The sequence below is a fragment of the Bubalus bubalis genome, chromosome 6 (genome assembly GCF_019923935.1).
Source record: "Bubalus bubalis isolate 160015118507 breed Murrah chromosome 6, NDDB_SH_1, whole genome shotgun sequence".
Taxonomy (NCBI): Eukaryota; Metazoa; Chordata; class Mammalia; order Artiodactyla; family Bovidae; genus Bubalus; species Bubalus bubalis.
This window is the reverse complement of record NC_059162.1, coordinates 118,513,414-118,583,420: the sequence shown is the minus strand read 5'-3', so window position 1 is coordinate 118,583,420 and position 70,007 is coordinate 118,513,414. Positions and strand designations below refer to the sequence as shown.

General features: G+C 51.4%; 2 protein-coding genes across 3 annotated transcripts; both read left to right on the top strand.

The window, feature by feature from the left end:
- The first annotated feature begins 5,608 nt into the window (after positions 1-5,608).
- LOC102413938 (olfactory receptor 6B2) lies at positions 5,609-6,529 on the top strand. Its single transcript, XM_025289269.3, has one exon. The coding sequence runs from the start codon at positions 5,609-5,611 to the stop codon at positions 6,527-6,529; it is 921 nt and encodes a 306-aa protein (XP_025145054.3).
- Positions 6,530-11,139: 4,610 nt separating this feature from the next.
- Positions 11,140-52,008, top strand: NDUFA10 (NADH:ubiquinone oxidoreductase subunit A10). 2 transcript variants are annotated; one of them, XM_006066779.4, is made up of 10 exons: positions 11,142-11,300; positions 17,076-17,244; positions 17,953-18,168; positions 18,685-18,771; positions 20,343-20,464; positions 22,324-22,403; positions 24,237-24,291; positions 26,485-26,570; positions 31,583-31,691; positions 51,629-52,008. In XM_006066779.4, exons 1-10 carry the CDS (start codon positions 11,226-11,228, stop codon positions 51,695-51,697), a joined length of 1,068 nt encoding a protein of 355 aa, XP_006066841.1. In that variant the 5' UTR covers positions 11,142-11,225; the 3' UTR covers positions 51,698-52,008. The 2 variants fall into 2 exon arrangements, with proteins under 2 accessions (XP_006066842.1, XP_006066841.1); XM_006066780.4 differs by lacking the exon at positions 31,583-31,691 and having other exon boundaries at positions 11,140-11,300.
- The last annotated feature ends 17,999 nt before the right edge of the window (positions 52,009-70,007 follow it).

Below are 70,007 nucleotides of genomic sequence, written 5' to 3'. Positions count from 1 at the left end.
CTTCCTTTGCCCCTCTCAGGTTTTCCCAAAGGACCCAAAAGAGTTTGCATTTGCTGGCCTGGTGAGAGCCTTCTTTCTGCAGCTGCTGGAGAACTTGTTTTGGAGCAGAGGACCCCAGGCTCCCTACTGCTCTTGGACTTCAAGCAGGGACCAGGCAGGGGTGGGGGGGCAATCACGCCAAAAATGCAGGCTGTCTGAAAACCATGTGTGACCCTGGAATGGAAGAGGGCCATGAGAGGGACACAAGACCAAATCCCAGCAGGGCTGGGGTCTGGTTGGCAGCAGGGCACTGGGGTTAAGCCAGAGAGCAGAGGAGCTCCAGTGCTGTGAGATGTGCCCTCAGAGCGGCGGGGACGTCACTGTGGGATCCCTCTGCACCATCTTTGCAGCTTGTCTAAAATTTTCCCAAACAAAAGGTTTGCTGCAAAAGAAAACACAGCCATTGTGCTAAGTGCAGGGAAAGGAGGATGAGCTCCAGTTGTCCTGAATTTCTAAGTAAACAGTTTTTCACTGAACCAGACAATCTAGTATGAATTATCCAACACACTGGTGATCAGTTGTTCAGTGGCTAAGTCATGTCCGACTCTTTGTGACCCCATAGACTTCAGCATGCCAGGCTTCCCTGTCCTTCACCATCTCCCAAAGTTTGTTCTAACTCATGTCTATTGAGTCAGTGATGCCATCCAAGCATTGCATCCTTTGTCATCCCCTTCACCCCTCTATCTTTCCCTGCATCAGAGTCTTTCCAATGAGTCAGCACTTCCCACGAGGTCGCCAAAGTATTGGACCTTAGCTTCAGCATCAGTTCTTTCAATGAATATTTAGGCTTAATTTCCTTTACAATTGACTGGTTTCATCTTGCTGTCCAAGGGACTCAAGCGTATTCTCCAACTCCTCAGTTCAAAAGCATCAGTTCTTCAGTGCTCAGGCTTTTTTATGGTCCATCCCTCACATCGGTACATGATGACTGCAATAACCATAGGTCTGACCACATGGACTTTTGTTGACAAATGATGTCTCTGCTTTTTAATATGTTGTCTTAGGTACCTGACTGGGTCTAAAGTCAAACTGATATAGACAAAGTGAGGGAGAAAAGTATGTGTGTAATAGCAGTTTGGTGAAACACAGGAGCCTTTACAAGGGAAGGGAATCTGAAGAAATGGCCCCGCCTAGAGTCTGATGCTGTGTGATGTGGACAGTCATGGACCACGAGGCTCAGGGACTACTCAGGGAAAGTGCTGAGCCTCAGCCAGGCCTGTCTGGCTCCTTCTCAGCATCTGATTGTCCTCAGAAGTGAGGATGCTCCTCTCCTCTGGGTGCAGGAAGAGCTCCTCTCATGGGAGTGTCTTATGACCTGATCCAGGGGAGATGGTGGTGGGGTGGTTCAGGATGACCCTCCTCTCTCTGCCACTTCTCAAACTCCTTCCACTTCGAATAGTCATTGTACCAGGGAGCCGTGTTCTGGGCTGTGCACACTCAACCCATGTATGTAGCGTGGTTTCCTCGGTTTTATTGCCACCTTTGCACGTCTCTGGGTACTCTGCCTCCTCATCTGGAACACAAATGCCATCAGGAACAGGACAGTTGCCTCTCCGGCCCTGCCCCCAGCATGTGTTCAAGAAAGATGTCTCAAAGAAAAGGAAAATAGGATGGCAAGGAGGAGGAAAGAAACGTGTGGGATCTGACCTCATGAGAGCCAACCTGGTGAGACAGAGGCCTCTTCCAAGATGGAGACAGAGGCCAGGAAAGCCTGGTGAGTCTGGGGCTCCCATGTTAGTGCTTCCCCAGCGACGCTGTGTCTTCTCACAGGCTCACTGTGTCCTTTGGGCACATCGGTTCTCATATTAGGAAGTCATTATGTGCAAATCGAGATGTTATTGTTGTTCAGTCATTAAGTCACGTCCGACTGTTAGAGACCCCATCGATTGCAGTGCAGCTGGCTTCCCTGCCCTTCATAATCTCCTGGAGTTTGCTCAAACTCATGTCCATTGAGTTGGTGTTGCTATCTAACCATCTCATCCTCTGTTGCTCCCTTCTCCTCTTGCCCTCAATTTTTCCCAGCATCAGGGGCTTTTCCAGTGATGTATGCCTGGAATTGTTCTTCACCACATACCCTCTGCCTGGGTCCCCTGCACCCAGCATGGTTGTGGGGTGGTGGAGCATCCAGGCAGAATAAAAACCCACACCTGCTGGGTGTCCAGGTGCTGCACATCCATCACCTCCTACAGCGTGGCAGGGAGGTGGACACACCGCTGTGTTTCTGAGTCAAAGACTCGGGGGCCTGAGGTTGGGCAAGAGCCCCAGGTGCCGTCCAGGGAAGGCAAGTGGGTAACAGGTTCAGACAGGGCCCGAGGCTGCTCTGCTGGAGCAGAGAGGAGAAGGGGCACCTCATGAGGCAGAGGGGAGCTCAGCAGATGAGCAAGGAGCAGGACGGATGGGAGGGTGGTGGGAACCAGGGGTCCACACTCAGGGGGGCAGGAAGGCAGTGGTCTTGCAGCTCAGAGCCTCCTTTCCTGTGGTGCCACCAGGTGAGTCCGGCTCCGTGAGAAGACCCTCTGCCCTCAGGCCAGTCTTCGTCTTGGGTGTTTGTCAGAAGTGGTCTCCTTAGCTCCCCTCCACATGCCACTGGCTCTGCCCTCCCATACATCTGCCTCCTTACCATAGGCACCCCCTGCCTGCCTCCCCTGGGACAGTCTGCCCTTCATGTCCTGCCTAGATGACCTGGGGAGACAGCCCGGGGGCCAGCGGCTGCCAGGCCCTCAGCCCCTACCCATCCTGTGATCTCCTGAAGCCTGCAGTCCTTTCCTGGAACCTTCTCCACCCTCCCCCAGCCCTACAAGCTCAGTTGGGGTTCTTCCCTTTTGGCTGGTGGCCCTGACTTCCTACAGGTCCCTTTCTTCCTGCTCAGCATCAATGGAACAGATCTGAAGGAAGCTTCCAGGCCTGATGATTGCTCCCTCCTTCCCATCTGGGAAGAGACCAGTGCTGGCCACACCCCTCCTGACCCCAACTTCCCACCCACTGCCCCAACCCCTCACTCCCCCATGCCCACAGTCTGCACTGGCCAGGAAAGGCAGCCAAGACTTCCTGTGTGTGTGTGTGTGTGTGTGTGTGTGTGTGTGTATGGGTGTGAGACTGTGAGTGTAGTTGTGCTGTATGAATGTGTCAATGTGTATCTGTGTGTGAAAATATGGGTGTGAGACTGTAGATGTGTGTACAAATGTGATAGTGTATCTGTGGGTGTATGTATATGGGTTGAGACTGAGTGTAGGTGTTGTATGAATATGTCAGTGTGTATTTGTGTGTGTGTGTATGTATGGATGTGAGACTCTGAGTGTAGGTGTGCTATATGAGCGTGTCAGTGTGTACCTGTGTGTCTGTATGGGTGTGAGACTGAGTGTAAGAAAGTTGTATGAATGTGTCAGTGTGTATCTGTACATGTATGTGAATATATGAGTGTGAGACTGTAGGTGTGCGTATGAATGTGTCAGTGTGCATCTGTGTGTGTATGCATATAGGGTGAGGCTGTGAATGTAGGTGTGTTGTATGAACGTTTTAGTGTGTATCTGTGTGTGAGTGTGTACATAGGGTATGAGACTGTGAATATAGGTGTGTTGTATTAATGTATCAGTGTGCATCTGTGTGTCTGTGAGTATGTATGGGTGTGAGACCATGAGTGTAGGTGTGCTGTATGAATGCATCATGTGTATTGTGTGTGTGTGTACATATGGGTGTGAGACTGTAGGTGTGTTGTATGAATGTGTCACTGTGTATCTGTGTGTGTGTCTGTGTTTGGGTGCGAGACTGTGAGTGTAGGCATGCTCTATGAACATGTCAGTGTGTGTCTTTGTGTGTATGTGTATGTATGGATGTGAGACTGTGAGTGTAGGTGTGTTGTATGAACGTGTCAGTGTGTATCTGTGTGTGTGTATGTATGGGTGTGAGACTGTGAATGTAGGTGTGTTGTATGAATGTGTGACTGCGTATTTGTGTGTGTGTGTGTGGCTTGAGACTGTGGTTGTAGGTGTGTTGTATGAACATTTCAGTGTGTATCTGTGTGTGTGTGTACATACAGGTGTCAGACTGTGAGTGTAGGTGTATGAATGTGTCACTTTGTATCTGTGTATATACAGGTGTGAGACTGTGATTATAGGCATGCTCTATGAACATGTCAGTGTGTATCTTTGTGTGTATGTATATGTATGGGTGTGAGACTGTGAGTGTAGGTGTGCTGTATGAATGCATCAGTGTGTATTGTGTGTGTGTGTACATATGGGTGTGAGGCTGTAGGTGTGTTGCATGAATGTGTCACTGTGTATCTGTGTGTATGTCTGTGTGTGTTTGGGTGTGAGACTGTGAGTGTAGGCATGCTCTATGAACATGTCAGTGTGTGTCTTTGTGTGTGTGTGTATGTATGGGTGTGAGACTGTGAATGTAGGTGTGTTGTATGAATGTGTGACTGCGTATTTGTGTATGTGTGGTTTGAGACTGTGGTTGTAGGTGTGTTGTATGAACATGTCAGTGTGTATCTATATGTCTGTACACATGGCTGTGAGACTGTAGATGTGTTGTATGCACAAGTCAGTGTGTATCTCTGTGTGTACATGGCTGTGAGATTGTGAGTGTAGGTGTGTTGTATGAATGCATCAGTGTGTGTCTGTGTATGTATGGGTGTGAAAATCTGAGTTTAGGTGTGCTGTATGAATGTGTGACCGCATATTTGTGTGTATGTACAGTTTGAGACTCTGGGTGGAGGTGTGTTGTATGAATGTATCAGTGTGTACTGGTGTGTGTGTATGTATGGGTGTGAAACTGAGTGTAGGTGTACTGGATGAACGTGTCAGTGTGTATCTGTGTGTGCGTGTATGTATGGGTGTGAGAATGTGAGTGTATGTGTGATGCATGCACGTGTGAGTGTGTGGGTATGACCATGGGTGGGGGCATGGGTTGAGGGTGGGAGCAGCAGGTCACACCACCAGAGACCTGGAGACCCTCGCTCACCTGCAGCAGCTTCTCAGGCCTTGACAGCACTTCCCTCTGGGGAGGGGCGGGCATGACCACAGTCACACCCAACTTGCCTTCCCTGTGCACCTTTCTGCACCAGGGCAGGGCACCACAGAGGTGGAAGAGCAGCTGCCATGCATAAAACTTGGGAAAAATGAAGTTCAATAAGCTTTCGTCATGGTTGGTCCTGATGCAGGTGGTGGAGGCAGTGGATGCTAGTGGTGGCCGAGGAATCCAGGCTCATGTTCTCTTGTAAAACATGCCCCGCAGCCAAAGACGGGGCCGATACACCCATCCTGGGTCCCAGACACACATTCCGAAGGGCCGTGCAAAGGGTCTCCTCTCTTAAGTCCTAAACAACTACTCCTTGCATGTCCACTCTCCCTAGATGTCCTCTGAATTTACCTCTAAATGTATGCAGGGCTTTTCTAATGCAAAACATGGAAATACTGTATCATTGCTCCCCTGCTGTCTGAGGAACCAGGCACCACCTCCTTGGATCAAAACCCACCCCCAGGCTGACCTCTGCTTTCTTTCCCCAGCCGTCCTTGGCCCTCATCTGGCCTGAAGGTTGTTTGTGGCCCTGGGTGCCCCGCACAAGAGGATGAGGGGCAAGAATGTGACCCAGGTCAGCACCTTCATCCTGGTGGGCTTCCCCACGGCCCCCCGGCTGCAGTACCTGCTCTTCCTCCTCTTCCTGCTCACCTACCTCTTCATGCTGGTGGAGAACCTGGCCATCATCCTCACCGTCTGGGGCAGCCCCTCCCTCCACAGGCCCATGTACTACTTTCTGGGCTCCATGTCTTTCTTGGAGATGTGGTATGAGTCTGACATCATCCCCAAGATGCTGGATGGCTTCCTCCTGCAGAGGAGGCGCATCTCCTTCATGGGCTGCATGACCCAGCTCTACTTCTTCAGCTCCCTGGTGTGCACCGAGTGTGTGCTCCTGGCCTCCATGGCCTACGACCGCTACGTGGCCATCTGCCACCCCCTGCGCTACCAAGCCATCATGACCACGGGGCTGTGTGTCCAGTTGGTGGCCTTCTCCTTCATGAGTGGCTTCACCATCTCCGTGATCAAGGTCTACTTTATCTCCAGCGCCACGTTCTGTGGTTCCAACGTCCTGAACCACTTCTTCTGTGACATCTCCCCCATCCTCAAACTGGCCTGCACGGACTACTCGACCGCAGAGCTGGTTGACTTCGTCCTGGCCTTCCTCATCCTGGTGTTCCCGCTCATGGCCACTGTGCTGTCCTACGGGCACATCACCCTGGCTGTCCTGCGCATCCCCTCGGCCTCGGGCCGCTGGAGAGCCTTCTCCACCTGCGCTTCTCACCTCACCGTGGTAACCATCTTCTACACGGCCATGATCTTCATGTACGTCCGGCCCCAGGCCATTGATTCCCGGAGCTCCAACAAGCTCATCTCTGCTGTTTACACTGTCCTCACCCCAATCATCAACCCCTTGATCTACTGTCTGAGGAACAAAGAGTTCAAGGGTGCCTTGAAAAGGCTCTGGTCTTAGGCCAGGTTTCAAAGCAGCACAGTTTTTCTATAATCTAATTTATGATGGTAATAACATCTTATCTTCCACTTGAGAATTGTTTGCCTATTCCAACATCATGAAGATATTCTCCTGTGTAACTCCAGAAGCTTTGCTGTTTCATCTTTGTCTCGATTTATAGTCCATCAGAAAATGATTTTTATTTACAGTACGAGATCTGGGTTAGCATTAATTCTTTTCTATATGCATATGAAATTGACCAGAACCCACTCTTTGTTGAAAAGACAACGCTTTGCCCTCTGCAAAATCACCCTTTCCATAAACCAAATATCTATCTATTCTCATCTCTTTTTGGACTCATTTTGTCCCATGGTCTGTTTGTCTATTCATGTGTATTATGCTCTTGATGTCAAGCCCAAGAATTCTTTCCCTAATCCGAAGTCCTGAAGGTTTTATCCTATGACTTTTTTTCTAACGGCTTCATAGCTTTGCCCCTACAATGAAGGGCCATGATCCACTGTGAGTCAGTTTTGTATAAGGTGTGACGGGCATACTAAGGTTTGTTGTCCATGGACGTCTAGCTGCTGTGATGCCATTTGCTCAAAAGCTGTCATTCCTTTGCTGAGCTGCACTGCATCTTTGGAAAGCACCAGCTGACAACACTGGTGCAGATTTATTTCCGATCTCTGTCAGTCCTGTCGGGACCACGTGGTCTTGATTAACATAGACGCAGAGTAAATCCTCAACAGTGGAGGAATGATCCCTCCCACTTCACTCTTCCTTTTCCAAATGGCTGTTGCTCTTCTAGGGCTTGGACAAGTGAATTTTATTACAAGCTCATCTACATCAATAAAAACCTTGTTGATATTTTGACAGGACTTGCGTTAAACTTACAGATCAGTTGGGGGAGAATTCTCATTGTTTCTCTGTTGAGTCTTCTCATGTTGTGTAGCTTTCAGCATACATATCCTGTATGTTTTGCTAGATTTATATGTCTTTGCTAGATTTATACCTAAGTATTACATTTTTAGAGCAATCATAAGTGGCATTGCATTCTTTTTGTTTCCCCTTGTTTTTCTGTTAGTATATAGAAATGCAGTTAATTTTCATGTTGATTTTGTAACCTGAAATCTTGCTGAATTCACTTATGATTTTTTTGTAGGAGTTTTTTGTAGGTTGCTTTGAGTTTTCTACATAAACAATACATGTTACCTATGTATACAGATAGTCTTGCTTCTTCCTTTCCAATCTTTATGCCTTGAAAGTGAAAGTGTTAGTCATTCAACTGTGTTCGACTCTTTGGGACCCCATGGACTGTAATCCACCAGGCTCCTCTGTCGTGCATGTGATTCTTCAGGCAAGAATACTGGAGTGGTTTGCCATTTCCTCCTCCAGGGAATCTTTCCGACCCAAGGATCGATCCTATGTCTCCTGCATTGGCAGGTGGATTAACGCTGAGCCACCAAGGAAGCCTGCAGATATTGTAGACTGTTCCTTATTTTAGAAAGATTAGAAGGAAAGCATCAGTCTTTCACTATCAAGTATGATGTTTGCTATAGGTTTTTATAGATATTTTTTATCAAGTAATTAGTAAATTGTTGCACCTTATGTGATTTCAGAATAATGCAGCTATAATATTTTTGTTACAATAAGTCCCCTACATACAAACATTCAAGTTGCAAACTCTCAACGATTTGTGTGTCCAATCACACAAGTAGAACTGTACACAAAGGTTGCAGCAGCTATTCAGAATGCAATCCAATGTTACCATGTCATCTATGAAGAGAAAAAAAGAGGTACTATCCAGACATCATTGGATCATTTTTTTCCAAGAGGCTGGATAGAACTGAATCCAGGAAGGAACCATAACCTGTGTCATCCGTGTCACGTGTGAGTGAAGCAGCAGCTCACCCTCCATCTCCTGTTGCTGACGATCCTCCAGTTCTACCGTCTCCCGCCTCCTCTCTCTCCTCCAGTCAGTAACTCTTCTTGCCTGTTGAATCCATGCCAGCCCTTGTGTGCCAGCTGCTGGTATGTACTACCGCACTTTTCAAGGCACTGTGTGTGCTGTAAGGTTAGACATGCTTTTTGTTTGCTTGTTTTTTATATATTGTGAAAAGTATTATAAAGCTATTACAATACAGTATTAGTCAATTGTGTTAGTTGGGTATCTAGGCTCACCTGGTTGGATCTAGAAATGTCTTAGGACTCAGAACAGAACTCATTCAAGTGCAGAGGCCTTAATGTATTGTTGTTTTCAAAGTACCTCATACTGATCCAGAAAGTCCAACTTTCTCTCTCATAAGCTAATATTGAACTCCTGCTCATTTGGTTTCACTGCTGTAGTTAAGTGATTATACAATTGCTCCAACTGAAGCTGGACAGATAGGCTAGAGACTCATAAATGGAGATCCTTTGGAAGGGACATCCCCAAGCACACTGCTTCCTCTCCTTGTTTCTGGATACCGAATGGCAGCTCCTGGTCGTGGCTGGCTGTCCAGATCCCAGAACAAATATTCACGTGAACCACTTTACTATTAGGGACATCGAACATATCATTTATTTCTGTGCACCAACAGCTCAACTTACTCTAGACACAAGAGTATTTCTGTGTAACTGAGTAAGGTTTGGTTTTAAAAAAGTAGTTGGGGAAACATTATATATAACAAACCATGCTTACTACAATATTCATCATAAACATTAGGGTTAAGAGCCGTGAGGAGGTCTGCCCCTGTGGACACCATCTCCTGCTCACGATACATAGTTGGACGCAGGAACCAGGGAGAAGAGGAGACCAGGCCTGGAAAGACCCTTGACAGAAAAGCAGTTCCCAAAACAGAGTGGTGGGTGTGGGGCCAAGGAGACTGACCATGTGATTCCATTTGGGGGAGTTGTTTCCAGCTGGCCCCAGTGGTAAAGAATCTGCCTGCTAATGCAGGAGATGAGGGTTCAATGCCTGGGTCAGGAAGATCTCCTGGAGCTGGAAATGGCAAACAGCTCTAGTATGCTTGCCTGGAAAATCCCTTGGACAGAGGAGCCTGGCAGGCTACAGTGCATGGTTTAGCAAAGAGTCAGACATGATTGTGTCTGTGTTTGCATGCACGTGTGTGCAAACATGCACACGTGCGCACACACACACGTGCTGTTTGAGAAAACTTAGTACAGTGATACCTCAGGAGAGTGATATTTAACATAAGGTTATTTTGCTTTCCACTGAGATCTCGCTGTCTTTTTCACTATGCCATCAGTACAAAGTTTATAAACACAGAACTTGGTCTTGGGAAGTGATAAGAAGGATGTGTGCTTGCTTGGGTGAAGCAGGAAAGACAACCAAGTGCTGGAGCGACTATGCAAACTGGCTAGTGGCACAAGGCCACAGAACCTGACAGGGAGGCGTCCCCGCACCCCCAACTTCTCAGACATACTGGCAAGGACATGGGGCTTTCTAGACACCACAATGTGGAGCCAGCACCTGGGTAGTAAGCGCTGACTCCACCGGGCCAGATGGCTTGGGGCTACCTGGTCACACCTGGTCATCTAACTGTGTTTGAGGCACACCTGTGCTGTGTGAGGAGTCTGCTTGGGGCTGAGGGCACAGTGGTGCAGGATCTGGACACGGCCGTTGCTCCCGGACAACGTATAGAGCCGTGTTTCTCTGAATGTGGGTCATTCACATCAGAACTAGCTGGAAGCTTGCTAAACAGATTTTAGAGCCCATCCCAGATCTTCTAAATCAGACCCTCCGGCATTGGGGTCTGCTGCTGCTGCTGCTGCTAAGTCACTTCAGTCGTGTCCGACTCTGTGTGACCCCATAGACGGCAGCCCACCAGGCTCTGGGGATCTGAATTTTGGACAAGCAGTTCTCTTACTGGAGACACATCCATTGAAAGGACATTTGTTGTGACAACTCCATGACCATTCTGAAAAGTTGAAAACCGAATGACTGTTAAACAACACTTCGGGTATTAAAAACAATACGCCTGAGGAGGAGGTGGTGGAGGAGGGTGAGGCTTGTGAGACCTTTTCAAATGGCAAGTGTAGTAGGAAAGAAATCATCTCAAGCGCCGTGGGCCGGGAAGGGCGATCCTGTTTCCGATCCCTCGTTGAGAGCCTCTCTGAGGATCACGCTTGTCCGGCGTCCGCTCTCACACCGGCCCTCCTTTCACCCCCTGACCGCCCTCCTGGCCTCCGGTGGTTTGTGAGCTGCGGAGACACTTCCAAGATGACTCTGAAGTCCGCCCTGCAGCCCTGGGGAGTCGGGAGGGTGGGGTGCGCCCAAGACGCGGATGAGGCGCGGTAGTAACTACCCGGCCCGGGGCGGCTCCAACTCCCCACACTGCGCCACCTCAAAACCCGCGGCGGGCGGGCCTCCCTTTAAGATCCAGGCGGCGAGAGGACCGTCCCTCAGAATCCAGGCGGCGGTCAAGCCTCCCCTGGGAACCTGGGCGACAGGAAGACAACCCCTCAGAACTCACCCCTCAGAACTCGGGCTGCGGGGAGGCCCTAAGACGCCGGGACAAGGCGGACGCAAAGAGGCACCCCTGGCGGACCAGCCCGGGACTGCGCGCTGTGCGCCTGCGCTCTCCGCCGAAACAGTCCCGTCAGGCGCGGCGCGGACACCCCAGCCGTGACGTCACGGCGGCGCGCCGGCAGGGGGAGAGGACCCTGTCGCGACCGCGTCCCCTCGGGTCCTTGAGCCGGTGCAGACAGCGGAGCCATGGCCTTGAGGCTGCTGAGACTTGTCCCCGCGTCCGTGGCTTCGCGGGGCCTCGCGGCGGTCGCCCCGCGCGTGGTGAGCCGGCGGCGGGCGGGAGCTGCGGGGGGGCGGGGGGGGAACCTGTTTTGTCCTCCTGGTGCCGCCCCTTCCTCACCTCCCCGGGCTTCCCAGGGCCCTTCCTGACGGTGGATCCCACTGTCCTCTGAAGTGTCTGGTCGTGCATTGTGAGGGCAGAGCTTGAAAGAGCCGCCAGCTTTTTCAGGCCATTTTCTCTCAGCTCCAAGTAGAACGTGGGGCTCGGAGGTGAATGGGCTGCCTGGCCGCTCGGCAGGGGGAAGCCAGGATACAGCGGTTGTGGGGTGGGCAAGTGAACAGGTGTGTTGAGCCGGGGCCGGGGGCGCGCGCGCTCATTCACTCGTTAACTCCTGAGGCGGCGCTGTCAATGGCCGGTAAGGGGTGAGTGACGGAGAGCAGAAATGGCAGAAGGCGTTCAGGTCAGATCTGGAAGCATTAGGAGACCTTATGGAATGACACTGTTCGCAGAGCCAGCAAGACAAGCAAAAGGAGTTGTGTCAGGAAAACCATTTTATGACAGTGACTGTATCTTAGCTTCTGTGGCTCCTAGTGACTGGAGGAACGTTGGTGGCAAATTGTAGAGACTTGACCTCTGTGCTTAGGATTTTGATGAGCAAAGGTTATTGAACAGAACAGTGCAGTGGTCTTATTAAAAAGTCATATGAATGTCTTTAGGAGATAATTCGGGCTGCAAAAGAGAAGAAAAAGAGAGAGATAATTGTGTTTAACACCCAGTATACTTCCCTGCATTAGTGGAAGTGAGAGCCCCAGGATAGAGGGGGTACTACTCTGCTGCGGGGTGCTCACTAGATGGACCCATCTGTGACTCTGTCCATCCTGAACATCACTCCCTACAGGGAATATAGATGGACTTCAGTAGGTCCAGAGAAAAATGAATAGGATGCAAAGGGTATGCAGCTTGTTATTAGGTTGGTGCAAAAGTAATTTCATTTCACATTATTGAAATACATTCTTAAATGTGGTTATGTTATACATCATTTTAATGCACATTTCTCACTTTATGTTTTTTTGCTAATAACATTACTTTTGTGTATTTTACATTTATTTTAGACTAGGGAAATGATGTTAGACAAAAAGAAAATTTGAGTGATTTTTTTTTTTTTTTTTTTTGGAGTTCAAAATGGGTCATAAAGCAGTGGAGACAACTTGCAACATCAACGCATTTGGCCCAGGAACTGCTAATGAACGTACAGTGCAATGATGGTTCAAGAAGTTGCAAAGGAGACAAGAGTCTTGAAGACGAGCTCAGTGGCTAGCCATCGGAAGTTCAGTTCAGTCACTCAGTCGTGTCCGACTCTTTGCGACCCCTTGAATCACAGCACGCCAGGCCTCCCTGTCCATCACCAACTCCCAGAGTTCACTTAGACTCACGTCCATCGAGTCAGTGATGCCATCCAGCCGTCTCATCCTCTGTCGTCCCCTTCTCCTCCTGCCCCCAGTCCCTCCCAGCATCAGGGTCTTTTCCAGTGAGTCAACTCTTCGCATCAGGTGGCCAGAGTATTGGAGTTTCAGCTTCAGCATCAGTCCTTCCAATGAACACCCAGGACTGATCTCCTTTAGGATGGACTGGTTAGATGTCCTTGCAGTCCAAGGGACTCTCAAGAGCCTTCTCCAACACCACAGTTCAAAAGCATCAATTCTTCAGCGCTCAGCTTTCTTCACAGTCCAACTCTGACATCCATACATGACCACTGGTAAAACCATAGCCTTGACTAGATGGACCTTTGTTGGCAAAGTAATATCTCTGCTTTTCAATATGCTATCTAGGTTGGTCATAACTTTCCTTCTAAGGAGTAAGCGTCTTTTAATTTCATGGCTGCAATTGACAGTGACCAATTGAGAGGATCATCAAAGCTGATCCTCTCACAACTACACGAGAAGTTGCTGAAGAACTCAGCATCGAACATTCTGTGGTGGTTTGACATTTGAAGCCAATTGGAAAGGGGAAAAAGGTCAGAAAGTGGGTGCCTCATGAGCTGACTGAAAATCAAAAAAAATTGTCGTTTTGAAGTGTCATCTTTTATTCTGTGCAATAACAAAGAACCATTTCCCTAAGTGATTGTGACGTGTGACAAAAAGTAGATTTTTTTTATAACAATCTGCAATGACCAGCTCAGTGGTTGTACTGAAAAGAAGCTCCAAAGCACTTCCCAAAGCCAAGCTTTCACCAAAAAAACGTCATGGTCGCTGTTTGGCGGTCTGCTGCCCGTCTGATCCACTACAGATTTCTGAATCCTGGCGAAACCATCACATCTGAGAAGTATGCTCAGCAAATGGATGAGACGCACAGTGGACTGCAGCACCCGCAGCCGGCACTGGGGAGCAGAGTGGGCTCAGTTCTTCACGACAACGCCTGGCTGCACGTTGCACAACCAACACTTTAGAAGTTGAATGAATTGGGCTACAAAGTTTTGCCTCATCCACCATATACACCTGACCTCTCGCCAACCAACTACCGCTTCTTCAAGCACCTTGATGACTTTTTGCAGGGAAAACACTTCCCCAACCATCAAGAGGCAGAAAATGCTTTCCAAGAGTTCATTGAATCCCAAAGCATTGATTTTTTAACCTATAGGAATAAACAAACTTATTTATTGTTGGCAGAAACATGTTGATTGTAATGGTTCCTATTTTGATTAACAAAGATGTGTTTGAGCCTAGTTATAATCATTTAAAAAAATTCACTGTCCAAAACCGCACTTACTTTTTCATCCACCTAATAATTGAGGAATAATTGAAGAAATTGGAAATGTGTTATGAAAGATCACTATTCCATGTGATTCCACAGAGCAGAAAAATGAGACTGAGGATAGGAAATTACAGAAAGACTATCATAAATGTAAAAAAGCACGTTGGAAAGATTTTGGAGTCAGAGTGACTGATAGCTGTCTACGATGTTGCTGTGCACCCGCTCTGGGCCACAGCTTGTGGTGTCTTCAGGTTGGGGACATGGAGAAGTAACAGTTTGCACATGGCTCAGAGGTAGTCTGGAGGAGTGAGTGAGTGAAAGTGTCTCAGTTGTGTCCGACTCTTTGTGACCCCATGGACTATACAGTCCATGGCATTCTCCAGGCCAGAATACTGGAGTCGACAGCCTTTCCCTTCTCCAGGGGCAAGAGTGGTTGATTTCCAGGATGCAAGGTACCAATGTGATTAACCCCCTCACTCGTCTCCTCTGCTGCTCTTTCCCCATCCAGTCCCCTTAGCACCAGCTACTGGCCTTGCTGACCCTTGCAGTGCTGTAGCCTCAGGGCATTGGCGCTCACTGTTCCTCTGCCCAGATGTCCATGTGGCCAGTTCCCTTACTGTCTTCCAGTCTTTCTTCAGACATCAATCTCTAAGGGTTCTGTGACCATCTGTTTTAACTTACATCCCATCCCATGCACTGTGCTCCCTCCGCACCACTCACTCTATAATTTCTTTTTGCTTTGTTATCCTGTGGGATCTTTTTGAGTCACTGCCGTATCCCCATATCCTGTCTAGGAAAAGGACAGGATGGTACGGGAATCAAGAAATAGTTTCTGAATAAATCAATGACTGACTCACTGACTGGCACATGGCTGCTGCTAAGTGAATTAGGTTCTTGGTTGTTGGGATTTGAGACCTTGGGAACACGGAGACTGCCCTGCCGTTTACTAAGCTGGTCTCCTGTCGATGGGCCTTTGGGTGGTTTGTCTTTTCAGGCGTTACCTCTGGAGCATTGTGATACCTATCGTTCTGCCCGTTGGCTTCCTGTGGTCGCAAGGGTTTTTTAGGTTCTCCTGTGTCTGAGGACTGCAGCAGTCTGGGGCAGTCCTGGGCAGGTAGTTTCTCCCTCAGTGGGACTCGTCTGATATTTTCTCATGACTAGACTGGGGTTGTGTGTTCTGGGAGGAAGAGCACAGAGATCAAGTGCCGTCCTCACGTACTGTGCAAGGTACACCATGAATGTGACTTGTCACTGTCGACCTTAGTCAGCTGACTGGGGTAGTGGCAGTGTCTCTGCTGTGAAGTTGCTCTTTCCTCCCCGCTTTCCATCGAGTCCTCTTTGGAGGGAAGTCACTGTGTGCAGCCCACACCCAGGGAGTGAGGATTATTCTCTGTCCCCAGGGCAGAGTAGCCTCATGAATTATCTGGAATTCTATTGTGTGGGAGGCTTGTCTCTCTTCCACATTTATATATTTATACCAGTATGGACTGTGTATATTTGTTTTGTATTTCGGGCTAAAACTCGGTGCAGCTGTACTCTGTTGCTCAGGCTGTTCCAGCTGTGGCCATTGGGCACTCGTTCAGGTGGCTCCTGTATCCCTGCAGCCTGCCCCTCCTGGTGTGTGTGTGAACACTTCCTTACTACCTGGCCTGGCAAGAGAGTAGCCATAGAATCAGCCATTTCTCCCGGGAGCCCTCGCTCCTTTGAGTGGAGAACAGCATTAGAAACCAAGATCTAGGTGCTCGGCGTAATTGATCCTGGGGTGGTGTTGCTCTAGGCCCTCTTGGAGACAGAGCAGGGGAGTCCGTTGTATGCACCTCTGAATACCTGTGTCCGTGAGTGTTTCCCTGTGTGACCCCCTGTGTCTAGTGAACTGGACATGAGTTCACACCAGTGTCTCTAGCTCTAGCCCAGGACTGCACAGGGCATTCCAGCTCCTCCCTGTGCTGATCTGTGGGGTTTTTTGGTTGGGAGTGGGGACAGTGGCAAGGCTTGGTGTTTGAGTTTCAGTGTGGAGAATAGATCTGCATGCTGGAGACAGGAGAAGCAGGCTTTTGCATTACAGACAAGGGATGTGAGATGGCCGCGGTCAGTGTGCCGAGGGGAGGGAGGGGCTGCTGGCCAGAGAGACTTAAGGGTTGGGGTCAGTGGGGTTGTGTGTGTGGTGATGGAGCCGGAGGAAGGAGGAGCGGGTCACAGGTGACTCTTGCCTTTGTTCTGCTTGGTGGGTGGTGGAGGGGAGCTTGTGAGGGGAGGAGATGGGGGTCAGGTGTGGATGCTGAATTTCAGTTTTAGGTCTGTTAGCTTTCAAGTACTTTGAGGACATCGGGAGCTGTTTAAAAACATGAGATAACCCGTTCCAGAGACTGAGGCCTGAACCAGAGAAATGTTCTCTGTCCCCTTCCTCCCACCTCCCCTCCATCCTGCCTTTCTTTCATTCATCCACACACAACACACCACACATTACACACACACACACACACACACACACACACAAACCACACACACATACACACACACACCACACACACACACAGAGACACACACCACACACACACAGACACACACCACACACACACACCACACCACACACACCACACATACACAGAGACACACACACACACCACACACAGAGACACACACACACACACACAGAGACACACACATACACACATCCACATGCACACACACACACACCACACACACATACCACACCACACACACACCCCACACACACACACCACACCACACACACACCACACACATACACACACACCACACACACACACCACACACACACCACACATACATACAATTTTTAATGAACAAGGTAGATGTGTCCTGTTCCAGGCCCTGAGGATTTAGCATAGTCAAAACAGTATCCTGGCTTTATGAGCTTATGCTGGGGGTGGGACTAGGAGATGGTAATTAAACAAATGGGCTATAAAGATGTTGATGTTGGTTTTTTTCTCGAGGGTCTTCTTGGCATTTATATCTAAAAGTTGCTAATGCCTGCAATAACCACGATGCTCCCATGGTGGTGATGTTTGGTGTGTGTTTTTCAGGGAGGAATTCATACAAGTGTCCAGTGCAAGCTGCAGTATGGCCCGTTGGCGTACATACTTGGTGAAAGAGCAACCAAAAAGATGACAGAAAAGAGCAAACTGATAACTGTAGATGGCAATATACGTTCTGGAAAAAGCAAACTTGCGAAAGAAGTAGCAGAGAAACTAGGTATGAACTTGTATTATGCAGAATAACAGCGTCTTCTCAGATAAGCAGTTCCTTGTCTGGGTGTGATTTTACTTTGAGTAGATAGAATTGGGCCTAAGGTAGGTGTTTTACATTTTTGAAACACTTATTGAAAAAGCTGTTTTGAATCTTCCAGATAAGGGCAATTCTTTGAAGTCCAAGCTGGTTGTGAGTTTGGGATTTTATGTTGATGATGTAAGCTGAGCACATTAACATGAGCAGTCTCACTTGTGTAGCAGCCCCTGCAGCAGGGCCAGTGGTCCCCTCACTCACGGACATGTGCCCTCATAGGAAGTGGTGGCACGCAGCTCCCTGGTGCAGAGCCAGGTGTCACCCCGGGTCTGACTGTGGGCCGGTGTTGTCCGAGCCCCTTCTCTGGTATCTGACAGGCCAGTGCCCACATGCAGGCAGCGGATGCCCGCACATAGGGGCGGCTCTCCCTCTCGGGAGGAGCTCACACAAGGCTGCGGGGGACCTGCTGTCATCAGCCCTGGGCTTCATGCCGCCCCTGCACACGCGTCTCCAGGGTCTCGCGCGCTCCCTCCTGTGCACCAGGAACGCAGGCATCAGGGCACCTTTCCCTGGTCTCAGCTGACCGGCCGCAGGGACAGTGCTCAGCTGGGTCCCCGCTGCTCCCTGTGGGCTGTGACGTTTCCACGTCACGTTTCGTCTGGGGGCTTGTCTCCTCAGGCCTGAAGCACTTTCCCGAGGCGGGGATCCACTATGCGGACAGCACCACAGGGGACGGAAAGCCCCTGCCTGTGCAGTTCAGTGGCAACTGCAGTTTGGAGAAGTTTTACGACGACCCGAAAAGCAACGACGGCAACAGCTACCGCCTGCAGGCCTGGCTGTACGCCAGCCGCCTGCTGCAGTACGCGGATGCCCTGGAGCACCTGCTGAGTACAGGTGCGTGTCCCTGCGCCGACGGACGGCTGCTGGGCGTAGGCTGCACTCGGGCTCCTTCTGGAATTCAGTCCTAGATTGCCTCTCTGGAGAGCTGCTTTTAAGGGGTATTTGATGAGGCAAGTTCTGGCTTTCCAATTAGATCATACTTGAGATCCACGATGGTGTGGTAGGGGCTGACCCCAGGGTCTCACTGAGCGGTTGGGGTGGGGGTAGGATGGGGGTGGGGGCGGGGAGTCTACAGTTCAAAAACCAGTGCCTTTTCTCTGTTAGCTGATGTTTCTGTTGGATCTGCGAAAGAGCAAAGCAGAACATTGTATTTCTGAAGTGGATGAGTATTCTAGTTTTAGAAAATGATTTTCTGCTTAGAAGTGCATATATGATATGTGTTCTTTTGAAAATATTTGGTATGGAAATGGAGTTGTAAATAATTTTTTTCCATTTCTAAAGTGAACAGACTGGTTTTCACTGCTGCAGTTATTCTCTGATTCTGATTTTTGTTTCCATGTTTTTAAACAGGACAGGGTGTGGTGTTGGAGCGCTCCATCTACAGTGACTTTGTCTTCTTGGAGGCGATGTACCGACAAGGCTTCATCCGGAAGCAGTGTGAGTCGGTGGCAGGCTGGCCTTGTGGGCATGGGGGTGGCTTTGTAAAGGTCCTGCTAGACCCACCCTGCAGCTGGCACATGTTCTGTAAGCGTCTGTTGTTAATAAGTAGACGAATGATGCCGTTCCTCAGGGAAAGCCAGTCCCTGCCCACCCCGTCCCTCGTAAAGTCATCTCTCCCCGTGAGAGCCCCAGCACACGGTCTCCCTGAGCGGCCTGTCCTGGAGCCTCCTGCCTGCAGCCACCGCGGCCCCTTCCTGGCCCTGGGAAGGCCGCCTTCCCTCAGGGAAAGCCAGTCCCTGCCCACCCCGTCCCTCGTAAAGTCATCTCTCCCCGTGAGAGCCCCAGCACACGGTCTCCCTGAGCGGCCTGTCCTGGAGCCTCCTGCCTGCAGCCACCGCGGCCCTTCCTGGCCCTGGGAAGGCCGCCTTCGCGCCCGCGTGCTGTTCTGGGGCTTTCAGTGCCAGTAGCACCGGGTGGGCGGTGCTGAAGGTCTGACAAGTGGCCAGTAGACAAGGAAAAAGGCTCCTGGCTGCAGTTAGCCTGGCCACGAGGAGGGAGGGAGCCTGGGGAACGACTGACTGCGTGGAGATGGGGTGTTAGGGGCAGCGCCCCTGAGCAGGGAGCCCTGGTTAGGCCACGGTGCTGCCCTCAAGGGAGCGGCATGCGCTGCGGGCGCTGGCGAGGCTCAGAGAGGGGCCGGGGGCTGGGGGTAGGCACGCACAGGGGAGCCCCTCGGGGGTTAGGCAAGGGAGATGTGTGGTTCCGTTTGAGATCGTTTGTCTGAAGGATGTGTTCAGGGAAGGGAGGTTAAGAAGGAGACCCTCGATAGGAAGTTGGGGTTGGACGGGGCATCACAAGAGCAAGACCCGCAGCAGGCAGTGGAGCACCTGCGGGGCCAGCTGGGCCTGAGGCACCCAGGGTGCGCACGTGGCGAGCCTGTGGGAGAATAGAGTGGACCCACCCTGCCGATGGGGCTACCCATTGTACCTTGTATGCAGCCAAGGCGTGTGCAGATCTGGGCTGCAGAGAACTCTTGAAGTGAAGTGAAAGTGTTACTAGGCTGGGTTTAAATCCCAGTGTCTGACTTTGGATTCTTGTTATTTAGTCACTCAGTCACGTCTGACACTTTGAGACCCCCATGGACTGTAGCCCGCCAGGCTCCTCTGTCCATGGAATTCTCCAGCAAGAATCCTGGAGTGGGTTGCCATTTCTCCTCTGGGGATCTTCCCAACCCAGGGATCAAACCGGCATGTCCTCCATTGGCCGGCGGGTTCTTGACCACTGAGCCACCAGGAAAGCCCCTGACTGTGGGGTAGTCAGCTGGTCTCTGGCCTGATCCTTGTGGGCTGTGGTGAGGGGGGAGCCCTGCTGTGTGGGGGGGGGCTGCGGGCGCTGTGAGCCAGCACGCCGTGGGTGCAGCCGGCGGTCACGGTCATGACTGTCATGCGGCTGCTGGTTGACACACAGCTCTGAGAGCTGCCGGCCCCTTTGTCCCTTGATCTGAGAGGGACGTGTGCCTGAAGGCTGTCTGGACTGCTGGCTGACAGGAGGCGTTTCTCTCCCCCCAGGTGTGGACCACTACAACCAGGTGAAGAAGGTCACCATCTGTGAGTACCTGCCCCCCCACGTGGTCGTCTACGTGGACGTGCCGGTCCCCGAGGTCCAGAGCCGGATCCAGAAGAAGGGAAACGTAACTCAGCCTTCCTGTCCTAGACCCGCCTCTCTGGGTGTCGGCATTCACGGGGGTGGTGTTTACATGTGGTGGGGACCAACTCACTGAAGGGCCCACGGGACCTGGGCGTGCACGCGCCATCCCCCGGGTGCCGGTGTGGGGGGCTGCGGGCGGCCCTGCTGCCCCCTGCTTGCCCCCTCCCCCGGGACCTGGGTGTGCATGCGCCATCCCCCAGGTGCTGGCATGGTGGGCTGCGGGCGGCCCTGCTGCCCCCTGGTTGCCCCTGCTCCCTGGGGCCCCCTGGCCCTGGTGCGCCCTGCCCTCACTCCCTGTGCCTGTGTCGTCTGCACACGTGGCGCCGTGAGGGCGGGCGTGCCCCGACGGGGCCTCCCTTTCTGCTCTTGATGGCCGTGCTCTGTCGCTTCCTGCAGGTTGAGAGTCGTCTCTAACACCCTTTGAGTTTACCTCTCACACCTAACGGGTTTGGGCCCCTTGTCCTCTTTCTCCTGCTCAGTGACTCTGTGACCCCAGAGAGGGATCTCCACACATGGCCATTCACTGCCTTAGTGCTGCTGAGGCAGTCGGTCTTGGAAGCCCTGCGATTTGAAATTGGTCCTACCAGCGAGGTGCACGGTGGCCAGGCCTGTCGTTGCCCTTACAGCTAGTCCTTGTTGGAAAGATCAGTCCTGCTGAGGGTGTTTTTTCATGGGAGGAAACACTGTCTTTTTGACACTGTGATATCAATGTGGACTTGCCTGTGTATCTGTTGTCCCAGGGTCCGTCCTGGGCGCTGGGGCTCACGTGGGTGCTCAGCGAGTGCCTCTCAGGGCTGGTCCTCTCCAGGGCAGCAGAGATGCTCAGGCACTCTCAATGTGGCTTAAGGAGCCTGTGGTCACTCTTCCTGCTCCCCCGATCGGTTTGCGCGTGCTTAGGATACCTGTGTCTCTGCTGGTGGCCTGGCTGCACCTTGGAGCCTTTACTCCCGAGTGTGCCGTGTGGTTTGTGCTTTGGAGAACGTTCCATCTGGTGGCCAAAGATGGGAACTACAAGTCAGAGTATATAATCATCACTCTAGGGAACACTTGTGCTTATTAAAGTGACATTTATTGAGAAATAGGAAGTTATATATTAATATTTACAGTTCTCTAGATAACTCTTGTTATCTGGATAGCAATATTTAAGAGACAGTTTCAAGGAACACAGTAGATCTATTAACATTGTTGTTTTTCCAGTACTCGATGAATACCGTCACCAGCTAAAACTACCACTGTGTCTAAGAAAAGGAGACATTTTATCAAAGAAACATTATGTCATTTTTAGACATGTATTCCTATGGCGGATACTAATAGTAAACAGGGAAATAGAACATGCAAACGCCACGAAGAAACTTGAACATGGGGAAAGATAATCTAAGCCTTAGCACAGCTGAACTAAGGTTCTCAGTGTGGAGAGTTGCACTCGCGATTGAAAGTTTACATTTCTGTGCTTGGCAAGCTTCATGTGAAAGGGAAGTGAGCTTGAGGAGGTGGGAGGGGTGGGGAGACAGCTGGTGACAGGGGGATGTGAGGATGGGGGAGAGGCGGGCCCTCCCCTGCTGCGGCCTGCCACCTCTCATTCCCAGAACGGGAGGCGCCGTGGCCGCACGCAGTCCACACCTTAGAGTCTGGGAAGAGAAGGCCGCAGCCCAGGCCTCCCTGGGCGGACTCCCGCGCTCTGGGCGGCAGGAGCGGACTGTTAGGACTGGCACTGCAGCCCTTTCCTGCCCCCCGTCCCCGCAGCGCCCCACATGGCCGTCCTGGGAGCGCCGTGTTGCCTGCTTGTCTCGCACTTTACATAAGCACGGACGTTTCCCACGTCTGCTTTCTGCTTTTGTTTAGCCACACGAGATGAAGATCACCTCCGCCTACCTTCAGGACATCGAGAATGCCTATAAGGGGACCTTCCTGCCTGAGATGAGGTGAGCCGGGGCGCAGTGGGTGTATGTGCCAGATGGGAGCTCTGCACACATGGCCCCCAGCCCCAGGAGTGCTTCTAGTTCATTTCACTCCATCTCGTCTGGGGAGCCTTAATCTGACGTTTATAAGCAAGAACGACAGCAGACATTTCAGTTTGATTTGGTCGGCTGGGAGTTGGTTGGTTTTATTAATTTAGCCAATATTTATTTTGTCGTATCTTTAGGCTATTCTGATAGTAGAAGTGAGATGAAGTTATGTTCGTGACAGGTTTTAACGTTAGAGAACTCATGTTTTCACCCTCGGTGGCAACTGAGTGGCCCTTTTACCTAGAAAGGTTGTCTGGAGGGACTCGGTGGTTGTGATTGGGAAGGCTCAGCAGCACCTGTCGGTCCTTTTGCAAGCTGTTGCTTAAGGGGCCTTTGGGTTCAGTGGAAACACCACCGGGCCCCTTTCCAGCTTCGCTTCTCCCCGCCTCTGACGGCACGGAGCACCCGCGCGGTCGTCCTGTGGTCCTTGTGTGTCAGGCACACGGCAGTCACTTCCTGCCGTCACTCACGTCCAGCTACAATTAGGATGTTTCAGTAACGCTGTTAAGGTTTCTAGTAGAATTTCTCAGACTTTTAGAAAGCGTAAGCCTTTTTTGATACCTGAAAATGTTTTGCTCTTGTTATTTAAAATTTCAAAGTAACTGAAACTGTGAACAGAGTATTGTCTAGCAGTTTTGGAAGAAAAGTTTTGAATTAGAATGTAGTTTTTTTAGCTGTAAGCCAGTGCTTGCTTGTGATCAGCTTTTCTCTCATGGGTAGTAGAGAGCTCTCATGGGTAGTAAATAGCTGCTCTATTTTCAAGGCCAGAAGCGCAGAAAGAAAGTCTTGTGAATTTTGCCGGGGCGGGCATGGAGAGGTGTCAGGGAGAAGTGGCCGGCCCTAGACTCTCAGTTCCAAAGATTCCTTGTGGAGATCTTGTAGCTGCAAAGTCACTGCTGAGCAAAGGCTTCCCAGCCAGTCCCAAATAGGACATTGAGCTGTGCTGTCAGGAAAGGAAGTCTTAGATTCGGCTTACAGATGAAATAAGGGTTTTCTTGCACCTGGCATTTAATTTTCAAGAACTCACCCAGGGCCTCCTGTTGGTGAAGTGTCCAGCAGAGGTTCTGAGAGTCCATTGCTTCGTCCAGTGCTCCTGCACGCTCTGTACACGAGCTGAGTAGGGAGTCAGCTCATACCCCTACATGGGCCTGGGCTTCCGAGGGGCTGCTTTGCGTCCTGCTGGAGGTCAGACAGCCTCCTCCTAGGAGGTGAACCCAGCCCCGCACTTGCTCTCTGGTGGCTGGTGAATCTCCTGTGGAGCCAAGAAAGTTCACATCCTCGCCCAGCAGGGCAGATGGTCAGATGCTGGGCTCTCCAAAATTACAGCAGCTCAAGTAACGTGTCCCTCCCGCCACCCCGTCTGCCCTACCCTCCTGAGCCCCACCGGCTGCTGTCCGTGTGGCCCAGCGCGGCCCTGGGCTCCCTGCGCCTTCCTGCAATGCGTGCTGCCGCTGGTGGAGGTTTGCGTGCCCGCGGAGCCGATCCGTGTCCCTGCCCGTAAACACCAGCCTCCTGCCTGTGCGGTGGGGGCAGTCCAGTCAGGTGAGAAAACAGGCCTGCCGCTACTACCATCCAGCCTTGGGCACAGCCCTGCCTCGGGTTTGCCCTTCTTGGCCGGCCATGCCCTGAGAGCCAGTTCAGAGAATGCAGGCGTTTCTGTTTAGAGTGGGCGACTGGCGTCAGGTATTCGTCTGTGCAGTGATGTCCGCTGGGAAGACTTACAGGAAAGCATCTCATTTCCTCTTACAGTGAGAAATGCGAGGTTCTGCAGTACAATGCATGGGAAGCTCAGGATGCAGAAAAGGTAAGAAAACGGCTGAACATTTTATAATTTTTCTTAAATTTAACTCCTGTATAGGGGTTTTGCAAATCAAGTGATGAGTTCGGCTCCTCCTGATGTTAGAAGCATCTGTGTTTTGTGATCTGATATAAGTGCCTCGCCCCTCCCATCACATTTCTCTGAGCATGACGTTTTGATTTTCCTTTAAGTTATTCACTTTCTAGGATCTTAAAATTATCAAAGGGTGGAGATGCAAGGAATTTGGGGTTATGTTAAAATTGAGCATTGGATTAGTTAATAGGTAAGATTTATTGAGACTGTTGACCCTTGAACGACAGGGGTTTGAACTGCGAGGTTCCGCTCTTACGTGGATTTTCTCAGTAGTAAACCCCACACTGCCGCACAGCGTGCGGTCCTCAGTAGGAAACACAGCGACGCCTCATGGCATCAAGGATGTGGAGGAACCACTGTCCACACACAAGGAAGCCCGTCTCCAGGTCATGCTTGGGTTTCGACTCTGGATCGTGTTGTTTGGGGTCGACCACATAAAGATACCAGCTTTCCCCAAAGTAGTGGGTGCAGGTCACCCTCTGCCATTTTCAGGAGAGCTTGAGTAATCAAAACATTTGGATAGGCAGCTGGTGGGAAGGTGGCATATGACACAGGGAGCCCAGCCTGTCTCTGTGATGACCTGGAGGGTGGGATGCGGGAGCGGGGAGGGAGGAGGGAGAGGCTTGGGAGGGGTTTACAGGGTTACAGATGAGTCTCCGTGTTGCGCTTCAGAAACCAGCACGGCATCGTAAGACAGTTATCCTCCAGCTTAAAAACAGTTTTTGAAAAAGAATAACATTTTCCTTCCCAAGGGTAAAAATATATTACAGATTTACGGTAATGAAGGCACTGCGCTATTAATAAAAGAAATAATAGGTGGTTTAACAGAGCGGAGTCCAGAAACAGGTGCGCGTGTGCCCACGGTTAGAAAAGTCAGTGCTTTAAACGATGATAAAAATAGAAGAAACTGGATTATCTCTTAAAGGGTATTGAGGCAAATGACCATCATTTGGTTAAAAAAAAATCCCATATTTTATATTAAGTATCAATTGAAAAGTGAAAGTGAAATCACTCAGTCATGTCTGTCTCTTTATGACCCCAGGGACTATACACATTCTCCAGGCCAGAATACTGGAATGGGAAGCCTTTCCCTTTGCCAGGGGATCTTCCCGACCCAGGAATTGAAGTGGGGTCTCCTGCATTGCAGGCAGATTCTCTATCAGCTGAGGTACCAGGGAAGCCAATTACTTATTTTAAAAAGTTTAAAAATTTTAAAAGAAGATACAGGCTTTTGGTCTGGAGTTGAGGAGTAGATGGTGACAGCAGACAGCTTTGCAGAGGCGGCTGCTTTAAGGGCAGCAGAGCCTCGGCGCCTCCCCCGCGCGGGGAGAGAGCCGGCCCTTCTCCACAGCAGCAGGCTGGGGGGCCCACGGTCCAGGCAGGCTCTGGCCCAGCTCTGGGGGTTCTCTTAGGCTTGCTTCTTTCTGCCTGGAAACGAGGCTGCACTTCGTTTCCTTCCAGGCTGCTCTGTCTGTGATGTCCGTTTCCTTGTGTTCAGGTTATTTCTGTCCCTCTGGCAGAGGCTTTACATGGCATGGGTCTGAGCAGAAGAATCGTGCGTGTTCCCCGAGACTGTGTTATCACTGGAGTTCATAACTGAATGTGCTCACATTCTTGGAACCTAAAGAAGTCCCTGAGTTTGGCGTGTTTTGGGGGAGAATGTGTTTGAAAAGGCCAGCCCACTGGGAGGTCAGGCTGTCCAGACTGCAGGCTAAGGAGTGTGGGTTCTTGGAGCTCTAGGGATTGTGTGTATTCTCTTGTCCTGCTGTTGCTTTAGTGGATGAGACTTGCCTCCTGGAGTCAAGTTGTGGGAGGAAATGAATCTGGAGGAGGCCTGGCTCCCCTCTGCGCCCCAGCCCCTGCCGTCTCCAGTCTGCCCACGCCCCGGGCCTGCCCCGTCCTCCCAGCCTGTGGGGAATTGCCACACCACCGGGGGTCAGCCGGCCCAGCGCCCGCATGGGGCTCACCCCTCAACCCCCCACTTCACTGAAGGCTGACCATCAGACCTTTCTTTCTGACCCTTAGGGCATGATCCTGTCGGGGGTCTGTGGTTTGTCATGTGCTTAATGTTCTCTGTTAAGTCCTCTGTTAAATCCCTGTGCGCAGGTGGTCGAGGATATTGAGTACCTGAAGTATGACAAAGGCCCGTGGCTGGATCAGAACGACCGCAAGTTGCACAAACTGAGGATGCTGTGAGTTCTGGTGGGGCAGGGTGGGGAGCCACCGGGGCAGGGGCGGGGCGGGGGCGGGGCAGGGAGGGGAGGGGCGGGCTGGGGGGCCAGAACCTGGGCTCTCAGAGCTCTCCGCAGGTGGCTCCTGTCTTCATAGTGAGGTGAGAGACAGGTCATCAGTCCAGAGTGGCCGCGAGGGCGGGAGGCAGTGTTGGAGGCTTGAGGGAGGAGTGGGTCCAGGGTGCTGCCCAGGGGTGGGGAGAGGACTGTCGCGGGGAGGCCGAGCTCTGGAGGGGCCGTGAGTGGGCAAGGGCAGGAGGCCGGGTGCGAGTGTGCAATGAGTTTAACGGGGAGGAGCACTGTGGGCTCAAGCCGGGGAGGTCAGAGCCGTGAAACCCAAGTCCAGGCCAGACCCGCATCACGGGAGGTGTCAGAGTTTAATGCGGGTTCTTCCCGTCTTTCTTAAAGTGTTTGTGTGTTCCTGTATTTCTAAATAAAAATTATCCGGCATATGTCTTCGTACGGTAACTTTTAATAAGAGTGTGTCCCTATTTTGTTAAATATTTAAAATCAGTTTTTTAATGGCTACTCATGCCTCATAAATCTTCTGAATGAGGCAAGTTAGCGGTGGGGGACCATGGCCTGGGGGCCCATCCAGGCCTCAGCTGCCAATAATGGTCCTCACATTTTTAAAGGATTATAAGGAAAAGAAGGTACATTTTTGAAGCCATACATAGGCCCTTTACAGAAAAAGTTGATCTCTGAAATATAGGCATAGTCCTTTTCATTTCTTTAGTATCAGTCTTTTGGGTTATTTTCACTTCTTCATATTTATAATAACAGTAATGAGCATATTGTACTTCTTTTTATTCCATTTCAGGTTACTTTCCTAAAGTATGAAAGTGGAGTTATGGGTCAGATTATGTGAACGCATTTTACAGCTACTGTGTGTTTTGAAATTGTTCTCCAGAAAATGTGTGCCAGCTTGCACACTTGAACCTGTATTCTGGAAGTCCTTATTTTCTCTGTTTCCTTATTTTCAGTTTCCTTGACATCTATTCCAGTTTTTGTTATTTTTTTTTAATCTGCTTCTTTTAGACTTCAATTGCCCTTCTTTCTCCAGTTTCCTAAGGTAGAAGCTTAGGTGATTGGTTTTAGATCTTTCTTCCTTTCTAATATATGTATGCATTTGATGCTATAAAATGTTGCTCTAGTTTAATTCTGTTGTGGTCTGAGAACACAGTTCGTGTGATTTCAGGTCTTTTGCATTTGTTAGGGTGTTTTATATGGTTGGGGAGGTTTTGTTTGGGGTCCTGGTGGGGTCATTGCCCCGTCCCGGGGATCATCTGCCTAAGCCCGCCTTTTCCCTCCTGACCCCGCCCCTTCCCCAGGTCCTGCCGCTAGGGTGGGGCTGCAGGCCCTGGTTCTGGATCTCGCTCCTCGATTCATTGTTCTTCACCCCACCCATCCCTGTGTGCCTGCCCGCAGCTGATCTTCACGAGTGCCACAGTGACCCTGTGTTCCCTTTACTCAGAACCTTTCTGTGGCGTGCCTGTCGAGGCGTGAATCCAGGTTCCATTTCCCAGAATTAGTTCAGAGTCCTCATCGTCTGCCCTGCCTCTGCCGTCAGGATGCAGGGTGTCCTGAGCCTGTCGCGTCCCCACCTGCCCAGTAACCCCCTCAGGGCCTGAGCATTTTCCTAGGCTCGCCCTGTGAGCCTCCTTTTCTCCTGCGCCCCTCTGACTTTTCCAGACTTTGATTTGACGTGGGCATATGCATGATTCTTGTCATACCAGCTCCTGCTGGGCAGAGTACTAGAAAAACATAAAATGGTGCTGTCCCGGCCCCTGACATTTGCGGGGACTGAGCCATGTGGGTGACTTATCACTTCTTCATCAACAGGATTGCTTTTTCCCCATCCCAGTTTTTTCTCCTCTGCCTCCCAAGGATAATTCATAACAATTTACAACGGTAATTCTGCTTATTTTCACTTAAGTGCTATTTCTTAATGTGGGAGACTCAAGCAAAATTATGACTATTTTCTAAGATAATTACAGTAAACCTGCCATTTACCAGCTATACTCATTTTGTTCAGAACCTGACCAGATTATTGGTTTAGAGCACTTTTGTACATCTCAGAATGTGTGTTGGTGTGTAATCATGTATGTGTGAGTACCTATTCAACCTTGATAGTGTTTTGTGTTCACATCCGTAATCCGTAACTGACCGCTGCTGCCCTGCTTGCTTCATTTTTGTGCTGGAGACGCGTTCCCAGTCGGGCCTTCTCCATGCAGGGCTGCGGGCCCACCTCCTCCAGAGCTGGGGCTCCCTTCTTGCCCCTGCTGCCTCATCACGGGGACGTGTGTTTTCTACGACTTCTGGAGGCTGTCTTTCCAAGAGAATTCCAGTGTGACGAAACTGGAGGGTAGGCGTTTGGTATCAGAATTGTATGGTTTCATGCAGAACTTTGCCACTCAGGAGAAGCTAAAAGATAGCTTTGGACATGATTTAGGAGAAAGTGTAAGCATTCCGTTAATTGGGAAACAGTTGAGTCGTAAGTCATAATTTACTGTTTTTCTTTCCCTTCTTGCCTCACTGTTGTTTTGAAATTACGTGGCAGAGCACCTCGTTCTGTGAATCAGCCTCGGGGACGCGCTGTCTTCTCATGGGGACACTTTGGGCTGGGATGTGAAGGGGACGTTCTGTCAGTGTTTGACTCTCCTTAATTAGACTAAATGCTCTGTAAACAGAATGTTTCCTTTCACCGCTTTAGCTTCCTGAGTCATGAAATGCGTCCTGTTGTGTCCGTCCCCTGCTTATCTTCAGTCTGGAATGTGTCTAGTTTCTGGAGGCCCAGAGTTGGGTTTACGGGAGAGAGGCTCCAAGGGCTCTGCTTAGTCATCGCGGAAGCTCAGGGTGAATGAGCAGTTTACACAAGGCTGAATATGTGGTAGAACAGTCTCTATAGATTATTTTTTTAATCTTCAAAAGTGGTTTGAAGATATTTGTTCAAAGATACACCCTCTTTGAGAGCGCCTCAGGTGGCTCAGTGGTAAAGAATCTGCCTACCAGCGCAGGAGAGGTTGGTTCAATCCCTGGGTCAGGAAGATCCCCTGGAGAAGGAAATGGCAACTCACTTCAGTATTCTTGCCTGACAGATCCCATGGGCAGAGCAACAGAGGAGCCTGGTGGGCTACAGTCCGTGGTGTTGGAAAAAGAGCCGGACAGGACTTAGTGACTAAACACCACGTTTTCTGTAAGGGGGTGTGTGAACTGTAGTTCTTCCAGATTGAATGTAGATGGCGCTGTTGGTCTCTGTCACACGCGTTCCTAGGTCAGTTTGTTCTTTTCAATTCTTCAGTATGTTTTTAGGTTTTCTAAACTATAGACAAAACCAAATCATACCCCAGTTTGATATTTATTAATATTTAAAAACACAAGATTCATTTTTATTTGAAATTGTTTACAGTGAGATCACCTTAAAAAATATCCTTACTATATAATAAGTATTGGAGAAGGAAATGGCAACCCACTCCAGTGTTCTTGCCTGGAAAATTCCGTGGACAGAGGAGCCTGGCAGGCTACAGTCTGTGGGGTCACAAAGAATCAGCCACGACTGAGCACATCAGCATATAATAAGTATAGAATAATTCCATTTGTGTTAAAAGTGAAGACATGTACTTTATTGACACAGGCTTATGAAAGATATTCTGTAAACCAGTTTACAGTTAAAAGGAAGAGAAAACGTTCATATTGAGTATATGTGATAGCTGTGTGCATGACCAGTGACACCCACATGAGCACACTTAGGGAAGCAGTCGTCCCAGCAGCGTGCCCTGGGGATGGCATCTGGTTACAGCGTTGTCGGTCCTGCGAGTGACGCTGGGGCAGGCTTCCGCCTCCGGTCACTCGCATGCAGCCTGTCGCAGGTTCTCAGTGCCCTGTGGTCCCCGGGGAGGAGGGGCCGGGCCCACCCAGGGTCCTCACAGCGTGGCCGAGAGCCAGATCCACTTAGCTTCCATCTGGGCCATTTCAGCAGAGGCATCTTCTGCCATTATAAGTCATTAATGGGAAAAGGGCCTTTTAAAATAATCATTTTCTTGGTTTTGAGCCCTGAAGAAAGGAGACTTAACGTTTCTTCCTAAAAGCACTCAAAATGCTTTTCATCTTCTAGTAGTTATAGTCAGAGTAAATTTAAAGTAAGCAAATTATAACAAAGCATAAACATTTTAGCATTCAGAATAAAATGGCAAGACAGGGAGTGAGTCCTCTGATGGTGTGTCTCGGCGCTGAGAAAAGCAGGGGTGCAGCAGGCATCCCGCGGGGCTGTCCCCGCCCCAGCCTCCTCTGCGTGCCCTGCTCAGCCTCTGCTCCCGGCATCGGTCCCCACACGGCGGGCCCCCAGGCGAGTGCTGAGCTGGCGGCGGCGTTCCGGCCATGACAGTGGCTGTCCGCTCGGGCCCTCAGGCATCATCAGTCGTGCAGGCTTTTCGTGGGCGCTGGCCACGCGAGCAGCCCTGTGACAGGTGGTGCTGGCTCTCACCTTTGTATCCCTGCTGTGTCTGTATTCAGAGCACACACAGGTCCTGCTTCATGTTTTCACATCTGTGTCCTTTCCCCAAAGGGAGTCGCCTGTGGCCGTGGGACTCCTAAAAGACGGTCTGTCCTGAGAGTGGTGTTGGGAGGGTGGCTCCCACAGCCCCACAGGCTCTTTGGGGCAAGTTTGGCTTCTGAGGTGAAGGGGGTGGATGTTTTAAACAATCAGCCTAATGGCTTACTTTATTGTATTGACTTTGGTGTTTAGTGTGCCATATTGATTATTGATGTTACTGTATTGATTTTGATGTTCGGTCTGTATGACATCTGTCTGACTTTCCTGGATTTATTGTATTGATGATTGATGTTACTGTATTGATTTTGATGTTTGGTCTATCCGACATCTGTCCGACTTTCCAGAGTTTATTGTATTGATTATTGATGTTACTATATTGATTTTGATGTTCAGTCTGTCTGACACCTGTCTGACTTTCCAGGGTTCAGGATAAGTTGGAGGTGCTGAATTACACATCCATCCCTGTCTTCCTCCCAGAGGTCACCATCGGTGCCCACCAGAGTGACCAGGTCTTCCAGGAGTTCACAGAGGTAAGGCCCTTGAGCAGTGGGTGTCAGACAGCCTGTGAAAAGTCAGTTCAGGAGCGTGCTCTCTGTGGGTCTGCTTCCGTGAGCAAGCTCCATTTTCGCTGAAATGATTCTCCTGCCTGCCTTCATGTCTGCTGTGCAGCTCCTCCAGCAGCAGGGCCACACGCAGGGCGCTGCTCTCCTGGGAAACCATCTGGGCCAGCCTGTCATTGCTCCTCAGTTTCTGTCCTTCCCCGTCAGCTCTCAGGCCTGGTGTCACGGTGTGCCATCCTCGAGGAGGGGAGGTGTGCGCTTCTGCAGAGGCCTAGGGTGCACGGGCGCCCTCGGGGAGGACAAGCGCAGGCGTGAGAGCTGGGCAGGTCCACAGGCTTCGTTCAGAGTGGCGTGGAGAGTTGTCGGGGCAGGACTGGGTAAACTTGGAGGGCTCTGGAAGCTCTATGCTGGAACCTGGCCAGCAGTGATCACTCCTGAGTCACAGCTCCAGTGGGGTAGTGAGAACGTCCGCGGTGGCTGTGATTGGTTATCGGCAGAAGCGCAGAATAACTGTATTTAAATCAGAACTTCAAGCTGGGCGGTCAGTGCTCACGTGTGTTACTTGCTCAGTCATGTCCGACTCTTCGCAATCCCATGGGCTGTAGCCCACCAGGCTCCTCTGTCCATGGGATTCTCTGGGCAAGGGCGGTCAGCGCATGGACGAGTTGGCATCTGAGTTCAGCATTGTTGTGTGACTGTAGTTCTCTGAGTTGTGTCTGCACATTGCTGGCACAGCACTGACTGGTGCCCGAGGACATCACTGCTTTCCTTCTTACATGAGATACTTGGCATTTGCTTTTAAGTAAGTTCTTCGGTGGCTTTCGAAGTGACTTTCAGCATAGATATTTGGGGAGGACCATGAAAGTGTAAAGCTGTCGCTCGAGGTCCCTGCGGTTCGTGTTTCTCTCTTCCTGATGCGCGTCTGTGTTTCACATCCTCTGAGAGGAGCTGGCGGGCGTGGGTTAGGGGGCTGAGTGGCCCGTCACCACAGCTGCTGCCCCCACGCTGCTCTGCCGGGCCGGGGGCCTTGCCCCCGAGTGCTGTCCCTGCCCCTCACGTGGTGACCCAGCGGCCTCGACAAGCCTGGCATCAGGGCTGCCCCACGTGGTGGCCGCGGCCTTCCTGCTTGAGCTCATCCTGCCACGCCCAGCTCCGGAGTTCCAGCTCCTGAGGCCAGAAACCCAGAAGTCAGCCGACCTCTTTCTCACTTTCCAGTACAGACTGGACAGAATATAAAAGTTCAATACTCTTGGTTCTGTCCGCAGTCTGAGCACCGTTCAGAACATCCTCAGTGACCGCCCTGGTCCACACTGGCATGCCTCCTAGCTGACTGCCCTGCTTCTGCCCGCTCCCTGTACAGCTTGTTTTTTAACCAGAGACCAGGACGTTCCCACCAAGTACATCACACCCATCTTTTTACCTCCCTATATCCTGCAGAGGACAAGCCAGAGCCCTCTCGACAACCGGAGACCTCCCTCCCTCTGGTCCAGCCGCAGGGGCCTCCTTCCTACCTCGTGAATGTCCCAGGAGCACTGAGCTGCACTCTGCATCCCTGTGTGGACCTGTACGATTCTCCCCCAGCATCCTATCCACCCCCCTCACCCCTGCGGGCTTCTGCTCACCTGTCACCTTCTTGGCAAGGTCCTCCTGGACCATGACCAAGACCTGAACTTCAGCTCCCCCAGCTCACAGCGGCTCTGCCCTACCCTCTTCTGGGAATTCAGTTTTCTCCCCAGCAGTTGCCATCGTCATTTAAGGTTCTCTGTCTTACCTTCTGTTTATTTTCTGTTTCCTCCCACTCTGATGTCAGTGCCTGTCTGAGGTCAGGGATTCTTGTCTGTGTCACGCACAGCGTTGTTCCCAGGGCCTGGGACAGCTCTGGCGCCTGGTACGCACTCAGTGAATATTTAGCAGAATAAATCATTGAACTAACAAACAAACGGAGTAAATGCATGAAGGCTCTGGCGCCTGCAGAACCCGAGTGAGCAGAGGTGCCCACTCAAGTGCCCCAAGGGCACCTTGCCCTTCAGGTCACAGCTGCAGGTCAGGTGCCCTGCCGTTCACATTAAAAAAATGTGGTACCTTTTTTTTCCCACAAATTTATTTTAAAAGGAAACTTTATGTCAATAATGCAAGTGAAAAGCCACTGCCACTCCTCATAAACAGCAGGAAGACTAGCACAGCGCAGCCACGCCGCTGAATTCTGCACTGGCAGATGTGGGAGACGTGTGCAGCAGCCACGCCAGCATCGTGGTGGCTGCGGGAGGCACTGGGGCTCTCAGGAATTAAAGCTGCGGCCAAGCGGGCATTGACAGTCCCCATGGGAGAAGGGGAGAGCGTGCCAGCAAGGGAGGACAGTGTCTTTCTAATCTTCAGACTTTTTCTTAACATTACTGTATGGGGTGCATCTCTGGTTCATGGCTGGATAGACATCATGACAGTGTTCATCCTTCTCTTGTCTCTGATCTCATGGAGAGAGTTCTCAGTAATTCACCAAAGCGTTGAGTAGCCAGGTTAGTCATAGATCCTCTTTCCAAGATCAGGGAAGTTCCGTTTTAGTAGGAGTTTCCAAGGAGCTGCTGTTGAGTATGGATGTTGAGCGTTATTGCACTTTTTGTCATGGGTGATTTTCTCTTCTTTCTGTTACTGTGGTCATAAAATTACATTGGTTGATTTTCTAGTGCAAGGCCAACCTTGGTTTCCCGGAGAAGTCCTACTGTGAGCTTCTTATAGTATCCTAGTCAGGTTTGTCAGCAAGATCATGCTGACAGCAAGCACTAAGTTGAGAGGGGGTCCTCATTTCAGCTCTCTGGAAGGGTTTGCTCACGGTCGTCATGACTCCTTGCTACAGTGTTGAGAAGGCTTGACTGGGGGAGCCACGTGGAAATGCTTTTCATCATAACTCACTTTCATAGATGCGGAATATTCAGGATTCTTCTTGGGTTTTCAAAGTTGTGTTTGTTGAAGAATTTGCCTCCGTTTCATATTTTCTAATTTCTTGGCATTAAGTTGTTCAAAATGTCCTTTTTAGCGTTTTTAGTTCGATCACATTGATGGTGACCCTGTCCGCTTCTCCATCCTGTTACCAGTCCTGGTGTTTTCCCTCCTTCTATTTCAGACTCTTGAAAGAAGCTCGTCATTCAGGGAGCCAGCTTCTTGCTTGTACTGTTGTATGTTCCATCACTGATGACTACTCCTTATTTTTCCCCTTTCATTTGCTGTTTTTCTAACTTCTTAGTATGAGTGGGTGGATCATTGATTTTCTGCCTGTCGTGCCTTTGAATATATGCATGTAAAGCTGGTCACATTGCCCTCTAAATTTGGCTTAATTAACTAGATCTCATAGTTTTTGATGTTGTGTTTTCATTATCATTCAATTCAAAATATTTTCTAATTTTAGTCTGATTTCTTTTTTGGCTATTGTGCTAATTTGAATTATATTAGATAATTTAGAAACAGGCGGAGTGTTTCTAATGGTCTTTTTGTTGCTGGTTTCTGGCTTAACTCCTCTAGTCACAAATAGCCTTGTGACTTCAGTCCTTGGAAAGCGGCTGAGACTGACTTTTCGGCTCAGCATTGATCACCTTGGCGGCGGTTCATGGTCCTGGAGGAGAAGGCCATTCCGCCCATCGTGGCCGGGCTCTTGCAGCGCCCTTGAAGGGAAGTCTGTTAGTCACGGTACTCAGACGGTCTCTCTCCTCGCTGACTCTTTTTGCTCCCTCTGTCAGTTTGCCGTGAGAGGTCTGGGGAGGCTGCCACTGTCTGTGGGTCTGTTCCTCCTTTAGTTCTGGCAGGTTTTGCTTTGTATATATCTTGAGGTTGCATTATTAGACTTACACGCGATTAGAATTGCTGCACTTTCCTAATAGGGTTACCCTTTTGTTGTTCAATAGCTAAATCATGTCCGACTCTTTGCGACGCCATGGACTGCAGCACACCAGGCTCCTCTGCCCTCCACTGTCTGCCGGAGCTTGCTCAGACTCACGTCCATTGAGTCAGTGATGCCATGCAACCTCTCATCTTCTATCTCCCCCTTCTTCTCCTGCCCTCAATCTTTCCCAGTATCAGGGTCTTATCCAGTGAGTTGGCTCTTCACATCAGGCGGCCAGAGTTTTGGAGCTTCAGCATCAGTCCTTCTCTGTGTGATTAAATTCTCCTTGCATCGTTGGTGCTGGTTCTTACCTTCAGGGTACTTCACTGGTCACTTCCATAACATCCACAGCCCTCCTTTGGTTAATATTTGCATGGTAGTGCTTTTTCCACATCTTTTAATTTCATTCTTTCTGTATCTTTGTATTTCCGGTGGACACCTTCTAACCTGAGAACAGCTTTGTCTTCAGTTTTTGCCCAGTCTAACCATGGGGGATGTTTATCTGTTCACATTTAGTGCAATTGCTGACACATTTGTGTTTAAATAGTTTATGTTAACTATATATTTTATATTTCTCTTACCTCTTCTTTGTATTTATTTTTTTTGTCTTGCCTGCTTGTGGATTAAAGTGTTTTTTTTAATTTTTTTTTTTTAACATTTTTATTCCATTTCCCCTACTGTTCGCTTACTACTTATGATTTCTTCCATAGTTTCTTAGTGGCCGACCTGGTAATTACAGTGCTCAGCCTTGATTTGCTGACTTGTCATGTGCATTGGTGGTCCTCTAGTCCCACAGTACCGGCCCCTGGAGTACTGCTTCCCTTTACCCGGCTCCTGTGTGCTGTTTCTGTCACTGTCTATGTAGACCTTCGGGACACTGTGGTTATTGTTCATGCGGTCAGTTCACACACACTGACCCCTGGCTGCCCTGCTGCTGAAGCCTCCCTGGTCTGCACACCTTCCTGTAGGTCGTGGTCCTTCTGTTTGAGGAAGTTTTGCTGACAGCAGAGTCTCACCCTTATTGGTTAAGATGTTCTTTAAGTTGTTCTGATTTTCATCTTGGAATTTTTCAAATTTACAAAAGAACAGGAACAGAAAACTAACTTCCGAACCTCTGTCAGTGATGAGCATCACGCCCGTGATCTTCAGTCGCCCTGACACATGGATTCTCAGAGTGTGGTCGCGTGTCAGGGCACCTGGGCGCCCATGAGGAATGCCAGTTCTCAGGCCCCAGCCCTGGAGCAGTCCCTGGTGATGGGGCCTGGAACCTGTTTTAGGGAGTCCTCCAGCCAGTTCTGGTACACACTAAGGTTTGAGAACCGTGGCTTTAATGTGTAATTCTTACAAACAAGGACATTCTCCCACATAACCACGGTACAGCTGTCAAGGTTAGGAAATTAACATTCATGCATTACTGCCTCTGATCCACAGACCTTGTTCAGAGCTCATCAGCTGTCCCAAGAAGGTTCACGTGCTGCCTGATAAGATGCAGTAAGTTCCCTAACATCCCTACAAAAACCACACAAAACCTAAGTCTGATCATGGGAAAACATCCAAACCAAACCAAATGGAGGGATATTAAAAAATAACCATCCTGTGATCTTCAGAAGTGCCAACGTCTTGAATATCAAGGAAAGTCTGAAGAACTGATCATATTCATAGGTTCTAAAGAGACAAGAAAACTAAATGCAATCCATTATCTTGGCTTAGATGCCTTTGCTCTGTCGGGCAGCATGTGACTCCTGTTTGTCCTGTCACGGGCTCTGTTAACTCTGGTCACCTGACTGAGGTGGTGGTCTCACTGTAAAGTTAACTGTTTTACTCTTTGTAATTAATAAATATTTACAGTGGAAGTTCCTTGAAACCATGTAAATGTCCATTTCCTCATCAGACTCTGACCCTGTAGTTGGCATCTGAGCATTTTCTTGGCTGAATTAATGGTTAATGTGACAGCTATCAAAGTGTAATTATCCAGATTCCATCATTCCTTCTACATCATTAGTTACTATTCTGCTGTGAAGAGATGGTCTCTCCTCTCTCTGCTTATTTATTTATACACTGGTATCACTGGATTCCCGAGATTCCTGTTTTATACCCGTGCGTCTGTATTCACTTGTCTCAGTGTACTGACAGCCGCGAGTGCGCACCAGCACCTTTAATTCCAGGCTCCTCCTCACCGTCCCCGTTCCCCATCCTGCTCAGGCAGCCAGACACCTGGCCCCCTCGGTTCATCGTTTCCTTCCCGGCCGCGCCCTCGGGCGTCATCACGCTCCCTCCCCTGCTGCCTCTGCCCTATTGCACAGCCCGCGGTGGAGCCTGGTGCCGCCCCTCAGTGCCCGCTCCCGACCCCTGGAGCTGCTGACCTCTTTTGAAAGGCTTTTCCGCATGCCTCTGGCAGGGTCTTGCTGTGTTTGGGGGCAGTGTTTCTGACTTGGTTCTGAGCATCTGTGCTGTCTCGGGGGGTGTGCGTCTGTACCTTCGTGTCTGCTCTGCTTAGAGTTCACGGCATTCTTTGGCTGATGCGTGTTGCCGGGTTTGGAGCAGTCTGGCTTGCCCCCGTTTCTCTCCTCTGCTTGGTGCCGCACGCTGGGCCCTTTCTGCCACGTTCTGTGTGCTCCTTCCTGTCTTCTTGCTGTTCGCTCTGTGACCTTCAGCCCAGATGTGCCCTTCACTCTGTCCTAATCACTGTCTCTTCAGCTCTTCTGGATCTGCTCTTAGGCCTGTATTTTCTATATTTGAGATTTTAACTTTCATCGTACTTGTTTTTGATTTTAGAATTTCATTCTTTTTTTCCTAAATAATTTCAAGTCATCTGTTGAAATTATTTTGTTATCTAATTTCTCTTGCGTATCAGTCAAAAAGGTATCTGGTAACTGTAATATTTGGACCTCTGTTAGATCTGTTTAAACTCATTCTCCCTCTGGTCTTTTCGTTTGGGGACATCTAATCTTATGTTTTGGTATACTGGTATTTTTTTAAATGCAGTCGTTATTTTGGAGGAACAGTTAAGATGGTGTGAAGCTGCGGCGCTGCACTGTCTGTTGTCCGGCAGTATGTCAGTCGGCGCCCCCGTGTCCGTCAGAGGCCCTGCCGGCGGGCGCGCTCTGGGGTTTGAGAGGCCCGGTGTGTCTCCCGGCGTGTCTCCCGTGTGCGCTTCCTGATGGAGCCCTTGTGCTGGACTGCTTCTCTGGGGGGGCGGCGCTTGACCCCTGCTGGGGGCCCACTGGGCTTCTGACTCCTGCCAGTAAGTGCAGGTGGGGCCCCTGGATGCAGTCAGCCCTGCCTTTGCTATCCTCTTCTGGGGCCTTGGAACTTCCCTGCCTTTGATGTCTTGGCACACGTTGTTTTTCAAATGTTGTCCATTTTTCCTGGTGGCTCGGGGTGGACTGGGCCTGTGCTCGTCCACCAGAAGCTGGACATATTCATCATTTCGCCGAGCAACTCAGTGAGGCTGTGCAGCAGCTCTTCATCATTGTTGTGTTTTCTCATTTTTAATCTGTGACCATTAAAGGGAGGCTGCTTTATTGGACTTAGGATTGTAGTGGTTAGAAATGTTGGGATTTTTAGTCAATATTTAAATGATTGGGGAAGTCTAGTTCTTAAAATTCTTAAGTTTTTAAAAAATAACTTCATTTTTTAAGAATAATTTTACACTCATGAAAAATTAGGATGATATTAGAGAGGGCTTCCCAGGTGGCGCAGTGGTAAAGACTCCGCCCGCCAATGCAGGGACATGAGAGATGTGGGCTGATCCTGAGTCAGGAAGATCCCCTGGAGTAGGAAAGGTCAGCGCATTCCAGTATTCTTGCCTGGGAAATCCCATGGACAGAGCAGTCTGGAGGGTTACAGTCCACGGGGTGGCAAAGAGCCAGACACGACCGAGCGTGCGCACACAGAGGCTTCTTGTTGTTGCTGTTCAGTTGCGGCCAACTCCTTGCAACCCCGTGGACTGCAGCACGCCAGGCCTCCCTGTCCTTCACTGTCTCCCTGAGCTTGCTCAAACTCATGTCCATTGTGTTAGTGATGCCAGTCAACCATCTCATCCTCTGTCGTCCCCTTCTCCTCCTGCCCTCAATCTTTCCCAGCATCAGGGCCTTTTCCAGTGAGTCGGCTGTTGGCATCAGGTGGCCAAAGTATCAGAGCTTCAGTTTCAGCATCAGTCCTTCCAATGAATATTTAGAGTTGATTTCCTTTAGGATTGACTGGTTTGATCTCTTGCTATCCAAGGGACTCTCAAGAATCTTCTCCAGCACCAGAGTTTGAAATGATTAATTCTTGGGTGCTCAGCCTTCTCTGTGGTCCAGCTCTCACATCCATGCATGACTACTGGAAAAGCCTTAGTTTCTGCCTTTTAATACACTGTCTAAATTTGTCATAGCTATTCTTCCAAAGAGCAAGCGTCTTTTAAATCAGTGACTGAGTTCTTACGCACCCGGTTCCCCATGTTGATGTCTATATGCGTGTGGTGTATCTGTTACCAATACTGAACACTGTTGATATGTTACTACTCACGAGAGACCATACCTTATTTAGATTTCCGTAGTTTTCCCTTGATAGCCTTTTTCTGACCCAGGATATAATGCAAGGCAGCTTGTGGCTTTTGGTTGTCCTCTCTCCATAAGCCCCTCCTGACTGTGACCACTTCTCAGACTTTCCTTGTCTGAGTGATTGTAGCAGTTTTGCGGAGCACTGGCCAGGTGTTCTATGGAGTGCCCGTCACTTGCAGCTTGCCTGGTGCTCGTCTAGTGATCGGCTTGGACGTGTGTCTGGGGGAATCGTGATCGGCCTGGACGTGTGTCTGGGGGAATCGTGATCGGCCTGGACGTGTGTCTGGGGGACTCGTGATCGGCCTGGACGTGTGTCTGGGGGACTCGTGATCGGCCTGGACGTGTGTCTGGGGGACTCGTGATCGGCCTGGACGTGTGTCTGGGGGATCGTGATCGGCCTGGACGTGTGTCTGGGGGATCGTGATCGGCCTGGACGTGTGTCTGGGGGATCGTGATCGGCCTGGACGTGTGTCTGGGGGACTCGTGATCGGCCTGGACGTGTGTCTGGGGGACTCGTGATCGGCCTGGACGTGTGTCTGGGGGACTCGTGATCGGCCTGGACGTGTGTCTGGGGGACTCGTGATCGGCCTGGACGTGTGTCTGGGGGATCGTGATCGGCCTGGACGTGTGTCTGGGGGATCGTGATCGGCCTGGACGTGTGTCTGGGGGACTCGTGATCGGCTTGGCTGTGTGTCTGGGGGATCGTGATCGGCTTGGCTGTGTGTCTGGGGGATGTGTGTCTGGGGGATCGTGATCGGCTTGGACGTGTGTCTGGGGGATGTGTGTCTGGGGGATCGTGATCGGCCTGGACGTGTGTCTGGGGGGTCGTGATCGGCCTGGATGTGTGTCTGGGGGACTCGTGATCGGCTTGGATGTGTGTCTGGGGGACTCGTGATCGGCTTGGATGTGTGTCTGGGGGACTCGTGATCGGCTTGGCTGTGTGTCTGGGGGATCGTGATCGGCTTGGCTGTGTGTCTGGGGGATGTGTGGGGGATCGTGATCGGCTTGGCTGTGTGTCTGGGGGATCTGTGTCTGGGGGAGCAGAGTGGAAGCCCCATGCGTGTGCCGTCGCTACTGGTGCTGATGGCGGCCCAGCCGAGGCACCTGTCAGATCCTCTGGACGCCCTCCCCTCCAGGTGCTCAGCAGGCCGTCAGAGCCTTTGTGTTTATTTTGTAGGGTAAAACTTGTGTCATAATTTGGAGGCTTTTTTTAAAAAATGAAATTCAGTCACTTGATATTTCTAGTTCATTTGCTCAGTCATGCCCAACTCTTCACGACCTCACGGACTGCAGCACGCCAGGCTTCCCTGCCATCACCAACTCCTGGAGCTTGTTCAAATTCATGTCTGTTGAGTCAGTGATGCCATCAACCATCTCATCCTCTGTTGTCTCCTTCTCCTCCTGCCCTCAATCTTTCCCAGCATCAGGGTCTTTTCTAATGAGTCGGCTCTTCACATCAGGTGGCCAAAGTATTGGAGCTTCAGCATCAGTCCTTCCAATGAATGAATATTCAGGACTGAGTTCCTTTATGATTGACTGGTTGGATCTTCTTGTAGTCCAAGGGACTCTCAAGAGTCTTCTCCAACACCACAACTCAAAAGCATCAATTCTTCAGCGCTCAGCCTTCTTTATGGTCCAACTCTCATATCCATACATGACCACTGGAAAAACCATAGCTTTGACTTAGCTGGACCTTTGTCATTAAAGTGATGTCTCTGCTTTTTAATATGCTATTTAGGTTTGTCATAGCTTTTCTTCCAAGGAGCAGGCATCTTTTAATTTCATGGCTGCAGTCACCATCTGCAGTAATTTTGGAACCCAAGGAAATAAAGTCTGTCACTGTTTCCATTGTTTTCCCATCTATTTGCCATGAAGTGATGGGACCAGATGCAATGATCTTAGTTTTTTGAATGTTGAGTTTTAAGCCAGCTTTTTCACTCCCCTTTTTCAGTTTCATCAAGAGGCTCTTTAGTTCCTCTTTGCTTTCAGCCATAAGGGTGGTGTCATCTGCATATCTGAGGTTATTGATATTTCTCCCAGCAATCTTGATTCCAGCTTGCACTTCATCCAGTCTGGCATTTAGCATAATGTGCTCTGCATATAAGCAAGGTGACAGTATACACACTTGGTGTACTCCTTTCCCAATTTGGAACCAGTCCATTGTTCCCTGTCCAGTTTGGTTTCTTGACCTGTATACAGATTTCTCAGGAGGCAGGTCAGGTGGTCTGGTATTCCCATCTCTTGAAGAATTTTCCACAGTTCGTTGTGATCCACACAGTCGAAGGCTTTAGCATAGTCACTGAAGCAGATATTTTTCCAGAATTGTCTTGCTTTTCTATGATCCAGTCAGATCAGATCAGTCGCTCAGTCGTGTCCGACTCTTGGCGACCCCATGAATTGCAGAACGCCAGTCCTCCCTGTCCATCACCAACACCCGGAGTTCACTCAGACTCACATCCATCGAGTCAGTGATGCCATCCAGCCATCTCATCCTCTGTCGTCCCCTTCTCCTCTTGCCCCCAGTCCCTCCCAGCATCAGAGTCTTTTCCAATGAGTTAACTCTTCGCATGAGGTGGCCAAAGTACTGGAGTTTCAGCTTTAGTATCATTCCTTCCAAAGAAATCCCAGGGCTGATCTCCTTTAGAATGGACTGGATGGATCTCCTTGCAGTCCAAGGAACTCTCAAGAGTCTTCTCCAACACCACAGTTCAAAAGCATCAATTCTTCGGCGCTCAGCCTTCTTCACAGTCCAACTCTCACATCCATACATGACCACAGGAAAAACCATAGCCTTGACTAAACGAACCTTTGTTGGCAAAGTAATGTCTCTGCTTTTTAAAATGCTATCTAGGTTGGTCATAACTTTCCTTCCAAGGAGTAAGTGTCTTTTAATTTCATGGCTGCAGTCACCATCTGCAGTGATTTTGGAGCCCAGAAAAATAAAGTCTGACACTGTTTCCACTGTTTCCCCATCTATTTCCCATGAAGTGATGGGACCACATGCCATGATCTTTGTTTTCTGAATGTTGAGCTTTAAGCCAACTTTTTCACTCTCCACTTTCACTTTCATCAAGAGGCTTTTTAGTTCCTCTTCACTTTCTGCCATAAGGGTGGTGTCATCTGCATATCTGAGGTTATTGATATTTCTCCTAGCAATCTTAATTCCAGCTTGTGCTTCTTCCAGTCCAGCGTTTCTCATGATGTACTCTGCATATAAGTAAACAGGGTGACAATATACAGCCTTGACGTACTCCTTTTCCTATTTGGAAACAGTCTGTTGTTTCATGTCTAGTTCTAACTGTTGTTTCCTGACCTGCATACAAATTTCTCAAGAGGCAGATCAGGTGGTCTGGTATTCCCATCTCTTTCAGAATTTTCCACAGTTTATTGTGATCCACACAGTCAAGGCTTTGGCATTGTCAATAAAGCAGAAATAGATGTTTTTCTGGAACTCTCTTGCTTTTTCCATGATCCAGCGGATGTTGGCAATTTGATCTCTGATTACTCTGCCTTTTCTAAAACCAGCTTGAACATCAGGAAGTTCACGGTTCACATATTGCTGAAGCCCGGCTTGGAGAATTTTAAGCCTTACTTTACTAGCGTGTGAGATGAGTGCAATTGTGCAGGTAGTTTGAGCATTCTTTGGCATTGCCTTTCTTTGGGATTGGAATGAAAACTGACCTTTTCCAGTCCTGTGGCCACTGCTGAGTTTTCCTAATTTGCTGGCATATTGAGTGCAGCACTTTCACAGCATCATCTTTCGGGATTTGGAATAGCTCAACTGGAATTCCATCACCTCCACTAGCTTTGTTCATAGTGATCTAAGGCCCACTTGACTTCACATTCCAGGATGTCTGGCTCTAGGTCAGTGATCATACCATCGTGATTATCTGGGTCGTGAAGATCTTTTTTGTACAGTTCTTCTGTGTATTCTTGCCACCTCTTCTTAATATCTTCTGCTTCTGTTAGGTCCATACCATTTCTGTCCTTTATCGAGCCCATCTTTGCATGAAATGTTCCTTTGGTATCTCTGATTTTCTTGAAGAGATGTCTAGTCTTTCCCATTCTGTTGTTTTCCTCTATTTCTTTGTATTGATCGCTGAAGAAGGCTTTATCTCTTCTTGCTATTCTTTGGATCTCTGCATTCAGATGTTTATATCTTTCCTTTTCTCCTTTGCTTTTCGCTTGTCTTCTTTTCACAGCTATTTGTAAGGCCTCCCCAGACAGCCATTTTGCTTTTTTGCATTTCTTTTCCATGGGGATGGTCTTGATCCCTGTCTCCTGTACAATGTCACGAGCCTCATTCCATAGCTCATCAGGCACTCTATCTATGAGATCTAGACCCTTAAATCTATTTCTCACTTCCACTGTATAATCATAAGGGATTTGATTTAGGTCATACCTGAATGGTCTAGTGGTTTTCCCTACTTTCTTCAATTTAAGTCTGAATTTGGCAATAAGGAGTTCATGGTCTGAGCCACAGTCAGCTCCTGGTCTTGTTTTTGCTGACTGTATAGAGCTTCTCCATCTTTTTGGCTGCAAAGAATATAATCAATCTGATTTTGGTGTTGACCATCTTGTGATGTCCATGTATAGAGCCTTCTCTTGTGTTGTTGGAAGAGGGTGTTTGTTATGACCAGTGCATTTTCTTGGCAAAACTCTATTAGTCTTTGCCCTGCTTCATTCCGTATTCCAAGGCCAAATTTGCCTGTTACTTCAGGTGTTTCTTGACTTCCTACTTTTGCATTCCAGTCCCCTATAATGAAAAGGACATCTTTTTTGGGTGTTAGTTCTAAAACGTCTTGTAGGTCTTCAGAGAACCGTTCAACTTCAGCTTCTTCAGTGTTACTGGTTGGGGCATAGACTTGGATTACTGTGATATTGAATGGTTTGCCTTGGAAACGAACAGAGATCATTCTGTCGTTTTTGAGATTGCACCCAAGTACTGCATTTCGGACTCTTTTGTTGACCATGATGGCTACTCCATTTCTTCTGAGGGATTCTTGCCCACAGTAGTAGATATACTGGTCACCTGAGTTAAATTCACCCATTCCAGTCCATTTCAGTTCGCTGATTTTGGCAATTTGATCTCTGGTTCCTCTGTCTTTTCTAATTCCAGCTTGAACATCTGGAAGTTCTTGGTTCATATACTGTTGAAGCCTGGCGTGGGGAATTTTGAGCATTACTTCACTAGCGTGTGATATGAGTGCAATTATGCGGTAGTTTGAACATTTCTTTGGCATTGCTTTCCTTTGGGATTGGAATGAAAACTGACCTTTTCCAGTCCTATGGCCACTGCTGAGTTTTCCTAATTTGCTGGCATATTGAGTGCAGCACTTTCATAGCATCATCTTTTAGGATTTGAAATAGCTCAGTTGGAATTCCGTCACCTCTACTAGCTTTGTTCGTAGTGATGCTTCCTGAGGCCCCCTTGATTTTGCACTGTAGGATGTCTGGCTCTAGGTGAGTGATCACACCATCATGGTTAGCCGGGTCATGAAGATCTTTTTTGTATAGTTCTGTGTATTCTTGCCACCTCTTCTTAAGACTTTCTGCTTCTGTTAGGTCCATGCCATTTCTGTCCTTTATTTTGCCCATCTTTGCATGAAATGTTCCCTTGGTATCTCTAATTTTCTTGAAGAGATTTCTAGTCTTTCCCATTCTATTGTTTTCTTCTGTTTCTTTGCATTGATCACTAAGGAAGGCTTTCTTATCTCTCCTTGCTATTCTTTGAACTCTGCATTCAAATGGGTATATCTTTCCTTTTCCCTTTTGCCTTTCACATCTCTTCTTTTCTCAGCTATTTGTAAGGCCTCCTCAGACAACCCAATTTGCCTTTTTGCATTTCTTTTCTTGGGGATGGTCTTGATCACCGCCTCGTGTACAGTGTCACGAGCCTCCGCCCATAGTTCAGGCGCTCTCTCCATCAGATCTGATCCCTTGCATCTGTTTGTCACTTCCACTGTATAATCGTAAGGCGTTTGATTTAGGTCATACCTGAATGGTCTAGTGGTTTTCCCTACTTTCTTCAATTTAAGTCTGAATTTTTAAAAAATGGTAAGTTGAAATTAGAATGTAAATAATAGTGAGTGTATCTCTTCATTCACAGAATTTTGTTTGGACCTTAAAGACGTGAGCAAGAGTTATTGCCAAATTTCGCTGTGGAAAGGGCGTTGTGGGGAATTAAAGATGAACGAATAAAACCCGTCTGTGAATTTCTCCTCCAGTGGTCTGTATCCAGAAAGATTTCTCTCTCCCTGAAGGTTCCCTGGCCCGGCTATGAACATAGTTCTAAAAATGGCCGAGCTAGCAGCCAGCGAGGCCGCTGTCCTCTGAGACCCCGAGACAAGGGTGGCTCTGTGCGGGGGTGAGCGAGCGGCGTGGGGACATTTTAAGGGATTGCTTCTTTCCCAGCCGAATTGATTCAGTACTAGAGCAGAGAGTGTTTTGCGGCCATTTACTTCCTGGAATAAGCGAGAGTCGGCTGGGCTTTCTATGGCGATGGTCTGCTGAAGTGAGTTACCCTGGTTTCCCACTGTCCAGGAAAACAGCATTTAAAAATGAGTGTCTTAGCCAGTCTGAATAGGAGCAGTTTGTCCAGTTGGCCCTTTACAATGTGGGGGCAAGATCTTACAGGTGGCCCCCCTCCATTTCCACGGTCTGTGGTTCCGCCGCGTTGTTCAAGGGTCAGCTGTATCATCCTGATTAACATAATAAAGGTAATAAACCGAAACCTGCATCATGGTCTCCTCAGAAGCCTGAGAAGCTCTGGCCCTGCACTTGTGGGGGCCTGGCAAGTAGGAGGGGGTGGTGTTCTCAAGACACACTGGTTGCCTCGTGTGATGGTAGTGGAGAGGCGGGACTTAGGTCCTGCGGGGAGGCTGAGCTTGTTGACGCTCTGTGGTTGGAGATTCCTGGGTAGTGCTTCCAATTCTTGGAAAAAGACATTTCTTTTTTGTTCAGCTGACACCTTCTGATTCGTTGGTAGGGTCTTCCTCCTTGCTTCCATCTTCAGTTTCTTCTCTTACTCTAAACATCGTGAACGTAGTCTCTGTATTCCGTTTGTGGTATCGGGGCTGGAGCCTGACTCCGTCATTTACCGTTTTCTCTGATTCCTACCCGTGGTGGCTTACTTCCTGCTGCCTCTTGGAGACCTTGGACCCTGAGTTCATGCTTTGTGGGTGTTTATCCCTGGCCCTCCTCAGGACAGGATGGTTCAGGAAGTTTTGAATTCAGGTGAACCCAGACTGTCTGGAAATCAGTTACCTTGGTTCGTAGCTGGGTGTACTCCTGCCGGGGTATTTCATTCACGGGACATCCTGTGTTGTCCGCTGACGCTGACGGCCCTGTTCCTAGATGGACTGTGCTGGCTCCAGGCCCAGGGGTTCAGGAAGTGCTAGGGTTGAAGCTTCCTTTGCTGCTTGTGGGATCCCAGGCCCGGATGGTGAGGATCAGGAGCCCACGCTTGTGTGAGGACCGGCTGAGGCAGTGAATTCTTAAGGTCCCGTTGAGACCTCCTTGTGCATTCTCCACCGGCCTCCCTCCCTTCCCCTCTCCCCGCCCCCCAGCATCGCCACCACCACTTGCCGAAGCCCCGGAGGTGGAGCCTTCCACTCAACGCTGCTTTCCCGCTCCCTCTCCGTTTCAGCCCCAGGTGAGATCTCACATTGCTCAGCAGTGCAGCTAAACGCGTTTCTGGAGGTTTTTCAGGGTACTGGGCTGTTGTTTTGCTGGAAGCGGAAGGCTTCTCTGTTTTTGTTTGTGATCTGAAAGCTGATTTGGAGCTGGGTCTTCCGTGTCCCCTCCGCAGAGGGTCCGAGCGGGGAGCTGGGTCTCCCTTTGCGCAGTGGACAGAGAACCGTTGAGCCCCAGTTCAGGGCGCGTGAGGGAAGCCTTGCGCTGTGATGCTCCAGAGAGCTGCGGCATCTCGAGGGCGCTGAATGGTGGGGGCCGCGCTCCCCCAGCCCCTGCTCCGAGGCACGCCCCTGGCGTCTATCACGTGTTTCCTGTTTCCAGCGCTGTTTGCTGTTCTTAGCGCTGGGGCCGTGGAGGGATGAATTAGCGGGGAGTGCGTAGCCGGGCCTCTGAGTGCTGAGGGACTCGGGTGGGGTCTTGGGTGCCTGCCCGCGTGGGTGTTGGTGTCCCCGCTGCACTTGGGGCGGGGGGCAGTAGTCCTGGGAGGTAGAGGCAGGCTCGGCTCATTCCAGGAATGGAAGCGTCTGTGCGGAGGGGAGAGGGGTAGGCAGCGTGCAGGAGAGGAGGGCTCTATCAGTGAGAGTGCGGCCCCAGGGAGGCCCCCCAAGGCTCTAGCAGGGCGACCTCCCGAGACTGGGCTGGTGCCTCGCTTGTCAGTCCTTGTGTGGGCTCTGCCACTTCACCTGCCGTGACACAGGGGCCTTGACTAGTGGTGAGCTTTTTAAGAGAAAAAGGGTCTCGGAGTTTCACGTGCTAAGAATGAATGGTTTGGTTTGGTTTCGCTGAACTGTGGCCTGGGCGCTTGTTTGCAGACCTGTGGCGGCCCTGGCCGGGCTCCCGCTGGCCTTCGCCTCCATGCAGTCTCCAGGGACTGCCTGGAGTCTCAGAGGGACGTGAGAGCCATTTATCAGCACGTTTTCCATGCACACACTGCCCCCAGCTCTGAAGTTGGAAGTGACCCTGTAAACAAATTCATATAAATTCTGAATGTGTGCATGAGTGCCTACTAATTTTTTTAAGCCATTTTCAAATGCTGCATCAGGTCACTTTTTATTTCTGCACAGCCCTTCCTTGGGGTAGACAAACCGGGAATTGGTTTCCACTTTACTGATTCTGTCCCTTTCCAATTTAAGGAGGCCAGATGCTATTAAGATACTGTGTTCCCTCCATGAGTCAGATCGCGTCCAAGACAGTGGCTGGGATAGCAGGGTCTTCGGCTTTCTCTCCTGTTGTTTGCATTTCCTTACCACCTCAGCTCGCTATCTTCATTTTCAGTGTCAAGTTCTCCTTTACCAGTTTTAAAAATAGAGTTGTTCAATAACTTTAATATGTTAATGTTGTATGTTCTTGCCCTTACAAAGTTCACTTTACTAAGGACAAACTTGCAATACACAGAAAAGCCTTAGGATCAGTTTATCTAAATCTGCTGAAGAAGACAGGTACAGACGTGGCTGTTTCGTACTTCCTCTCGACATTCAGACCTTAGTTAGGACAATTCGGCATCTGTTTTTTGTGCTGAAATGCCCGTTCTTGGTTAGAGGCTGTTTGACTTGAGTAGATGTCTGACGCTTTCAGTCTGCCCTTCGTTAGCTGTGGCTGGAAGAGGCTCTAAGACCTGCCTCTCTCCCCGCGCCGCGCCTCGGGCCCCGCGGAAAGCTGCTGTTGCAGTTCAGCGTTAGTCTGCCTGTCCCATTATTTGCATTGCTGTGTGTAGGAAATAATGTGTGTCCCTCGGAGAGGAGAGTCAGCGTCAAAGGTAGATGTCCTGCCAGGCGCACCGGTTTGTGCAGAGGTGCGGGTTTCCCGGGGGCCTGCGGCTCTGAAGAGACGGGCAGCTTTTCGCCCACAGCCTGGCCGGCCGGGGCGCCCACACTTTGCTCGTGTTCAGTTGTCACTTCTGTTTTAGGATTTTTAGGAACGTCCTATTCTCAGGTGTTTGAACAGGTATTGAGTTAGGAGCTTCCTTTTCAGCTAATGTGAGTTGAGTGGAATTAAGACGTTTACCTGTATGATACTGCGACCCTGCGGCATGAAGATGAGCCTCTAGCGTGGGTGTATTTGCAGTGGGCGCTCCGCCTGTCGTGCACTGCGTCCCCTTCTCCCATGTCCGGTAGGGCAGGGGGCACTCAGACCCTCCAGCGCTTTCCACCTGCTGCTGTCCCACTTCCCGACTGGCTCATGTGTTCTGTGTATTTTACAAGCTTAGAAAACATAGGACTGGCGTTCATGTCTCTCAAAGCAGCTAGGACACAGTGCGTCAGAGGTGGAAGGATCTGTTTCCTCCAGGAGAATGAGTGAATATGTGTTTCTTTTCTCAATTGGCTGGTGTCTGAGCAGCTGGCTAATTCTGTGCCGGCATCTCTAAGCACCCGGAGTAGCCTCTGTGGCCTCGGACCTCTCGGGCCGCTTCCGGCACTCTTGCTGTCCAGGCTGGAGCAGGTGGAACTGGGTGCCTTTCCTGACGTCAGGGCTCACCAGGGCCTCAGATGCCTCGTGGTCAGACTCAGTACATCAGTTGGTTTCCGCTCCCTCTGGACCCCCACTCAGAGCTCACACCCACCGTCCCTGCTGGCTCCCCCCGACGCAGGGCAGACCCACGTGGGCCAGAGCGCTGAGCTCCAGCCAGGCCCAGGGGCTGTGCTCCTGCTGGCTTGTCAGGCACCTCCTGAGGGACGTGCTGGGCGGCCCTGTGACCTCTGCCTTCACGGCTCCACGGAGGGGGTGTACAAGTGAGGAACTGGATTGGTGGTGGAGGCGCAGGTTGGTGGAAAGGGGATATGGAGTGAGAAAAAGGAAGAAGCTAGTTTTGGGTCTCACTGTGAAACACTGCAGACGGAAACCTCCTGGGGTTCTCTGCGGGCTTCTCTCCACTGAGAGGGCCACTGGGATCTGGGGACCCCACTCGGTTCCCACGGCCAATCAGGGCTGCCCAGAGAGGGCCAGAGGGCAGACTGTGGCGCAGTTACTAGAGGCTGGCGGGCTCTGCGGCTCCAGACTCTGCTCGTGTTTATTCTCTGCTCTGTGGTTTAATATCCGATTCACAGGGAAGACGGCAGAGCCCTCCTGGTCCGTCCCGCAGTGCTGGCGGCTGGCCTGGCGGGGTCTGCTGCTGTTGGGGAGGCTGGAGAGCCTCTCAGAGCGTCCCTGAGATCCGAACTCTGTTCTCTGGACGTGAGGCTGCAGTTCGTCATTCAGATAAAACGTTACTTTCTGACGTGATAAACTTGAAGGCATGATAACGTCTTAGATTGTTCTTGCTACAGCCGCTGTGTGTTTGCGGCAGTTGGCTGGGAGCCCCTCGTGGACGAGAGTGGCGGAGGGGAGACGCGCCTGCAGCTCCTGCTTCGTGGCCGCTCCTGGTTCCCACCCTGTGCCCTTGGGCCCCTGCCCCTAACCGGCCGTGCGGTCCCTACGGGAGGCGCAGGCAGGAGACGGGAGGGTTGGGGGAAGGGCTGACACGTCCCCTGCCGCCACCCTTCCCGCGTGGCTGCGGCTCCCCTGGGCCAGAACCGTTTCTGCCCGTGGCTCCACGGCCCCCTCGTGACAGCAAGGCAGTGCTTGGGTTGGTGTTGATAGTATTTGCGTTTATAGTGCCCCACCAGGGTGGACGCTCCCAGGGGCGGGGTCCTGTCGTGCTTTATTCCCGAGGAGCCCCTCACCCTTGCAGCAACCTTGAAGCCCCAGGGGCAGGCCCCCCTGCCCTGGGGCACGAGGGATGGAGCAGGGAGGCTGTCGGTGAGCAGGGGACATGTGTCTGCTGTAAACTGCTGGTAACCACACTCTCCGTTCCACAGCTGCCAGGCCGCAAGTACCGCGCCGGGTACAACGAGGACGTGGGGGACAAGTGGATCTGGCTGAAGTGACACCTCCCGGAGGCCACCTCGCAGGGACGAAGACATGCCCAGGCCCCCAGCTCCTGTACTCCGCTAGCCTCACGCTGGGTGGCAGGGGTGCGAACATCACACAGTGGGCGCAGGGTAGTCACGGGAGCGGACAGAAGCCCCCCAGTTAGGGGGCCCAGCTTCCTTCTACAGCTCTTGTCCCCGGGCAAGCAGCGTCCGCTGTGAGAGAGCAGGCACCGCCTGGAGCGTCTCCTTCCCCACAGCCCGGCTGTGTCGGGCCCAGTCTGCGCCTGTGTCTTCAGACTTCAAGAAATAAAACTGTTTCTGTGGCACCTCTCTCCGTGATGCATCTGCACGCCCACATACGTGACACATGTGTGTGTGTGCACACCATTAGCTCACAGTTTGCTTGGGTGTGGTTTGGTTTGGTTAAGACCTGTGTCAGGACTGAAGGTGGTCCTGAAGCGCTTATTCTGTGTGTTTTAGAACATAGCTGCCGCATTAGAGGAAAAGGACGGAGGAAATAGCCAGAGGAGGGAGAAATTCCCCCGATATATGGAGCTGGGCACTTGTAGCAGAGCTCTGGAAGTCTCCCGCGAGGACCGTGGTCAGCCAACCTCGTGACTCCTTCCTTTCAGGGGAGGTTCACGCAGAGGATGGCGGTGGGGTAAACTGCAAAAGTAAATCAGTGTACCTACGCCTTCATCACCTGAAAGTCCAGTTGTCAGAAACGAGTCACGCGAGAGCAAGTCACGCTTCTTTATTCACTTCCATTGAAACTTGAAAAACAGAAGCGAGATTTCCTGCAGACTAATTGTCCCCGTTGTGCTCCTCAGGAGTTGAGCTCTTAAGCTGCAGAACCGCTCAGTCAGGTTTTCTGCCCCAGGGCTCCGCGTGTTCAGCACACAGCTCCAAGCCACAGGTGACTGCTGAAACGTAAGTGAGGTGAGATCCCATCAGTGTCGGGCTCAGTTCAGGTGCTTCCTCGCCGTGTGGCCGGTGGCTCCAGTCCTGGACAGGGGTTGCTGCAGGAGCCCCACCGCCTGCCCGCCCGCCCACCCGCCCCCTCCTTCCCCTCTCTCCCCGCCCTCCCGCCCTCGCTGGCCTCGCTCTGGTCAGGTTTTAAGGGTTAAAAAGTTTCCCAGCAGTTTCTGGGTTGGAATCCAGAGGCATTTCTCAAAAAAGCTGCTTTTGTCATTAAAAGTGAGCGCGCCAGGCAGGGGTCCAGTCCTGGAGCCCCTCACAGACCCCTTGGAGGAGAGGAAGGCAAGGGGAGGAGAGGAAGGGAAGGAAACTCGTCTGATTATCTGCCAGCATCTTGGCCTAAAGAGCCAGCGCTCACTGCGCCTACTGTCAAGGCCGCGGGCCTGAGGTCAGTGGGCAGGCCGGTGACGGGCCTCGGGCAGGACGGCCAGTGCTGACCTGGTGACCCTGCTCCATAAGGAGCCAGCGCTCACTGTCACAGCCGCGGGCCTGAGGTCAGCGGGCAGGCCGGTGACGGGCCTTGGGCAGGACGGTCAGTGCTAACCCGGTGACCCTGCTCCCTCCAGGCCGCAGGTGTGATCTGTGGGCTGAGGAGGGGATCACGTCATGCTCGGGGTTTCTTTTCCTGGGAGGTTGGGCAGAAGAGCGCGTGTCCGAGCCTCTGCACGCACGGAAGGCCCAAGGAGCTACCGCAGCTGCGTCTCACAGGAAGGCCCACAGCTGCAAGAAACCCCAGGGGGAGGTCCCAGCGCGCTGCCAGCCCCTCCTGCCCCAGGCTTGGGGAGGAAGCCTGTTGTCACAACCGCGCGTGTATGCGTGTCCCCAGGAGGGAGGCTCCAAGAAGACGTCAGTTTTCCCTAACGCACCTTTTCTATCAGGTTTTGTCACCAGGTGGGTGAGGCCCCCAGCTGCTTAGAGGGGGTGGCAGACAGGTCCTTACGTCCACCCCAACTGGCGGGTCACTGGGCCTCACTGTCCCTGCAGCCCTCAGCCCAGCGCTGACCAGGCGTGTGGCCCAACGTGGGGCAGGTGACCCAAGGACGCTGCTTACCTGTCCTCGTCTCGGCTCGGGCCGGGATCTGTGATACAACAAGAAGGAGACGTGCCCTTGCCTTGCCCACTGAAGCCCATTTTGTTTGTCAAAAGCCCGTCGGCCACCAGTTTGGCCCAGGGTCTCTGTGTCCTGTTCCCTTACCAGTGACCCTTTCTGGGCTGGTCGTTTTTAGTGGTGCACATGTCAACACCAAGAAGCAAGCAGGGAGCATGTGTTGGTCGGCGGCGGGCTCTTCAATATGTGTGTGTGTGTGTGTGTGTGTGTGTTTAGCCTCCTGGGTCCCAGCCGCCGTTTGCAGCCCTGGACAGGGAGCAGAAAGGACACAGACCCCGGCTGCAGCTGCAGATGCGGGGTCCCTCGTGGGGAGAAGAGGGGCAAGTGGAGGTCCAGGCAGGCCCCGGGGCATCCCAGCACAGACGCAGCACTGTGCTGCTTCAGAGGAGGCAGTGGGCCTGGAGCTGGCCAGGCGGTCCCAGTGCAGCCCCTCAGAGTCCACCTTGTGGGCTGGACCCACACCAGGAGGGCTGGCGCCCAGCACCGGGTTCCGTGTCGCAGTCCCGCTGTCGTAAGGCCTCTGCCGTCGGAGGCCTGCACGTCTCCACTGGCTTGGACCTCGCACAGCGATGCCCTCCACCCTGCTCTGGCCCCTCCACGCTCTCAGAGGGCCTTGCTCCCCCAGCCCCGCGAACACTGCGGTTGCCGAGCGGCCCTGCTCCCAGTGCAGTTTTCCACATACTTAGGTCTATAGTATTTGCGTACTTAACATGAAGCTTGCTTTCGCAAGAGATGAATTTAATAAACTCATTTCTGTTGAAATAAAAAGCAAGAAGACTCTGCAACGCACCAGCCGAGCCAAAATGAAAATGGATCCCTTCTGTAAAGGGGGAAAATCTTGCTGAGAGAATGTGATGTAGATGAAGAAGGAACTCCGGTGGCTAGAGGTCCCCACTGCATGAAGCCAGCAAGGGAGCCACTTAGCTGCAGCGCGTGGCCGTCTGTGGCTGGGAGGCGCTGGTGGCGTGACGCCCTGGACTCAGGACCCTGGTTTCCCGTCTGTGACTCACTGCCTGCCAGCATGCTGTGCACTTGGGCATCTCCAGTCTCCTGTTCAGTTACTCGGTCATGTCCAGTTATTTCTGATCCCGTGGGCTGCGGCACGCCAGGCCTCCCTGTCTTTCACCATCCCCTGGACTTTACTCAAACTCATCTCCATCGAGTCGGTGATGCCATCCAACCATCTTATCCTTTGTCGTCCCCTTCTCCTCCTGCCCCCAATCCCTCCCAGCGTCAGGGTGTTTTCCAATGAGTCAACTCGTCGTGTGAAGTGGCCAAAGTATTGGAGCTTCAGCATCAGCATCAGTCCTTCCAGTGAACACCCAGGACTGATCTCCTTTAGGATGGACTGGTTGGATCTCCTCGCAGGCCAAGGGACTCTCAAGAATCTTCTCCAGCCCCACAGTTCAAAAGCATCATCTCTGGTCTGGCTCTGGCCTTTTCTGACAGTTAACCAATTTACATTTGAGAGTACAAAAAAAAAAATGTAACGATAAATTTTTTACCTGGTCAGAAGTGACTGGAAAGACTCCAGGCTTTTTTCTTGGCTTTAGAATGAAACAGCCCCCGTCTCCACTCCGGCAAGTGTCATCAGGTTTGCTTGTCTGGTGAGCCCAGGCCTGTCTCTGCCGCTTCCCTGGAAGGTGCAGGGCTGGCCTGTGCTCAGTCACCACACCCTCCTTAAAAGCCGCTTTCGCTTCTCGGCGCCCTCTGCTCCTCAAGCTGGCTGGCAGGAGCCCCTCAGGGCTGAGATGGCCCCCAGAGGACGCCACTGCGGGTGCCGTGGGGACACCGCAGGCCCAGGCCCGGGATCCCTGGGGAGGCAGCGTGTCCTCCATGAGATCTTCCTGGAAGTGTCAGGAGGCGGGCGTGTGACTGCAGTCTGTGACCACGAAGACAGAGCCTTCCCCGGGGTCTGGGCACACCCCAGCCCTGCCTGGAGGTTGTCCACGCGGCCTGCAGCAGCCTCCAGCGGCCTCCAGCCTGTGGAAGGGGTGGTGAGCTGACGCCCCGAGAAGGACAGTGTCCAGAGCTGCAGCCCCGATGAGGTCACGGCGAGGGCCTCAGGGTGGGGTGCTCAGCAGCGTGTCTTTGCCAGGACCCAGCCCCCCGGGGGTGATCCTGCCTGGTCTCGATGGGGCCACCACTGAGCCTGCAGTGGCCTGTGGTGCCGTCACAAGTGACTGGGACTCAGTGGCTTGAACCATGCCCGTGTCCTCTCACAGGAGGCCTCGGGCCAGCTGTCCACAGGGGATCCGTTTCCCTGACGTTTCCAGCTTCGGGACACCGCCCAGGTCCCAGGGCTCACAGCCGCTCCGTGGGTCCCTGGCCTCCTTCCATAAGCCTGGCCCTCCAGAGCCTCTGTCCAAGGGCCCCGTGAGAACGCGGCTCCAGAAAATGCGGAGTGGCCAACTCCAGGCCCACGGTCACACCTGCAGGGCCCTCACCCCACCCACCACGTGCTGTCACGGCCACGGGTTCCAGGGGCAGGATGTGGCCGTCTGGAGCCCGACACTCCTGCACGAGCCCCACTATGCAACAACAGGAAGGCTGTCTAAGGACAGCGGGCGGTTTGGGGATGCTGCTGCTGGGCCCGACCTGCGCCCCCCCCCCCTCCCCGGGGCTCCTCCCCTCCCCAGTGTCCCCTCCCGGGGCTCCCTGCCCTCCCCTCCCCGGGACCCTGCCCTGACCCAGGCCAGCTGCCCCTGTGCAGCTCATATCCTTGGGGGCGAGTCTGAGCAGTCACCCTGTGACTTGAAGGAGGGTCTCCAGGGGCTCGCCTGGTGCGGAGGCTGCTCAGGGGGCAGGGGTCCTCCAGGAGGCAGTGATGCCTCAACTCAGCATGGAAGTTGAAGAAAAGCCAGAAAAAGAACCCAGTGTCGCCGAGGCCAGAGCCCTGTCCCCTCGGGGGCCCCCACTCTGTGCTCCCCCGCCCGCTCCGCCTGCAGCCTGTCTGTCCCAGGGCCCATACCCCTGTCCACCTGCAGACCAGCTCCTCTGACAGCCTCGGGCCACATGGCGTGACGGCGTGGGCCAGGCCCGCGGGGTGCCCCGTGTGCAGACCCCGTGAGGACCGCGGGCCTGAGTGGAGGCTCGGTGGCGCGCCGGGCCCCGGAGCCCCCGCCTGGGTGCTGGCAGCACCGCGACCCGCAGCTGGGCAGGGCCCGCCCGGCACTGCCCGCGGGCTGCAGGGGCACGCCCTGCCCACACCCGCTGCTTCCCCGGGTGACAGCCAGGCGGAGCGCCGAGGGCAGGGCCGGGCATGGGGACTTGCCGCAGCCCACCTGGAGCGTCAGCGTACGCTCTGTTTACCACCCTCCTCCCCCGCCCCCTGACACCACCGCACCGCACCGTGGATGGGGGAAGCGCGTTTCCCTCCACGGCCAGTGCGGCCCTCGGGCCTGGTCAGGGCCCAGACCCAGGACTCCACTTCGAGTGGACAGCGGCCCCAGGGCCGCCAGGGGGCGGTGGAGCCGTGTTCCCCGAGTTTGATCCCATTTCTTGGGAAGCCCTGGCTTCCGTCTGATTGCAGGCTGCCAGTCCTGGTGAAGAAAAACACTCTCAGGCTGGTGTGGTGGGAGCGCCCCGCTTCCCTGGCTGGTCCAGGCCCGGGCTGAACTACTGTAGGAGAGAAGCCCCAGCTCTGTGGGCTGCTGCTGCTGCTGCTGCTGCTAAGTCGCTTCAGTCGTGTCCGACTCTGTGCGACTCTGTGGGCTCCTTGACAGCAAGTCTCCAGCCTGGGCCTCAGGGCTCAGGGCACCCCTGAGGGACTGCAGAGGCCCCCCCTACCCCGTGGGCTGCTTTCCTGTTACGTCCTTGATGGGAAAGGCTTCAGCGTCTGTGGGTCCCTTCATGCCTGGCCTCAGGATACCCAGGAGGAGGGCCACGGTGCCCGGGCAGGGAGTGGCCAGCCTGCCAGCAGCCTGGGTCTAGATCTGTGCCCTGCATCCTTGGGAGGACCAGCCAAGGCCACCTTGCACCCTCAGGCTGCTGGGGGGCCTGTGACACACGGGAAGGAAGGAGCCGGGACCTGGAGCCCGAGGTCGCCTGGCTGTGGTTGCCAGGTGCCCTCAGCTTCCAGCCCCAAGCACCCGTGTGCCAAGGTCCATCCCTGGGAAGGCGAGTAGGGACCCCAGCCCTGAAGCGAGGAGCAGAGGAGGCAGGAAGGTGTCACAGAGAGGTGACGGGGAGGAAGGGCCGCCACAGGCTGGCGGCTCCCTGTCCCACAGAGGCCCGAGGCCCCAGGGCCCGACTGGAGGATGCACAGGAACCCAGCTGTCACTCGTGAGAAGCTGAAGCAACAACGTGGGGCGTGGGTGGTCCCCAGATGGGCCGGCATCCAGGAAGGGGTCCACGGCAGGGAGGGCGGACGTGCTGGGCGCCCAGGAGCCCGTTCCCAGGAAGGACCGGACCCGTGGTGTGTTTGGAAGGTTGGTGCGGCTGCAGAGCGGGTGTGAGGTCCGAAGGGACGGGCGTGGAGGAGGACGGGCAGGTGAGGGCTGTGCCGGGGCAGCTATGTGCCCGGGGTGTTCCAGGTTCCGCTAGCATCGTCATTTAGCCCACCCGCCTGGGCTTCGAGAGCCAGAGGGCACCCGAGAAGCACCTTGCTTGCCACAGAGTGTGCGTCCCGCCCGGAAGGGCGCTGGCAGACCCGGAACCTGCCAGGGGGACGTCTCCCTTCTTGGTCTTGATGTTCCTGTTTTTCTGACCTAGATTTCGGGCGCTCTGGCTCCGAAAGCACCAAGGTGCTCCTTCTCATGGACGTTCCTAGCGTCCCCCAAGTCAGGTATGTTCTTATGGGACCAAGAGTCGTCCCTGCTTGTGGATATTCCAAGAGAATGTCAGAGACAGTGGTGAGGCAGAATCTCCTGCCCCCAGGATGAATAGAAAGGAAATAACTAGGAAAAATCAGAGAAGAATCCCAGCAAAAAACAAGCAAGAACACGAGCTTCAGACACTGGGTGCTGAGCAAGAAGGGGACAGCTCCCCTGCGTATCAGAGGCGCAGACCGCATGGTCCCTGGGCCGCCCCCTGCCCCAGAGCCATGCCAGCCAGTGACTGGGGGCCAGGAGCCCTGATTCATCTGCACATACTGACCCTGGGAAGTCGTGGAACAGCAGAAATGGGGCGGCTGTGGGCTGACCCTCCCAGGAGGCATGGTGGCTCCAGGCACACCAGCCGTGGGCCCAGGATCCAGGACTGTACACACCGCCCTCCCCCTGTGAGTCCAGGACATCTCACAGATTGCAGGAGGAAGCAAGGCTAGGCTGCTTCTAACAACACCCCTCCTCCTAGACCTCCCTTCTGCCACCAGCACCCCCCTCCCCGAGCTTCCCATGGCATCCAGAACACAAGTATTCGTGCCTCCGATGGGAAAGCAAACCATCGCCAGGTTACAAACACATGGACACGTGGACAGTCGCTCAGGCTTGAACAAGATGGGAAGGGGTGGGGAGGCCAGGGGTGTGCAAATAGCCACAGGAAAATAAGTGACTCAGTGCACAGGATAGGGTCATAGCAAGATGACTACAAGGCCGACTTGGGATAAACAGCCAGCGAACAGAACCAAGTCTCCTCCCACCCTCTGCCTGAGGGGTTTGATAAGAACAGGGACTCGGGAGATAAATATCAAAAATATACAAAAGGCTAAGAAATGAAAATTGGACTCCAGACGTCAGAAAACAAACTGAAACCAAACAGTGTCAATAAAGAACCAGCAAATGAATTACAGACAGCAAAGAGCAAAAGGGACAGGTGGAAATCGAGCCATTGACACAGAGCTGTGTTCTCAGAGCATGGTCCCTGGGCCCACGGTGTCAGCATCCTGTCACAAACTCAGATTCTCAGAAGGGCGGGGCCAGCAGCCTGTGGACCGACAGGCCTTCAAGGTGACGCCGAGGCCACTGTGTGGGAGCCACTGGCCTCAGAAAGGTTTCAGATGACCCAGTAAATGAAGTAAAACAAGAGGTGTTTATTACGAGTTTTGTAAACCTAAATCACATTAAGAATAAACAAGACAACCCAACATAAGGATAACTGGTGCTCTTGAAGTAATGCACCCAGCAAATAGAGCAGAAAAAGTGTACCTGTGGGGGGTGCGTGTACATGCATGCGTGTGCACACGTGTCGTGGCTGTGTGTACACTTGTGGGGTGTACACGTGTGAGTATACATGCATGCACCTGTATGCATGTGTGTACATCTGCATGCATGTGTGTACACATACAGGGTGTATGTGTGTGTGTGCGCATACATGATGTGATCTTTCAAAATACAAAGCCAGTTTAGGGTTTTTTTCCCATTTCAAGGGATTTTTTCTTTAAATCAGAAGTACAGACTGCCAGACTTCCCTGGTAGTACAGTGGTTGGGAGACAGCCTGCCAAAGCAGGGGACACGTGTTCGATGCCTGGTCTGGTAGATGGGCACGTGCCCCAGGGCAACTAAGAGTGCGTTCCACAACAACTGAGCCTGCACACCCTAGAGCCTGCTCACAACTAGAGCGGCCCCTGCTCGTTGCAGCTAGAGAAAGCCCGCACACAGCAACAAAGGGCTGGCACAGCCATAAATACATACATGAATCAATAAAAAGGGACAGACTGTTGTGATACAGAAGTATTTCAGGTTTAGAAAATGCAGTAGTTCTGCTTGTTATGTTAAAACTGATGTTAAGTGAAATGAAATATATTTTAAAGTGCTGAGAGCATCCATAGTAAGATTCCATTTTACAAGACTGCAGCTGCCCTCCTATTGGTACACACTTCAGCGTTTCAGGCTCACTTATGTGGATGGCAGTCTTGCTGAAGAGAAGAACTTGGCCGGTTTCCCTTCTTCCCCACGTGGTTCTGTGATGTGGATGGTGTGGAGGGACGTCTGACACCAGGGATCGAGGTGACCAGGCTCTCATTCCGGGCCCGCACTCATGGCTGTACCACAGCCCTCCTCAGTCGTTTGCTGATGTTTTTATGTCCTGAGTCACCCCAGCAGAAGGGGCCACGCTCCTGTGCTGAGCACATCTGTGCTGCGTGTGTCGTGTGCATGTCTGTGCTGTGTGTGTTGTGTCCGTGCATTTTGATGCACACACGTGGCTACGGGATCCTTGGCCTCTTCTGCTTCCTGGATGTTTCACCCCCGCTGTGTATTTAAGATCCGTCCTCTCTGTGTGCACCTGCCCCGGGGGAACCGGTGGTGCCATTCCTTCTGTGGGGATGGACACTCAGGCACGGCTGCGAGGACAGCCCGCAGCTGAGCAGGGTGTTCCCGCTTCAATACTCAAGGGTATGTTGTCCGGAGAACACGGCCCAGGTCCCCTGATTCTCGCCCGCCACAGCTTTGGGCTGTTTTCCAGGCACGTCCCGCTCCCTGCCATCCATGGCTGCTCAGGACCGCTCACTGCCGCCTCCACGCACAGCGTCCTCAGCCCATCAACCCAGGTCCATCAGCGTCAGTTCCCTGGGTTCTCTTTGAACCAGTCTGATTCTTAGAGTGAGTAGAATAAAGTCGCCAGTGTGTTCCATTTTCTATGTCTCCCAGGGGAGACCTGACCTGACTTTCTTTCTGCAGGTCCTCTTGTCCCCAGAGGGGGCCTGTCTCCTCATGAAGCTGTGTGAAGCTCTGTGGGAAGCATGTCAGAGGAAGAGCTGGCTGACGGGCCAGGCATCGCTGGTCGACGCCAACATCACCAAGGTCTGCTCTCCCCACCCTCCTGTGCCTCACGGCAGAGGCACCCCTCCGCTGGGCACCCAACCCCACCGGGCCGGGAGGAGAGGAGACACAGCGTCTCCAAGGCAGAAGGGCCCCCCTGCTGAGAGAATGGCTTCCCTGGTCCTGGGGATGGGTGATGCTCTAGATCAGGGGTCAGCTGACTGTGGCCCGCGGGATGACTCGCCACCTGTGTTTGTAAATAAAGCTTTATTGGAACGCAGCCTGGCACTTCTGCCAGGCAGTGATGGATCTTTACAGCAGACAGGAGTCTTGCTCACCCGTCTGGGGTGGGGGAGCATCCATCACGTGAAGCAGACCCACTTGCCACCCAAGCTCGCGGCCTGTCTGGGATCCAGCCCTCTGCCAGGCAGCCGCTTGGATCTGCCTGCTCGGTCTGCCTGTGGCGATCTGGGCTGCTCCCCAGTGCAGCCCACCCTACGAGTTGGGCCCATCCCCTCCCTGACCGCTGCTCCCTGCAGAGCCCTGCTCTTGAGGCCAGTTTCCAATGGGCTTCTCCTTCAGGACTCTGCTTCACACTGACCTCGGATTTCTCCCGAGTTGCCCACTGTGTTCTCAGTCCCTTTCTGGCTGGCAAAGCTGCCCCTTTCTTGCTGATGTAGAGAAAATCCTTTTCTATTCTAGCAATTGTGCACATTACAAATACCTCCTGCTATTTCTTAAGTGTTTCTGCAGGTCTGGAACCCTTTTTAATGAACCTGCATAATCTTTACCCCCCGAATGAGAATTTTCTTAAAGGTACACACAAGAGTGTGGCAAGCACAGAATTGCTTTGTGCAACGACAGAAGCCTTGGGATGAGCGAACGCTGGGCAGCCACTCTGGGTTTGGCAGCATCACTTCCTGGACATGTGAGCTTCGCTGACGGGTGTTTCTGCCTCTCTCCTTCCACGGAGCCCTGCCCGCCTGCTCCCCCCAAACCCACAGTCATTTCAGCAGCCGCTCTGTGCAGGGAGGAGGGCTGCCCAAGTCTAATCCTGGGAGAATTGTTGGAAGGTGCCGGGAGGGTGGGGCCTGCCGAGCTGAGGCCCTGTGGACCCTGAGGCACGGCCTCGCTCCCTCCTCGGCGACCCCCAGGAAGGATGGGTGCCATCTGCCGGGACCCTGGCTGGACGCAGGCCCCAGTCCTGCCCTGTCTGGATGCTCAGGGCCGCCTGTGTGACGGTCCCTCCACCGAGTGATGTTTCTCCCAGCTTTATGACTGAACGGGAACCAGATGGTGGACGGGAGGCCCTGCTGGCCTGCATCACCATCGGGTGTTTATGGGCACAAGCTTGCCAGTGGACACTCCTGCACCCCTGCCCACAAGCCCCAGGCAGCCATGTCCCCTGGCCACCCCAGTCTAGGGGTACAACCTCGCAGGACTTGCAAGCTGGAACTTGACCTGGCCAATGCCCCTGTGTCCCTGTCTAGCAGCATGGCCCTGCAGCTTGGCGGGACCCAAGGCAGCAACTGCCTGGAGCCCAGGGGGCAGGGAGGGGATGTGTCCTCCGTACAGACATGAGGTCCCTTCCTGCACTACCTGTACAGCCTCTGGCCAAATGGGGAGCGAGCCCCCCATTAGATGAGCCACAGGACACACATGACAGCTTGTGCCCCGTGAACTCTTTGGCAGTGATACTAGGTCTGGGCACTGGGTCATTATCTGCCAGCATGGCTGACAGCTGAAGATCTTGGGTGGCCGGCCTGGTCAGGTGTGTTTCAGCAGCAGCAACACAAACGTCCCAACAACGTGAACAGGTACTGGGGACCTGGCGTGAGAAGGCTGGGAGCTAGACGCTGCTCTCCAGGGCAGGGACTGTGAGCCGGGGACCCCATGGTGACAGTGTGCTGAATCGGGGTGCTGGGAGCAGCTGTGAGGCATGTCACAATCTGCTACAATGAAGGTTAGTGGGCTCCCACTGGAGTGGTTGAAAACAGACTCAGACAGTAACAAGTGTTGGCATGGATGTGGAGAAGCTGGACTCCTGGTGTGCAGATGATGGCAATGGAAACGGGCAGCTGTTCCGTAGACAGCGAGTCACCCATGGCCCGGGAGTTCTACCCCTAGGTTTACACTCGAGTGAAATGGAAACACATATGCACACAAACCCCTGTACAGAGGTGTTCAAGCAGCCAAAGGGGGGCTCCCTGGAGTCCCTGACGCCCTGATAACTCGACACGGCACGGGTGAGGCTTGAAACGTGACGCTGCATGGACAAAGCCACTCGGAGAAAGAGCATGCTTTGCAGGGACGCCTTTATTTGAAACATTCAGTTTCAAAGCCAGAGAGGCAGAAGGCAGTTAGTGGTTGCCAGGGGCTGAGTGGGTGGTGGGGGTGGGGTGATGGCCAGAGGGCAGGAGGGGTCCCTTGGGGTAGGGGGAATGTTCTAGCATTGGATTGCTGCATGACTCTGTCAACTGGTGAAAAGTCATTAAGTTGCATTCTTAAAAGAGGTGAATTTTATGGTATGTGAGTTATGCCTCTATAAAGCTGTTAAAAAAAAACAAAGTGGAAAAAGATCAAGTTAATGGGTTCCAGTCTGCATATTACCGAGGCCTTTGTCAATGTCAGCTGAGTGGAGACCGTCTCCAGGTGGCGGCTGCTGGCTGAGCCTCTGTGTCCTTCCAGGGACCTGAGGCTCCATCTGTGTTTCCAGCTTGGGGAGGTGACGCAAGGCTCACAGGACCAGGGTCTCTGCTTCTCTATCATCAAGGAGACCTGGAGCTGACAGGGAGAACATGGGCTGGCCTAGCCAGAGGTGCTTCTGGACAGAAGTGACACCAAGGCCCAATGCACAGCCTCCCCGGAGCACGGAGGGACTTTGACGGCAGCAGGCCAGCTGCCACCCCGACAGTTGGGGCTCACTCTTCCCGCTCCACAGAGGGCTAGCCCCGGCCCGATGCACCGTCTTCCTGGGAGCAGGCCTGCGTCAGAGGACCCGCCCAGGCTACGAGCCACCGGGGGCCTCGGGGCCCCTCCAGGTGATGGGGTCCAAGCCCTGAGCCCCGCTTGCTGCCCATTACCTGGAGAAGCATTTCTAGGGGGAGACCTAACCCTAACCCTAACCCTAACCCTAACCCTAATTCAGACATCCTCCACCCGGGCCCCAGCTGCCGCGGCCTGGACAGAATGGGGAAAAGTGGGCCTAGCAAGAAAAACCCTGCAGCGCAGAGGGGGCCTTGCTCACCTGAGAGGCCCATCACCAGGGCACCCCACGCTGCCCTCCTGGGGCCAGCTCCCTGCAGCCCATGCCACACACCTACCTCTGTGGTGGCAAGGCCCCAGGCGTCAAGGCCATGAAGACCTCCCAGTGCCCTGGACTCAGGAGAGCTGTGATCTCCCTGGCCCCTGCCACCCCAGCTGTTCTGTTTCAGCGGGGCTAGTGCAGCCATCTGTGAGCAGGGAGAAGACCGGCTCTCGGAGCGGCTGGACGGCGGGAAAAGAAACTGCAGGAAATGGGAGGACATGATGGAGCCAGGGACAGCCCTGACCACACGTGTAACAGGGATCATTTATGTCTTTCCTTAAGAAGGCTTGCGGGTGAATGCCCTGCTTGTCCAGCAGGGCCAGACGTGCTCATGTCTCATCCCTGCCTTGTGGAAGAGTAGGTCTTCAACCTGGGAGCCACAGAGGAGGGATCTGTTCTCATCACTGACAGCTGAGGGCCACTGCCCTCCTGGTCATGTCCAGACAGGGTTCATGAGGGGACTCCCTGCTCCACGTTCGGTGAGGAATACACACACGACATCCGTAGGTATTATGGTCATGTTTCTGGAAGACTCAACTGAAATTCAAACCACAGTTGAGAAGTCTGCTTTTCTAGAGAATTCATTGTAGCTCTTCGTACTGTTCATGGGGTTCTCACAGCAAGAACACTGGAGTGGTTTTCCATGTCCTCCTCCAAGAGAGGAGGAGAATGGTTTGCCATTTCCCTTTCTCCATTGCTCTCTGCTCCTCATCTTTTATCAGCTATTTGTAAGGCCGCCTCAGACAACCACGTTGCCTTCTTGCATTTCTTTTCTTGGGGGTGGTTTTGGTCACTGCCTCCTGAACAATGTTATAATCCTCCGTCCATAGTTCTTCAGACACTCTGTCTATCAGAACTAATCCCCTTGAATCTATTGGTCATTTACACTGTAATATCATGAGGGGTTTGATTTTGGTTACACTTGAATGACCTACTGAATTTAGGTTATACCCGAATTTCCCTACTTTTTTCCATTTAAGTCTGAATTGGGCAATAAGGAGTTCATCATCTGAGCCACGGTCAGCTCCTGGTCTTGTTTTTGCTGACTGTATAGAGCTCCATCTTTGGCTGCAAAGAATATAATCAATCTGATTTTGGTTTTGGCCATCTGGTGATGTCCATGTGTAGAGTCATCCTTCGCGTTGTTGGAAGAGGGTGTTTGCTATGACCAGTGCTTTCTCTTGGCAAAACTCTGTTAGCCTTTGACCTGCTTCATTTTGTACTCCAAAGCCAAACTTGCCTGTTACTCCAGGTATCTCTTGACTTCCTACTTTTGCATTCCTGTCCCCTATAATGAAAAGGACATCTTTTTTTTTTTTTCATCATCGTTCTAGAAGGTCTTGTAGGTCTTCATGGAACTGGTCAACTTCAGCTTCTTCAGCATCAGTGGTTGAGACATAGACGTGGATTAGTCTGATATTGAAATGTTTGCCAGGGAAAAAAATTGAGATCATTCTGGCGTTTTTAAGATTGCACCCAAGTACTGCATTTTGGACTCTTTTGTTGACTGAGGGCTACTCCATTTATTCTAAGGGATTCTTACCCACAGTAGTAGATATAATGGTTAGTTCAGTTCAGTCACTCAGTCGTGTCTGACTCCTTGCAACCCCATGGACTGAAGCATACCAGGCTTCTCTGTACATCAGCAACTCCTGGAACTTACTCAAACTCATATCTATTGAGTCGGTGATGTCATCCAACCATCTCATCCTCTGTCATCTCCTCCTCCTGCCTACAATCTTGCCCAGCATCAGAGTCTTTTCCAATGAGTGAGTTCTTTGCATCATATGGCCAAAGTATTGGAGTTTTAGCTTCAGCATCAGTCCTTCCAGTGGATATTCAGGACTGATTTCCTTTAGGATGGACTGGTTATATCTCCTTGCAGTCCAAGGGACTTTCAAGAGTCTTCTCCAACACCATAGTTCAAAATCATCAATTTTTCTGTGCTCAGATTGCTTTATAGTCCAACTCTCCATCCATACATGACTACTGGGAAAACCAAAGCTTTGACTAGATGGACCTTTGTGGGTAAAGTAATGTCTTTGATTTTAATATGCTGTCTAGGTTGGTCATAACTTTTCTTCCAAGGAGCAAGTGTCTTTTAATTGCATGGCTGCAGCCACCATCTGCAGTGATTTTGGAGCCCCCCAAAATAAAGTCTGTCACTGTTTCCATTGTTTCCCCATCTATTTGCCATGAAGTGATGGGACCAGATGCCATGATCTTCAGTTTTCTGAATGTTGAGCTTTAAGCCAACTTTTTCACTCTCCTCTTTCACTTTCATCAAGAGGCTCTTTAGAACTTCACTTTCAGCCATAAGGGTGGTGTCATCTGCATATCTGAGGTTCTTGATATTTCTCCTGGCAATCTTGATTTCAGCTTGTGCTTCCTCCAGTCCACTATTTCTCATGAGGTACTCTGCATGTAAGTTAAATAAGCAGGGTAATAATATACAGCCTTGACGTACTCCTTTCCCATTGTGGAACCAGTCTGTTGTTCTAACTGTTGCTTCTTAACCTGCATACAGATTTCTCAAGACGCAGGTCAGGTGGTCTGGTGTTCCTATCTCTTTAAGAACTTTCCACAGTTTGTTGTGATCCACACAAAGGCTTTGGCATAGTCAATAAAGCAGAAATAGATGTTTTTCTGGAACTCTTGCTTTTTCGATGATCCAGCAGATGTTAGCACTTTGATCTCTGGTTCCTACGCCTTTTCTAAATCCAGCTTGAACATCTGGAAGTTCATGGTTCATGTACTGTTGAAGCCTGGCTTGGAGAATTTTGAGCATTACTTTGCTAGTGTGTGAGACAAATGCAATTGTGCTGTAGTTTGAGCATTCTTTGGCATTGCCTTTTCTTGGGATTGGACTGAAAACTGACCTTTTCCAGTTCTGTGGCTATTGATTGGTTTTCCAAATTTCCTGGCATATTGAGTGCAACACTTGCACAGCATCATCTTTTAGGATTTGAAATAGCTCAACTGGAATTCCATCACCTCCACTAACTTTGTGCATTGTGATGCTTCCTAAGGCCCACTTGACTTCACATTCCAGGATGTCTAGGTCTAGGTGAGTGATCACACTGTAATGGTTATCTGGGTCATGAAGATCTTTTTTGTATAGTTCTTCTATGTATTCGTGCCACCTCTTCTTAATATCTTCTGCTTCTGTTCAGTTCAGTTCAGTTCAGTCGCTCAGTCATGTCCGACTCTTTTCGACCCCATGAATCACAGCACACCAGGCCTCCCTGTTCATCACCAACTCCCGGAGTTCACTCAGACTCATGTCCATCAAGTCAGTGATGCCATCCAGCCATCTCATCCTCTGTCGTCCCCTTCTCCTCCTGCCCCCAATTCATCCCAGCATCAGAGTCTTTTCCAATGAGTCAACTCTTTGCATGAGGTGGCCAAAGTATTGGAGTTTCAGCTTTAGCATCATTCCTTCCAAAGAAATCCCAGGGCTGATGTCCTTCAGAATGGACTGGTTGGATCTCCTTGCAGTCCAGGGACTCTCAAGAGTCTTCTCCAACACCACAGTTCAAAAGCATCAATTCTTCGGTGCTCAGCCTTCTTCACAGTCCAACTCTCACATCCATACATGACCACAGGAAAAACCATAGCCTTGACTAGACGGACCTTTGTTGGCAAAGTTATGTCTCTGATTTTGAATATGCTATCTAGGTTGGTCATAACTTTCCTTCCAAGGAGTAAGTGTCTTTTAATTTCATGGCTGCAGTCACCATCTGCAGTGATTTTGGAGCCCAGAAAAATAAAGTCTGACACTGTTTCCACTGTTTCCCCATCTATTTCCCATAAAGTGATGGGACCAGATGTCATGATCTTCGTTTTCTGAATGTTGAGCTTTAAGCCAACTTTTTCACTCTCCTCTTTCACTTTCATGAAGGGGCTCTTTAGTTCCTCTTCACTTTCTGCCATAAGGGTGGTGCCATCTGCATATCTGAGGTGATTGATATTTCTCCTGGCAATCTTGATTCCAGCTTGTGTTTCTTCCAGTCCAGCTTTTCTCATGATGTACTCTGCATAGAAGTTAAATAAGCAGGGTGACAATATACAGCCTTGATGTACTCCTTTTCCTATTTGGAACCAGTCTGTTGTTCCATGTCCAGTTCTAACTGTTGCTTCCTGACCTGCATACAGATTTCTCAAGAGGCAGGTCAGGTGGTCTGATATTCCCATCTCTTTCAGAATTTTCCACAGTTTATTGTGATCCACATAGTCAAAGGCTTTGGCATAGTCAATAAAGCAGAAATAGATGTTTTTCTGCAACTCTCTTGCTTTTTCCATGATCCAGCAGATGTTGGCAATTTGGTCTCTGGTTCCTCTGCCTTTTCTAAAACCAGCCTGAATATCATGAAGTCCACGGTTCACGTACTGCTGAAGCCAGGCTTGGAGAATTTTGAGCATTACTTTACTAGCGTGTGAGATGAGTGCAATTGTGCAGTAGTTTGAGCATTCTTTGGCATTGCCTTTCTTTGGGATTGGAATGAAAACTGACCTTTTCCAGTCCTGTGGCCACTGCTGAGTTTTCCTAATTTGCTGGCATATTGAGTGCAGCACTTTCACAGCATCATCTTTCAGGATTTGAAATAGCTCAACTGTAATTCTATCACCTCCACTAGCTTTGTTTGTAGTGATGCTTTCTAAGGCCCACTTGACTTCTCACATTCTAGGATGTCTGACTCTAGGTCAGTGATCACATCATCGTGATTATCTGGGTCATGAAGATCTTTTTGTATAGTTCTTCTGTGTATTCTTGCCACCTCTTCTTAATATCTTCTGCTTCTGTTAGGTCCATACCATTTCTGTCCTTTATCGAGCCCATCTTTGCATGAAATGTTCCTTTGGTATCTCTAATTTTCTTGAAGAGATCTCTAGTCTTTCCCATTCTGTTGTTTTCCTCCATTTCTTTGCATTGATTGCTGAGGAAGGCTTTCTTATGTCTTCTTGCTATTCTTTGGAACTCTGCATTCAGATGCTTATATCTTTCCTTTTCTCCTTTGCTTTTCGCTTCTCTTCTTTTCACAGCTATTTGTAAGGCCTCCCCAGACAGCTATTTTGCTTTTTTGCATTTCTTTTCCATGGGGATGGTCTTGATCCCTGTCTCCTGTACAATGTCACGAACCTCATTCCATAGCTCATCAGGAACTCTATCTATCAGATCTAGGCCCTTAAATCTATTTCTCACTTCCACTGTATAATCATAAGGGATTTGATTTAGGTCATACCTGAATGGTCTAGTGGTTTTCGCTACTTTCTTCAGTTTAAGTCTGAAT

Coding starts and splice junctions, on each gene's coding strand:
- LOC102413938 (XM_025289269.3), top strand. CDS start 5,609: ATGAGGGGCAAGAATGTGACCCAGGTCAGCACCTTCATCCTGGTGGGC.
- NDUFA10 (XM_006066779.4), top strand. CDS start 11,226: ATGGCCTTGAGGCTGCTGAGACTTGTCCCCGCGTCCGTGGCTTCGCGG. Junction 24,292..26,484: donor AAGCTCAGGATGCAGAAAAG/GTAAGAAAACGG, acceptor CCCTGTGCGCAG/GTGGTCGAGGATATTGAGTA. Junction 31,692..51,628: donor TCTTCCAGGAGTTCACAGAG/GTAAGGCCCTTG, acceptor TCCGTTCCACAG/CTGCCAGGCCGCAAGTACCG.